Source organism: Bemisia tabaci, chromosome 3 (genome assembly GCF_918797505.1).
Source record: "Bemisia tabaci chromosome 3, PGI_BMITA_v3".
Lineage (NCBI taxonomy): Eukaryota > Metazoa > Arthropoda > Insecta > Hemiptera > Aleyrodidae > Bemisia > Bemisia tabaci.
Window position 1 is genome coordinate 50,474,021 of NC_092795.1, and position 71,277 is coordinate 50,545,297.

The 71,277-nt window shown below is 37.2% G+C and overlaps 6 protein-coding genes across 7 annotated transcripts in view; 5 read left to right on the plus strand and 1 right to left on the minus strand.

Annotated features, from left to right (window-relative positions):
- The first annotated feature begins 464 nt into the window (after positions 1-464).
- On the plus strand, positions 465-9,525 carry Cpr100A (Cuticular protein 100A). Its single transcript, XM_019041810.2, has 2 exons — positions 465-581; positions 8,463-9,525. Exons 1-2 carry the CDS (start codon positions 570-572, stop codon positions 9,135-9,137), a joined length of 687 nt encoding a protein of 228 aa, XP_018897355.2. The 5' UTR covers positions 465-569; the 3' UTR covers positions 9,138-9,525.
- A 6,244-nt stretch (positions 9,526-15,769) lies between these two features.
- On the plus strand, positions 15,770-26,075 carry Dhod (dihydroorotate dehydrogenase 2). The gene is made up of 9 exons (XM_019041781.2): positions 15,770-16,036; positions 16,744-16,825; positions 17,820-18,029; positions 18,653-18,852; positions 19,347-19,541; positions 20,115-20,298; positions 21,170-21,323; positions 22,602-22,761; positions 23,485-26,075. The coding sequence occupies exons 2-9, from the start codon at positions 16,799-16,801 to the stop codon at positions 23,534-23,536; spliced, it is 1,182 nt and encodes a 393-aa protein (XP_018897326.2). The 5' UTR covers positions 15,770-16,036; positions 16,744-16,798; the 3' UTR covers positions 23,537-26,075.
- A 9,535-nt stretch (positions 26,076-35,610) lies between these two features.
- Positions 35,611-42,735, plus strand: LOC109030524 (pickpocket protein 19-like). 2 transcript variants are annotated; one of them, XM_072297594.1, is made up of 8 exons: positions 35,627-35,958; positions 36,865-36,946; positions 37,912-38,010; positions 39,183-39,372; positions 39,816-39,869; positions 40,326-40,437; positions 40,602-40,747; positions 42,345-42,735. In XM_072297594.1, exons 1-8 carry the CDS (start codon positions 35,813-35,815, stop codon positions 42,452-42,454), a joined length of 939 nt encoding a protein of 312 aa, XP_072153695.1. In that variant the 5' UTR covers positions 35,627-35,812; the 3' UTR covers positions 42,455-42,735. The 2 variants fall into 2 exon arrangements, with proteins under 2 accessions (XP_072153696.1, XP_072153695.1); XM_072297595.1 differs by lacking the exon at positions 40,602-40,747 and having other exon boundaries at positions 35,611-35,958.
- Positions 42,736-44,447: 1,712 nt separating this feature from the next.
- Positions 44,448-55,032, plus strand: Ndfip (Nedd4 family interacting protein). Its single transcript, XM_019041608.2, has 6 exons — positions 44,448-44,735; positions 46,941-47,120; positions 47,513-47,641; positions 48,345-48,474; positions 48,844-49,029; positions 53,623-55,032. Exons 1-6 carry the CDS (start codon positions 44,709-44,711, stop codon positions 53,724-53,726), a joined length of 756 nt encoding a protein of 251 aa, XP_018897153.1. The 5' UTR covers positions 44,448-44,708; the 3' UTR covers positions 53,727-55,032.
- A 2,940-nt stretch (positions 55,033-57,972) lies between these two features.
- Positions 57,973-69,360, minus strand: Ing3 (Inhibitor of growth family, member 3). Its single transcript, XM_019041606.2, has 9 exons — positions 69,192-69,360; positions 68,268-68,339; positions 67,557-67,685; positions 66,649-66,783; positions 65,602-65,706; positions 64,435-64,655; positions 62,963-63,144; positions 62,304-62,502; positions 57,973-61,466 (listed from the first exon to the last, which is right to left on the minus strand). Exons 1-9 carry the CDS (start codon positions 69,217-69,219, stop codon positions 61,350-61,352), a joined length of 1,188 nt encoding a protein of 395 aa, XP_018897151.1. The 5' UTR covers positions 69,220-69,360; the 3' UTR covers positions 57,973-61,349.
- Positions 69,361-69,405: 45 nt separating this feature from the next.
- The window catches only part of LOC109030572 (uncharacterized), a 5,271-nt gene continuing 3,399 nt past the window's right edge, over positions 69,406-71,277 (plus strand). Inside the window, exons 1-2 of the mRNA XM_019041607.2 lie at positions 69,406-69,570; positions 70,715-70,801. Coding sequence (XP_018897152.1) covers positions 70,725-70,801 — 77 coding nt within the window. The 5' untranslated portion in view covers positions 69,406-69,570; positions 70,715-70,724. The remainder of the gene's footprint in view (positions 69,571-70,714; positions 70,802-71,277) is intronic.

Consider the following 71,277-nt stretch of genomic DNA (forward strand, 5'->3'; position numbering starts at 1 on the left):
CGCAATCAGAGAGTTTTCGATTTATTGAAAAGGCGTATTTAAAAATGAATGGAGGTATCTGGGATGGCTATTACATGACCCGACCAGAGATCTGATTTTCCTCCGCTTGGTTTTACGTCACCGGTTCAAAGTTCCAGATTTTCCGGCGCCGGATCTCATGTGCGACTACGCGATCCAAGAGCCGGCGCAGCAACCGACGCACAATGGTACGATTCAATTAAAGAAGTCGGACAAATTTTGGAAACTTTAAAAGCTTATAACTCCGATCATACAAAATGTTGAGGTTTTAAAAGTGGTCCCATTGAGTCCCATGTGAAATTTTCTTTTAGCAACACCCCTTGAAATTTGAAATATAACGAATTGAACATCAAAATTTGAAGTTTTAGTTAAAAATTTCATGTCCGACCTTTCTGATTAACTCGATCCACTGCGCGGCGCGGCGATCGAATTCAATAGCGCGATTTGGCCTTGTCCCTCTCCAAGGTGAGCCTGGCTCTGTTTAAGTTAAATGCCCGCTACCACCAGCATACCACCTCAGTTCATCCAGCAGGCCTAAACTAGACACCAATATGTTCAAACTTGTAAGTACTCTCACTTTTTACCTCTTTTCATCACTTTTCCTTGCCTCTCGTCGCATGCTCTGCGCCAGATGTTTCATGGACCGCAAATGCATGCGTTATCACTGGGTCACTCAGAGTAGTTGCCTCCATGTCAAAGCTTTTTTTGGCTTTTGTTTCAAAGGGGTTTTGTATCCGACACTCGAGAAAAGCTTTCTTTTTAGCACTTATTGACACGTGAGTTCAGATCAGATAGCGTCCGTTAAAAAAATTTCCTCGGTTATTTTTTTAATATGCCCAGTTCAGAGATATATTTAATTTTTTACATTAAATGCTTTGCAAAATAATCTTAAGTTTTTACTTTTTAAAAATTGGACAAAATATCGGTGAATACACTTTTATGAAACATGGTAGTAGAATAAAATATCATTTTTTTAAATCATCCAGTCAGTGCGTTCATGATTCATAGGAATAAGTCTTTATAATTCTCACATTTCTTCTTAAGGCTGTCAAAATTAACATGAAGCTCATAATAATCAAATTAGTAGCCTCTTTAGGAGTTAATTTTCATCAAAATATAATTGTATGCAATACCCTCCTCCCAATCCTTTAATAATAAATGGAAAAATACGTAAATGGAAAAGTGTGTGAACAATCGGGCTAGAAGACAACTTTTTTACATTGACAAAACTAAGTTTAAAATTAAAAAAGATTACTTAGAGCCTAAGAGGCTTTTTAAACTAAAAACTAAGTTCTAAAATATATTTTTTACTCATTATTTTGAGATTAGCTCAGCTTTCAGCAATCAATACAGATTTTCTCAATAATTCCACTTAGTATGATGTCCATTGGGATTCTAATAAGTGCCGATAATAGCACATTAGCACATAGTCTCACGAGTACCTCATTCCAACACTTTCAATCACGCATGCTTATAATACACAAAGCATTTTAATTTATCTCCACCCGTAGGTAGGTACATGATAAAATTCCCTCTTATTGAATAATTATTCATTTAATATTCCTTACTATTAATCATAGGCGCCTTAAAGCAATGATCCTCGATTGGTTATTCTAACTATGAACACTTCTTCTAAAAAGGAAAGCTGAGATAATAGCATGCTTGATTTCAATGTATGTAAGTTTTTGAATACGTAGCCAGAAACCAACATCGTCTGAACACATGCATCAACACAACGTATCAAAATTTTTGCTTTTATTTTCATACATTAATACCTTGATCCCTGGGTTATCTTTTACACCATCCGTATTCGCTTACCATAAGTTTGCTTTCAGACTTGACTTCGAAAATATTCGATCAAAGTACGTATTTAATGTGCTTCCTCCTTAAAAAATGTTCGATCACCGTTACAGGGTGGTTCACCTCATCGAAAATAGAACTAGCTCGTGACATTGAATTTGCAACGCCTTATGGACTGAAACATTCCTCATTGCCTTAAACTGAGATTGAATTCCAAAACAAGTCCCATTTTCGGTTTATTCTTAGTATTACACATGAATGCGTATCAACTCTTAAGACCAACGCCCAAAGGCTGACGTCACCTCTAACACCAAATCCTACGCCATAAAATCACGATACTAAGTACCTAGATCAAACAAGTAGGAATTTGTTGCATTTTGACTCATACATACATACATATATGCATTATCGAATTATAGAATTGGACAATGACGCATATCTATATCGTGAACTGCGGACTGATTTTTAAAATTGATGGATAAAGTGATATGAAAAGAAGACACTTGGAACATGGAACGATCCTACTGGGTTGAAGCGGGTGGTTGATATGAACTAAAGGGGGAGATGATGGACTAACTATAGGGTCTCCAGAGGGTTGATGTTAGTTGGTCTATTGCCTCCTTTGTCCTTTGTAACCTTCCACCAATATCGCTTCAGTTTCAGTTTTCCTCCTTGTCTATCGTTTTGTCTATCAATTTCAATAATCGGCCCTTAGGTCGCTGATTGAACTCTACATCCACTTGTCTGATTGGCTATGAATCAAAGTATCCATGCATACATTTTTTGGAAAAAAAGAGAAGACATCAACATCATATTTTGAATTTTTTACAGAATCTTTCAGGCGGTTGAATTTTTTAGGTCATGATCCTATTCAGAATTTGTGATGGAATAAAAGTTATGGTTTTAATGTTGGGAAGGGTATAATAAGTTATACTGGATCTTCAAATATTACTCACCAGCCAACCAACCAACCAATTAATTTTTGTGCTCTTATTTGTGACATTCAAAGATCTCGGAAGTTATAATTTCCTGTGTAAAAGAATTTTTCTTGACAAACAAAAAAAAAAACAACGGAGGTGAATTGCCATAATTTTACTGCCTTATATAAATTCGCTACATATTATCAAATTCAAATCATAAATGTGGAAATTCTTTCTCGGTGAAGTCAGGTTCGTTTAAGGACCTGCTGACCTCCAAAAAATGAAGTGTATGTAGGATGTAACCGCCATAAAATCGCCGTTAGCCCCAGCGAGAGCGACAGCATAACTTATCAGAGCAATGACTGGGCAGACATCCATTTACATGTTTTTCAAGGAAAATTCACACCTGAATACGAGAGTCTGCCTACAAACAAAGAATGAAAAATTCCGAAAATCCCCTAGTGATATTATAATGAGTTTCACTGTCCGTTCAAAACCTGTTTTCACTTTTAGATGTTTCTCTGCCCTTTGCACGCTTGCCAATTCTGCGCAAGTGTGAAAAAGCAGTATAATTCTTTCACTAAGACGATACATTTTACAAGTGTAATTTATCATACAAATTGACATTTAACGTTCGCTGTGGATATTTGAGAGCACGTGCCATTGATTGTTGGAATTCTCGGAGGGAAGATTGTAGGATTCGTATTTTTGATGCTTAAAAGTCGGATTTTAGCAGTATGTCTTTCTCGGGATATATTTTAAGACACAATTATCATCATCTCAATTAGTATATCGATTTTTCAAAAATTGCTCTTATATCCCGTTTGTTTCGCAAGCCCTTCGATTGTCGTTTTCTTAAAAAAAACTGCTCCGACGTACATTATACAACCATCTTAAACCACATTCTGGATGGAAAATAATAAATCGTTGTATGTAAAACATGAGCTATTTCCTAGAATTTGACTAACTTCATCGACTTTGCTGATCAAAGTATGCAAATTACGCTCGCCGACAATTTTGACGATTAATTGATAGTGCAAGTTTACAACCACGTATCTTGGTTTGCGACGTAGCAAACTGCCTGACATATACTTTATTTTTAAATAGAACATCACTCAACGGATATTCTTAAAACCTGCCGTTATTTTTCTTCTCTGTATGCGAAAAAACTCCTGCGAAAACTTCAAGGAATGATATCTTTCTGTTCTTTTTTTTAAAAGAAAAAATAAGAGTGGAGATTCTCAAACACCGCAAACATGATACATAGTTGTGGACTTACAACGTCAATATTTATTCACTTGGCGCCTTGTAAAACACCCTTTACTAACAAACTTGACAAGACTGATTTTTTCCCCCTTGCACTCACTGAGGTTCAAATCAAGTCAATACGAAAATAGAATTTAAAGTAACCGAGGAAACCATATTTATTCCACGTCCCGATAAAAAATCTAACCTGCCCACAGTCACCTTATTTAGCTAACTCGGGTCCAAGGATCATTCGCTTCTGAGCTTTTGATTTTTTGTACCCAGTATTCGACTGATTTAAGTGTTTAGAAAATCTGATTATTTACCCATTAGGTATCGTTTTGAATGCTAATTTTTCGCGCGGTTTTTGGCATGCATGGTAAAATTAGGTAACAACCACGTTCTCTTTGAGCCACGTGGTGTTTTCCTCGTGATCATCGCTCTCGCCGCCTGTATAGCACCTCCTGCTTTTTACTGTAGCCTCCTTTAACCACGAGATGTAACTTTCAATTTTGGAATAGGAGTAAATAACAGGCTCTTTTGGCTTGTTTCGCCTCAATATTTTACAAAATGCTCAAACGTTTAAAATAATTTCAGCATGTGTGAGGAGACATTCAAGAAAATTGGATCAAACTTAATTTGAAAAAAAAGGGGGGGGAGAAAAAAACTTTACCCACATTTTACTTCAGATTAATGGCCAAAGCGTGAAATCACGCTCTTTCGTTTGCAACTTTGCAGACTTCCTGTCATACGTTATTCTTTTTTTTTGGGGGGGGGGGAATTAGTCAACGTAATTTCTTTAAAACTTCCTTGATTTTTCTTCTCGACCAGCGGAACCGTCGGCTTGAATTTCAAACTACAAAACTGGCTTGCTGCCCTTCGTGAAAATAAAACAGGAGCGGAAATTTCGAAAACCCTGACGCTTTGTCACTGACTCGTTATGGAAGAGCGGCAAAATTAAAAAAAAAGTCGATCTGCAGGCCGATTGTTGAAATTGGTAGCTAAAGCTGCAGACAACGAGGACAAAAAGGATATGGAGGGATCCTATTGGTCGAAACGGGTGGTTGCAATGGGCAAAGAAGGTAGGTAATAGACTAACTAACTACAACCCGCGAGAGACCCGTTAGCTAGTCCATCATTTTCTCCCTTAGTCTGTAGAACCACCCATTTCAACCTAATAGAATCGGCTCCATACTCCTTACGTCTTCTTTGTCTATAGCTTTGTCTATCAATATCAACAATCAGCCTACAGATCCTTATCTTGTGGAATTGATTCATCGAATGACGTAGAGCCAAATAAATCGCGGTCCTCCCTGTATCTCAGCCGAATCAGGACATCTCACGGATGATCCTAACTTCAGCGCCGGAATTGCGCAAACACTCGAGCGGCTCAATTAGGCCTGAAATCTGCCTCGCGCGCATCTCAGGAGCCGGGGCCTCAAAGGGGGGGGGGGGGGCGCAGGGCGGCGGCGGAGTTTTGAAAAGCGGCTTAAAATCAATTTCGGACGCGCGGCGGTCGCCACTCGAAGCGCCACCCGCCGGTTATCTCAGCGGTCACCGCACTCGCACCAGCCCCTCCTCTCCTCCCTCCGATGGTATCTTCTCGCTGAGCAAAAACATCGTAAGTACACGTGTGTTTGTGGGTGCAGTTGCGCGGTTTTAGAACGGGAGGAAGCGCTGCGCGACAGAGTCACTTCAATTGTTCACACCGCGCCCTCCCCGTACGGAGGATCCTGGCTCCGTGTTTGCCGAGTGTTTTTTCAACCCCTCCGCTCCGCCCTCCCCGTCCCTCCTGAGCGTACCTTCTCACCCTTTTCCCGTTGCTGGTCCCTGGAGTGTGGTTATGTCCCTTCCCCAGGGCCCGGAGTTTATCTTCTTCGACTTAATTGTCTCGTTCGGTGATGATGTCACAATTAGGTGTATGGACGGAGAATAAATCAATGTTTTTAGTGATAATGATTTGCGAAAAACTTTGGCTTATAGGTTCTTTTTCACCCATAGCTAGAATCAGCGTGATTGCGTTTCACGTATCCTAAAGTTCTCCAATGCTTTCTTTTTTTCGAGAATGAACAATATATTGAACTTTTTGTAAATTTTCCCTAGACTCTGACAAATATAATCACAAAATTTCAAGTCAGGATATTTACTTAGATTTTTGTTGAAAGAATCGAGCATGAGAGGAAATTTAGGATCGTCAAATGTAGTTAGGTAAATTTTGGTTAAATCCGTCCAATTGTACACAAAGGCAAAAAATTCTATACTTGAAAAATCTGAGATATACGGATTTGTTTAAAAAATGTTGGGGGAAGGTCCACACCGAAAAAAAAGGATGCTGATCTAACATTCTAGATAAGAAGAAATTTGTGACAACTCACAAAATGTTGAATTAACCGCTCCAGCAGTTACTTTAGCAATTTCAAGATGTAAAAGTAACTGCGGTGGCGGTTAATTCAGCGTTTTGTAAGTTGTCGCACACTTTTTTTTACATCCAGAATGTTAAGTCAGCATTTTTTTTTCGTTACTTTTTTAAAATAATCTAAAAAATGAAAAAGCGCATAAAGTATATAATTTTGCAATATCGAAAATATTTTGAAAATTCTCGGATTTAAGAAAGAAAAAATGATGATAAGAGTCCTGAAATTTCGATAGCTCTGCAGCGAAGCTTTGCCACTCGATAGAGTCATGCATTTATGGAAACATTTATCGGCGTAGTTGATGTTGCCTACGCGCCAATTTTAAGGCAACCATGGGCAAAATCGTGAACTGAGTCCCGGATTCCCGAAGCGTGCAACCCTCTCCCGCTGGTAACCCTCAATTAAAAGTGTCAATACCCAGTTTTAAAGGGACCCTACGAAACTTGGCGGGTTTTTTAGATGCGATGTTTTGATTTTAAATCGTTTCGAGTGGCGTCCGTGCCGAATCGCGTGGCTCGTCCGGTTTCGTGTTTATTTTTCCAAGTTCCCGAGTCGCGATCGGCATATTGTCGCCGGCCGCCCTGTGCTTTTTCTCACGGCGTTGGCGCGCCAAGCTGTTTTAACTCGTTCCGCGTTTTCAAGTGCTGAAAACATTCTGAATCGCGTTGCCGCCTGGTAGCATTTAAACTGCTTAAATTTTTAATGGATCCCTTGCCTTACGGGGCACCTACTTTTATTTGACCCGTTGCTTACTTTTAGTTATTTCTTCTCTCTGAGCGGAATTATGAAATGATTTTGTAAACGTCTAAGCCGCATACAATTATATTCTGTGTTAATTCTACAGATAATTTTCAAAAAATTTGAATGGATAGCGTGTCTTCTACCCTCCTCACTCCGTTTCGAGGATTTGACACATAGAGGAAGTGATACAATTTCAATTTTAATATTTCTTTTCTTTTTTTTTATCATTGGCACACAGAAAACGCAGATTCGGATAGAGAAAAGTGCATACTTTTTAAAAAATTTCAAAATCTCTGAAAAAATTCGAAATAATTGATTCCCGAAATTTCTGTGTGAAAGTCCAAGAGAAGTTTTTTTCTTCTGACAGAAAAATAAAACTTTGTAATTGAGAAAAATCGAGGGTTTTTTTTTACTTTTCGTGATATAGCCATAAACCAAAAATAAGAAAGTTTGTACGACTTTGTATACATGTAACACAATTTTAAATATTGAAACATTTTATAACTTAAAAAATGTGTGCAACTGCCTGAATCCACATCACCAGTAGTGTCCCATCAGTTGCCGTTCGCCAATGAATATTATAGCCTGCATTTTGCAATGTGGCAACTTTGATCGAGATCATTCCTCCCCTAATTTTATCCTCAGCGCGTGATTCAAATTCGCACCAAGCTACGTAGCTTGCACTTGATAGAATGAGACTAATTTCCAATTGTAAACAAGATGTGGAATGTTTATTTTATGATTCCGGATGGCTGAATTAGCATATCTCACCATCGTTTGACGTGAGAATGTAGCTCGTGATGGACTAATGCGCACCCTTCACTGCGATTAAATATTGGTCAAAGATTCAAATTAACTTTAAATAACATTACTTGGTAATGGGGAGAAGGATGAACGCAGTATACCATGGAATAGAGTAATCGTATGATTTCTTTAATGAAACTCAATTTACCAAGAACCAGGTTTTTAAAACAATGGTTAAGTGGATTTTGCTTTTACCAATTGCTTGACTGGAACTTTAAAAGTATTAAAATAGTGTAAGTATTTTTTTTTTTTTTTTTTTTTTTTACCGTAATGTACATGGAAGAAAAAGTTTTGTAACCATCGTCCATCGTGCATCTTTAAACTGAAAGTGTGGGGGCTGGAGAACTGCTGCCCATCCATTTTTAGATTTCATCGGAGAGTCGTAAAAACGCGAAAATTTGCGCGCCATGCAAGACTCTCCTCTTGATCTTATTTATTTAATGAATGGTTTTATTCGCACCCTCTTTTTCAGGATAATTGAGACATGTTTTAACCGTGGATGTTCATTTACCTGTTTCAGGTGGTGTTTTGTGCCCTCGCCAGCCTGACGGCAGCCCAGTATCACAAGTCCTCCAAGGAGGCAGCCATCATCTCCGATGCCAGGTATCTGTCAGGCAACGGCCAGTTCGGGTCTAGCTACACCCAAGAGGATGGCATCGACTTCAAAGAGGAGACAGACGCCGCCGGCAACCGCGTAGGCTCATACTCCTACGTCGACCCCTCCGGCCAGAAGCGGGTCATCTCCTACACCGCCGGCAAGGACGGTTTCCGCGCCACTGGAGACGGAGTCCCCGTCGCCCCACCCCCAGTAGCCCCCCTCCCCCAGTACAACCCCCCCGCCCAGAACTGGAACCAAAACGCCCAGAACTGGAACCAAAACGCCCAGAACTGGAACCAAGCCCCAGCCGTGACCGAACGTAACTGGGACGACTCCAAACAGTGGACCATGTGGGACGACCCTGGCACCTGGAACTCCGGAGCCGACAGCCCCACGCCGGCCCCCGTTCAACCCCAACCCCAGTGGCAACAGCCACAACAGCAGCGCGCTTCCTGGGCCGCCACCAACCCCCAACAGGTCGCCTGGAACTACGACCCCAGCACCACCACCCCCGCCCCACACAGGTTCTACCCCCCGGGCAGACTCAACCTCAACAGATCTCCGGACGGTTTCAGCTACACCTTCAACAAGAACTAAGCTGATCGTTCTTCCTCTTCTTCTTCTTTCCAAGTCTCTCCTCCCCACTGAGAGGGTGGCGGAACAGAGTCCGTTGCGCTGAAAGACCGAGGAACTTTGAGTTTGAAAGTTGAGCGGACTGGTGTCTTTGATTCGCCCGCTGCAGCCTCGAGCTTAGGCTGAATACTTTGGCTCGGGGGCTGAAGTTTTGAAATGCTTGAAGACTCCGAGAGTTCCGGTCATTTTGGCTGTATGCGTACCGATGCGTTCTTGCAGACGTTCTCAGTGGTGTCTCCTCTGTACAGAAGTCATCTCTTGTAATATACTCAGTTCGCTAGAGTGTAAGTTTTTGTAATTAAATTATTGAAAGTTTTTATGAAAAAAAAATACAAAAAGTATTGATTACAAACCGGCAGTTTTCTTTTCATCATTATGCACAACTGAAGGAAAGAAGGAAGGGTGGCCATAAATTTCAGTATAACTTACGCATTTCACTTTTAGTTGCCAACGAAAGAGACGGATTGTTCCTACGAAAAAATTGTAAGGCCTGGAAATGTGTACAGTAATAAATAAATTTCAAGCTATCGACAGAAATTAGTTACCACCCATTACAACTTAAAACTGTTTTCTTTTATGCATCTGGTTGAATGGCGTCATAGCTCAACATTTTTGGGGTCATTTTTGTCATTTTTCTTCATAGTTGCTCTCTCCTTCATTTTCCCCTAATTTAAGGATAAGAAATTATTTTATTAATATTTAATTTAATAATTGATTGACAATTACACTTTTGCTCACCAGATTCTATTGAGAATAGCAAACTCTACTTTGCATATATCAATCTTTACAATGGACCACTAGACAAGGTACGAATTTCAGCACTCTGATATATGTTCCGTAACCAAAATTTCACGTAGAGCACGATGCGCACAATGAAAATTATCGAAATCAACTCCTCACAACGATATTTAATGATTCTTGATGCGTGAATTCAAACCACCCGCTCATGAAAACTCAATGCTCTACGTGATTCACATCGCGCGCTAAACGTTATCATGACAGTCTCTGCGCGATGTAAAAATCTGGCAACCTCAATCTTGACGCTTTGGCTCAGCTATAGCAAATTGCCTATAGTTCGAACAACACATGGTGGGAAATGAATATTGCTCGATTAAGAAACTTGCTGAGACCGTTGTCGTGCGCGATTTGACTCACGTAGAGCTTTGAGTTTCTTGTGAGCGGGCAGTTCAAATTCCTCGTAACCAATGTGAAATGAAAAGGTTAATATTTTCGTTAGGAGTTGGTTTCAGTAATTTTCGTTGCGCGAATCGTGTTCTACGTGAAATTTTGGTTAAGAAACATGTACCGGAATGCTTAAATTCGTACCTTGTCTAGTGATCCATTGATCAAAAAAATGGACGACGGCACTTGTTCCCCCCCCCCCCCCCATTTGTTTTTTCGATTCAATTTGATTGCGATTCTCGATTTAAGGTAAAAAATCAACTGTCAAACATTACATTTTTTGAAATTCTTTGTGGGTGCGTAGACTGAAGGTCTCAAATTAAAAGAAGTGATTCGTTTCTGAACGAGGTTTCTAGTTTGATCTCGGCTAAGCTGTCAAATTATATTTCCTAAACAATTATCCGAAAAAAAAAAACATTTTTTTAAAAAGTGTCTATTCTTGGAACATTTCCCTCTCAATGTCCGATTAGACTTAATACCAATGTAATAAGAGCGAGTTTGACATCTATCTTATCTCATTTTTTGAGTCCCACTTGATTTATACTTTCGGCAATTTGTGCATTAGTGCTACTTGAAAGCTTAATCAATGTCAGTCTCAAGGCTGCTGGTGCAAAAAACTTTTTTTTGCACTTGACTCTCTCTCCTTGAACTTGGGCACTGATACTCTTTACTTTTTTTAAAATAATCTGAAAATCGAGGAGGCACATTCGATCAGATTCACTCTCAGTGACAGTGTATGTTTCTCTTAGTTTTTTCTCAAAATAATAATACAAATTGTTGCTGAGTGATAACGTGGTGCGGAAGGATTCAACGTTAATTTTTCTGCTTAAACTCTTAGTTCAATAAATAATTTCGCAAGGAAAGGATTTTCGGGTAAGCTTTGCACTTATTGCCATTTTTTTTCTTACTTTTGACATATCATAAAAATTGAAGTTTTTTCCAATCGTTGAATGTTTTGGCACTTTGGAATGATGATTCTTTACGTTGACCCTATCAAAAATATGTTTAATCACGTTAGTTTTGTTTCAATCAATTTATAAATTCTGAAATATTTTATTGCGGGACCAATTGGGTTTACTATTTTTATGTACATCACGGTACAATCGGTAAGACGTATCTCATCGAATTTTTCGGTGTGAAGCAGTGGCGTGGCGTGGTTTGCGATATATCGATTGATCGGCCATTTAAACCTATGGAAAAGTATCGATAAACAGGGTGTTCGCAGCGAACACCTTAATAATCGATTCTTTACCACAGCTTCAAATGGGGAAATATCGATAGATTGCAAAGCACACCACGCCACTGGTGTGAAGTACACCATAGTTTCTATTTTTCAAATCTAGCTCATAATTCACAAAAAATTCCAATTTTCTTACTCCTTTTTTCTAAAATCTACACTTATTATTCCATTGAAAATTGCCTACGATCTGAGGAGATGCTGTGAAAATGGTCAAATATGATGGAAGAAATATATTCAGAATTAGTGCAAAAGTCGATATTGCATGACACAATTGAAAATGAGAAAGTGTCAAACTTTCATTCATCTCTGGAATTTGAGGGGGAACATACAAATTTCGGAATTCCTTTTTGGCCCTTGAAAGACTTTGGGATTTGATTTTTCATTAGTTTGAGCCATCTCTGGATAAAATAAAATTACGGTCAATAATTAGCAATGCGGCCATGGGGCTCGAGGTCTGATTGGAACCTCCCCCCTCCCCCCTCCCACCCATAAACATTTAATACCCGTGTAATCTTTCTTTGGTTACGCGACTAGTCATTCCAGTAATCCGAGGATAATCTAAAAATATCGGTTAAATCATGAACTTTCTCCAAATATTTGAAGAAATTTGTTATGGTTCAAGATTAAATGTTCAAGATTTACTGTGATATTTGATTTCAGGAATGATATTTATGGAAACATATACGTCGAGGAATATCCTGAATTTTTAAAGAAAACTGCAGTTTGTCTTAATTATTGTAACAAATATATGATAAAAAATGGAAAGGGAAAGATATCAATTTTTATCAAAATGTATCATTCTTACAAGTATATAATTTTGAAAAAACAAGAATCTCGAAAATAGCCATAGTTTCTGATCGTTAATCGTCTTATTGAATCAACTAACTATTCTGGGAGAAAAATAAAATTTAAAATTGCGACATTACTGGTGCCCCACATGAGCTTTTGATCCATAGAAGTCATAACCATTAATAGTTATATTCATACCAATATACTCTGGTATTTGTACGAGTACTTTATTATTTTTACCACCTCGGTGATTTTACCGTATAGTAGTCGTATGGTGCAATATCACTATTATCGGTTATGGTTTCTATCAATAGAGAATTTGCATTGCTTCATCTGAAAGTGCTTAATGAGCTGATTTCGCAATATTTTTATAATTTTTTTCTGATGTGGGGAATAGAAATCGGCAGCTGAATATGAAAGGCAACAGTCATCGCTCAACGGCTGAACTTTCGCAAACTCGAGTTATTTTCATCCAGATTTGTATCAAATCCATCCGAATAGTTCAGAAAAATCCGACATAATCCCATGGTCGCGAAGCCTCGTTGCTGAATAAGCATCGGGCCGACGACTTCCACATTCAAGCCACGTTCAGCTCCCACGTTCAGCGTGTGATTCCGGTGTCAAACACAAAATTTTAAAGAACCGCAAATTCTTCATTAGACGCCTACATGTCACACACCTGATACAGTTATTTTAACCATATAGCTGAGTGTAAAGTCATTTCTTAGGAAGTATACACTTTACTGCATTATTATCCACCGGTCTCCTAGGAAGCGTGCCACTGGCATGGCGTGTTTTGCGATCTATCGATATTAACCTATTTGAGGCTGTGGTAAATAATCGATTATTGAGGTGTTCGCTGCGAACACCTAAATAATCGATTATTGAGGTGTTCGCTGCGAACACCCTGTTTATCGAAACTTTTCCATAGGTTTAAATGGTCGATCAAGCCTACATGTCACACACCTGATACAGTTATTTTAACCATAGTTTATCTGAGTGTAAAGTCTTCTCTTAGGAAGCATACCTACACTTTACTGAATTATTATCTACCGGTTTCCTAGGAAGCATGCCACTGGCGTGGCGAGCTTTGCGATCTATCGATATTTCCCCATTTGAAGCTGTCGTAAATAATCGATTATCAAGGTGTTCGCTGCGATCACCCTGTTTATCGATACTTTTCCATAGGTTTAAATGTTCGATCAATCGATGTATTGCAAAGCACGCCTGCTCCTCGATTGTTGAATCGTTATCGAATGACCTTGATCGATATATAGCATTGTTAAGATAGGGATTTATCGATCAGAAGCATTCGATAACGATTCAACAATCGACCCGCAGGTGCGTAAACCTATCCGACGAGGAAACCCGATGGCCACGGTCCACGGATGCACCGTGGGCGCGGTCAAGACCAGGATTCCGTCGCGCGGTCTCAGATCTCCAATATCCGGGGGCCCGGGGGGAGGGGGGGGGGCTACGGACGGGATACGATGAAGATCTATCGGATCGGACCACGCCCGTCTTCGCTGAAACAGATCCGCGGGTCGATTTTTTCATCGTTAATCGATCCTGCATAATCGATAAGTCCCTATCTTGGCAATGCTTTCTATCGATCAAGGTCATTCGATATCGAATAATCGATAATCGAGAGCGTCGCGTCGGGCGCGGTCGGAAGCGACCCCCAACCGCACCGGCACCGCACAACGCGTTGCAAAAGAAGAGGCTTTCAAGTGCCACCGCTTCGAAATGGGGATTCTGGTTGCCTTTGTCCGCGTTCGAGCCTTCAAGGTCTTTTGCCGGAGATTCCAGCCAGCGTCTGCGAGTCCGTGCCTTATGGGAGCCCCCTGAACCCCGAATGTACATATACACATAAGAGCCACTCAAGCGCTCTAAAGCGCTCTGCAACGCCTAACCGCCACAGTGCCCTGTCCTCCTCAGAGACAAGATCCATCCACTGGTATCTTGGCGCAGTGGTGAAAACTTCTACTTTCGGGACTCCATCAATCGACTGTTGACCTACCAGCTGGGTGGTTAACAACGTATTGAAAGTTTCTTTTTGCAACCAAACCGAAGCTTCAAATTTCGTAAAACTTTTTCTTACCGATTTTTCTAAATTTCTCTTTTAGAAAAATCGGTAAGAAAAAGTTTTACGAAATTTGATGAAGTATGGCCGATAAAGTTAACAACAGAAGTGATATAAACCAAAGTTTGGCTCATTACGCCACTCGAAGCTCGTCATCCTACTAGGTGGTACCTCAACAGTCCAAAAAAGGGTGATGACTGTTGCTCCCTTATGATTGCCCATAAAAAAGTGTTCAGTCCCCAAAAGTAAAAGTTTCTACCTTTCACCAAGAGGTCAGTGGAGGCTCTTTATTTTTCTCTGGCGATGCCTAACCACCAAAGTACCCTCTCCTCCCACAGTCCTTCAAGGAGTTGGCACTCGTGACTTTAAAAGTTGGGGCTCCCTTCAAAATTTTAAAGTTATTCCATCAAACTCAGAGAGCATACGGAAAAATGTCCACCAAATTGCTACCAAGAAATTCATAAAATCAAACCACTCCTGTTCGAAATATTGACGCCCTATAGCGGTGGAGAACAGCCCCCCCCCCCTCCCCAAAATTCAATATAGCCACACTGCTGGAGAGGCTCAGAAAAAATATGTTTTTTTAGGTGATTGACCACCAGAAATTCGAATCGGATGATCTCGCAGCCCTCGATCATTTTCTGATGTGCCACAAGGGAAATTGTGAATCACTATGTTGTTGCATACTTCACGGTTTGTAAAATTTTATCGGCACTATACACAAATTACTACATAAACTTAAAACTTTTTGGAAAAACCGATTACTATCCGATAGTAATCGGTTTTTCCAAAAAGTTTTAAGTTTATGTAGTAATTTATAAATTGTGAATCCTCTGTATTTCATCAGAAAATGTTCGGAGGGCTTCGGGACCGTCCAATTCAAATTCTCCGCGGTCGATTGCCTGAGATAACATGGTGGATTTCTCGGTATCGATTTAGGGTAAAGTATATGCTGTGCTCTTTAACTTCGATAAAATAATTTTAAAATACTGAGGGGAACCCCATCTTGTAAAGTCACGACCCCCCCCCCCCCCTTTTACTCCCCGAGAGGGGCGAGGGCGGGGGTCGGGACAGTGAAACTTGAATTCCTCAGAGTCGATTCTGTACGGAAACTCGCAGTCTCCGACTTTAAACGACCTAAAATAAGCGAGAACAAAGCCTGTTGAGAACTGACGCTCGCAAAATGGTCACCCGCAAATTTAAACTTTGGCGCTAAAATTTGAATTTAATCCCGCCTTCTTCGCGTTCCCGCCTTCCTCGCATTCCCGCCTTTTCTCAGACTTCCGTTTCCGGTATCACAACATCAACAATCAACATAACCTATTCGCACCCCGGTCCATCTGTCTCTTTGTAATTTTCAATATTTTATTTTATTTTGAGAACTCTAGTTTTTTAAGCATTGAATTCATTTTTTTCAAGAAATAATGTGTGTCCTGATAGACTACCCCAGCCTGTAACCAAGAAAGGAATTATACCCTCCACGCATGTTGATGTTTTATTCTTGACGCTCTCTCAGATCTGCATGGTTGGAAAAATTTGAGGAATTAATTCTCATCGCTATCTCAGAGGGTAAGTAACTAATTTATCTAGCTTATCACCCAAACCCACAAAAATTATTTGGGTGAGTAGGTTCAAATTTTCTCCCCAATCAATAGAAACATTGCATCCCCAAGACTCTGTTCTAAGTAAGTGTTGTGAGCGATTGCCCAGAAAAAAATATTTGTTTTTGTTCCAAATAATCTTACCTATTAACGGCAACCATTTACGCACCATTTTGGATCGGACTTTGTTTATGGCTACACTGTACCTTTTGGTACTCTAATTGCTCCTGAACTTGACTAAATTTACTCATGGGGTAAGCATCATGAAATATTCTTTCTTGTTATCATTGCCTCTCCTTACAGTTTCTGCCTATTTGAAGCTCTATCCTGATGGAAACAACATTACCATTGTTGCCTTGGAAATAATTCTGCCAAAGTGGCACTTCCAGCGAATTTTATATGTGTTTTATCTGTCAACCCTTTCAGCAGTATAGCAACATTTTAAAGATTTATTTGTCACATTCAGTGACGCCTTTAGTTTGAATTTTTATTAACTCATGGCAATCTTATCAAAATTGAAAATTTGCACTTTTGACAACTCATGTCTATTTAAACAATGCTCATCAGTCTTTACAATTTTGACAAATTTGCAGAAACAGAAGAGCTGGAAAGCACATTTTATTTGACCACCTTTCCCTCATTACTGAATCATCTTATTTTTTGTCTTCTTTTTAGATTCAAACTTTTCCCGTCTCAAGTTTTTTTATGAACCGTTTTCTCATTGTTCAACATGGCAAGTCGAGGAAGGATTATTTTTGTAAGTTCCTTTTAAGATCATAATAGCTTCATAATCCCAGGTTTAAATGATCCCTCAGCACCAGGAGGGAAGAATGGTGGCTCTCCATTCAAGCTTTTTCAGATTTCCTGGGACACATTACCCTAGAACTTGGCAACTTCCATACCACATGATTTGTTTTCTCAGGATAAGTACCGGAGAGCATGTATCTTGATAGAATAAGAGATGAACTTACATGCCTAAGTAAGTAAGATCTCTTCTTATGAAATGTCCTGTCTGAAAAGAATGTTCAAAATCTGTGGTGAATTTCCGCGGTTTTTGTTTACACGTGGTAGAGCAGTCCAGAAGTCAACCTATCTTCTACCGACATCGGTTGGTCCAGTGGTTAGCGCAACTGATCACAGACCTAGATGTCCCGGGTTCGAATCCTGGCCTCGGTGGCAAGATTTGATGGTCTCAGATCTTGTCACCGTGGAGTGGCATGGATGTTTCTCTTCGTTTCTTCCTTCGTTTCTTCCTTTGTACTTCTGTTTCTACTGTTGTTGTAATCTTCCCATCATTTAGCGGTGGCTGTTTGTCTACACGATTAAGGCCAATGAACTATACCTAGAGTGCGCAGGCTCTCAAAAAAAAAAAAAAAAAAAAAAACCTATCTTCTCATAGAAAAAAATTGTCGTTTCGTTTTAAGCTTGTACCTACTTAAATTGAGTTTAGGCTCTAGATTCTGGAAAACGCAAGTCAAAACTTTTGCTGAATCAATGGCCCTTTGACGGCACAAATTGCTCTTTTCATACTCAGATTCATTTTTGTTTCTTTTCGTAACAAAATCAAGTATAAGCTACTAATATTTAGCAATCTTTTGACTGCACTCATAACGACGAAGACTCCAGCATCATCAGAATGTAAAATTTTGTTCACCCTATTTTGTACCTATGTTCAAGGTAGTATCTTAAAATTAACATGGTAATACCTTTAAATCCACATTCGTTCAAATGTGTCTAATTTTACTTCACAGGAAAAATTAAGAGCCCTTGCCATTGTTTCAACTGGCGGATTCACCACTTTTTCTGCTCTCAACATCTACAATGAGAATGAAAAGTATTATGAAAACTTCATTGTACCTTTAATGCACAAAGTCTCTCCTGAAACTGCGCACAATTTAACAATCAAAGCCTTGAAATATGGACTCATTCCAAAGTCAAAATTTGTTGACCCACCTTCTCTGGTAAATATGATTTCTATTTTTTGATAAGGAAACCTTAGGCCTTTACTGTTAAATATTGGCAATACTAATTGTTTTTACGGTGTTCATTGTTCTTACTGGAGACCCTACTTAAAATGTTCACCAAAATATCAAATTATCAACATCACAACTCTCTTAAGATTTTTTAAGAGAAACTTATTAAGAAAATTACTTAACTCTCATTTTCCCTCATACAATTGGAAATGAAATGTTTCAGTTTGCATTTAGCACCCTCTATCGCCCTTCCATTATAGACTAATCTTGTGATTAGAACAGTCACAACTAGATGCATAAAACTTTTTGACAGAAAGATGTCAGGTATGTCAGCTATTGTTCCTTCAATTTGATATTAAATTAATTTTGCTCCTTATTGACCTCTTTTTTTTCATCCATCCTTTTAAAATTTAAACCCAAATATTACCTTAAGTCTATTCTATGCCTTGAATAGCTGTGGCCAAGATGCAGTGTTAGTGACTGGCTTTGGATATTATTCACTCTATTTTTCTTTTTCTTAAAAAAAGTAAAAAAAATTAAACAAAGATACTTTTATATCCCTGATGTTAGTTTGAGCCTCTGTTAAAATAGGTATATTTATAAAATTGCAGGTAACGGGTGTGTGGAATTTGACATTCCACAATCCTGTGGGTATAGCGGCTGGCTTTGACAAACAAGGTGACGCTATTCAAGGACTGTTTGACATAGGATTTGGCATTGTTGAAGTTGGGTCTGTTACACCTTTGCCCCAACCAGGAAATGAGAAACCTCGGGTATTTCGTCTGGCTGTAGATGAAGCAATCATAAATAGGTGAGACTTGAATCGAGGACTAAGTAATAGCTGTTTTCACTTTATTCTTCTCTTTTAATCTTTCAAAGAGTTAAGAAAAACTACTGCTCCACATACTGAACACTTGGACTGCGTTGTATTGAGTATGATTGTCTTTACAGTATACTGATGATTTTGTTTAGTGACAAGGATGATCAATTTCCGAAAAATATTTTTATGAAACTTGGACGTTTTATTGTCTACTTGCTGCTCCCTCCATCAAGAACAATATATTTTAGAAAGCGAACTCCAGGAAACAAAAGGGGTCTGTGTAACTACGTTTTCTTCATCTGGAACACCTCGCACAAATTTTTGTCATCTTGCTCGGGAGAAAAAATTAAGGTGCATCATTTGTTTACATTGAGTTTGTTGGTATTTTTGTAGCGTTCCTTAAACATTTTCTGCAGCGCAATTCAATTAAATCATTGTTGTATTGCAGTGTAATATTGTTATCTTCTTACTTTTGTTTATATCAGGTATGGATTTAATAGCGAGGGCCATGAAACTGTCTACAAAAGAATCCTAGAATTCAAGGCAAATAGTAAATCTCGTGGTTGTCTTGGCGTTAACCTTGGTAAAAACAAAACTTCAGAAAGCCTAATTTCTGATTATGTCCTTGGCGTTCAAAAATTTGGAGAAGTTGCAGACTATCTAGTTATAAATGTATCAAGGTAAGATGTCTTCTGACGCAATGTTTTGATTATATGTTTCCTCCTCTTGTCATGAAGTAATATTCTGGCGGTTCAACCTCTTAAATTAGGCAAATCAAAGATAACTTTTCTCATGTCTTATTTTCCTCCAGACATCATAGAAAGCCACAAAAAACTAAAATTCCCACTACATATCATAACCTTCAGTACACTAAAACTATCTGTGTAATGGTTTTTATTATTACTTGATCAAATACTTCAATTTTGCAAAATGACATTAATTTATAAACTCGGTTGTTGAAGATATTGAGAGATTATGTACCTTTGTAGTTTGTTAAACTTTTGATACAGTAAGAAACTTACACCCAACATAAATTTTGTTCTCATAAATAACGCCTACTAGTTAAGCAGGCTCTTAAAAATTTCAAGGTATAGATCAGATACTTTTTAAATAGCAGATACAGAGAATCAAAGCCTCTGAGCATAGTATTACTCCATTCCTACCCCGGAAGGTAATTCATTATCAAATCACAATGATGTACACTACTGACAATTTTTTTAATTGACAAAAATTTTATTTTATTATTTCCACAGTCCCAACACTCCAGGCTTGAGAAACTGGCAGAGTAAATCAAATTTGAAGCAACTCTTACAGGAAGTTGTTACAACTCGCAATAATCTAGCTTTTCTACCACATCCACCATTACTCTTGAAACTATCAGCAGATCTTTCATATGATGAATGCAAAGATATTGTAGATGTTATCAATGACCCTAAGGTAAATTTTTCATGTAGTGTTGTTTTTAAATGCTCAGTCAATAGGGAGCGCTTTTTGATTTCAACCTGCCTGTAGAATTCCAGCATACTAGTGGAAATGCGTTTCAATGGCGCACCGGCTCAACAACAAGATGGCGGATAAGGGCCTCACATATTCAGAATACATTTATCTGTTAAACCTTTATTCAATGCTTCTGATATCAAAGGGCGGAGGACGATAATTGTTTTTTTATAATTTATTTTTCTAACGGTATTGTACTTTTCTCAAAATTGATAGTTGAAATTTTGGGGAGGCGAGTTCTTTCACTCAATGTTGCATATCTTCTTTGGAAAACTTCATAATGTGCCCACATAGAAAAAAAATACAAACATATTAGAGCTTCCCCACTGTTTTTTTTTTTTTTATTTTTTCTTCTCTTTTTCCCTCTTTTTTCTTTTTTTTTAAATAACCACAATCATTTTAAAGGAAAACGCCCACCAGCATTTTAGGATGCATTGGTTTGTTTGGTGTTCTTCAAAAAATTTGAGAATTTTAATACACCAAATTCTGAAATGAAGCTATTACTTGTTCAAGCATTGGTAATTTTGAAAAGAACAATGCAGATCGAGCTCTAAAGAGTGAAGTTTAAACATTTCTGATATGCTGAGCATGATTTTTGTTCCATTTTATTGAAAGGAAGTCCACTCAGTCAGTCAGTCGGCTGTATGTCTTGTGTGCTACATTCCATCAAAATCAGTCCAAAAAATTAAAAACAATATGTAAAAAGGCAAAATCCTCTTAAAATCACAGTTAAATTCGGATAAATTCTTTTATTTCCCAAATGATGCCATTATTAGATAATCTTATGTTAAAGTTTCATTCTTATTTTTAGTGTAAAGTAGATGGTTTAATAATATCCAATACAAGCATTCAAAGGCCAGCCACACTCAATGGTGATCACGTAGAAGAGACGGGAGGATTAAGTGGCAAGCCAATTGCAAATATGTCAACAAGTTTAATCAAAACATTCTACAAGTTGACCAAAGGTGAGTCAGAGTTTTAGTTTGAACTAAGTCTCCTTGTCTTTTGACCCAAAAATTTGTTTAAGAAAAAAAAACTGTATGGATGTTGATAAATGATTTTTCTTACAGTCCAAAGGAAGACTTGATCTTTCTCTAATTACTCATACTTTTTTATTTTGTAGTTCCTAAAATAAATGAAAAGAGGAAAAAAATGAGGTATGAAAGTAATGGAAAGTTTTCTTGCTAAATATCAGCAAGCTAACTTGACCTTGACAGTCTTAACAGAATCAGCCCAGCTGTATTTCAAATTGCCTAATTGTCTCTCTTGCGCTATGCTTTTGCAAGAAAATTTAGCAACATCACACGTTGAAACATTCTTAAAAACCCAAGATTATGAAGAATGCACTCACAAGATTCCAAATCAGAATGTTGCTCATTTTTTTGGTTAAATATTTAAATCATGAGAAGAGATAGACAACGTCTGCAATAAGGCTGATTGTATTTGGACCAGTTCAATTTATTGTAATAATTGGCTCAAAGAAATAAGTAGAAATAATTTTTTTCAAGGACTCAAACAATTTCCTTATCGACTTTCCCATTACCATCAATGGGCAAAAGGAGGAACCATTTTCTGTTCACGACATTGGAGACTTCTTGTCATACTTTATTTTCTCTTTGGGAATTAGTCAATGTAATTTCTTGGAAACTTCCTTGACCCTAGTTCTCTGTCAGTAGAATGCTCTGTGTAAGTTTCAAGTTATAAAGGTGGCTTGTTTCCCTATGACAAAATAAAATAAGATAGCTTTGAAACATCATAAGGAAGATTTATAGTTTCTGACTTTAGGCATGGATATGTTACTAATGTTTTCCAAATTTTCCACTCAAAATTTGTAATTACACACAGTAGTCATCTCATTCATTAACACAGTTGTATTTTTTTTTTTTCTTTATTTTTTATCTTGAAAATTTTATTGTTTGAAAAATCTGGTATTAAGTCCAGTTCATTTTTTTACTAGTTCTTTACTCTGGTTGATTTGTTAACTATCTAGCAATTTTTGACACGATCTTCTAATACTGAAAACCCAATATAATAGAAACGGCTTAAAGCAGTTATGCTATCACTGCCTTGTCTCCCCTAAAAATTCAATGTTGACAGTGGTTCATTGCTGCGTTGAAGAATCAAGGTACCACTGTAAATTTTAGCAAAGAGGTACCTTGTCTGGAATATCAAAAAAATAATGAAAATAAATTTTATTGCCGTGTGTCTCATAAAACTGACTCATTGATGTTGTGTTTTCTTAGGGAAAGTTCCAATTGTTGGTGTTGGCGGAATATCTTCTGGTCAAGATGCATATGAAAAAATCAAAGCTGGTGCTAGTTTGGTGCAAATTTATTCTACGCTGGTGTACCATGGCCCCCCGGTTGTCACCAAAATAAAGAGAGAATTAGATGAATGCTTAAGGTATTTTCAGTTTTTACTCACAAACAACTTCAACCATTAGGGTGGATTTTGCATTAAGTTTACCTCTTTTTTTTTCTCAAGAACCTTCAATGCTGGGGGAAAAACTGAATCAGCGTTACACTTTAAATACATACTCTCAGCTTTCCAATGAGCAATACTTGTTCAAATTTGATTTGAGAATTGCGGCAAAATCGTGAATATTTTATACTCACCTCCCTCTTACGTGCCTACCTTTCATTCGCAGTAGCATTCAAGCAGTAAGAAATAATATAAACATCTTTTGTTTTGCATAATACGAATCTCTCTTAATAATATCTCACCATTGAAAACAGGTTTTAAAAATGAGAAAGCGGCATGCGCCAGAGACAAGTTCTACATCATCCTCAAATTCAAGGTGAAAATTATGGATTTGGAAATTTTTGAAGAAAAATATTTTTTTAAAATGGTAAGGTAAATTCGAAAAATGGGAGGACTAAGAATTCTCTACATCCCTAACATCCATCACAATTTGGATCTGCTTGGCGCATAGTCTTATCAGACTCTGCTAGTGCGTCTATCGTTATTTTAAGGAAATGAAATTCGGTAACGACCACATTTCATGCGTTATCTACTAATTAAAACAGACTCATTAAAGGCACATGCTCTCCAGCATATAAATTATTTATTTTATTTGTACATTTGTACTCTGTTGCATTGCTCAAAAATATTATTTTTCTTTACCAGGAGAGATGGCTTTAAATCTGTCGCCGAAGCTGTTGGAAAAGATGCAAGGTGATAATCTAAGACTTTACTCCGATACTTTGAACACCTACTATATAATATCACAAATTAAGAATAGTTTTTAAACATCATCACTCGTCACACCGACCTGACAGGCAAACTCTGATGTCTCAGGATCTTGATCATGTCAAGTGGAAAAGAACTCTTCGCTTCATAGTACTTTTACTGAAATCGGGTAATAGATTTATATTTAGAGCATCACTACAAATGATTTCTGAAGTAACCATACTGTCGATATTGTCCACATTATATCTTACATTTGAATCTTGAGCATTTTTTCAAATATTTTTTTTTTTTTAATTTTTAACAAAAAGGATGTGGAAAAAAGGAACCTCCCTTGTGCTTGATGACACAATTAAAGTGGACAAAGACAAGGTGGAGAGTGGTAATTTTGTATCTGGTATCCTTCCCTGCTCAACTTTACATAATTCATTTAATTCTGCGCCAATTTTATCATCAAGACAGAAGTGATATGCTTACTTAAGATTTTAAAACATCTTTATTTTTTAAGATTCACGGCCTTTGAAGCTTTCCTGAAACTTTCTCCTAAAATTTTAATTCATAAATGGGTCAGCAATACCCAGTTTTGCAAATTTCTTTTCAGAAAGTATTGTGTGTACTTGACCGTCAGATTTTAATCAGCCTCTTCTCCCCTTGCCCCATCGAATAATAATTCTATTGGCATAAGTCTAATCATATTCTTCTTGACGCTGCAACTCAAGTTTAGCAACAAATAAGTAAAGACCCCGTTGAGACTAATCTTCATCAAAATTTTGTCCCAAAATTTTCTACTTTAACATATATAGTATACTTAAGCTTTAATGTTTTCATTTTTTTCTCTTTTATTTTCTTTTGCCCTAAATGTGGAATTCATCCTATCACCAAACATGAGTGGATGACAAGAAGGACAAATTGCTGCCACCTTTTAAAATTCTCCATAGATGCATTAATTCTTAATGTAAAATTGTTCACAAATAATGAATCTCTGAGTAAATAATTGAATTTAGATATATTTTACTCCTGCGGTGCCTTTTTATCCTTTAGTCAAGTTTGTCTTTTTGATAAAGTCAAATTAAAAGTATTATTGTTTCCGTAGTATTATTAAGATTATTTTGAAGCTCCATGTTCAGGTACATTCTTTGAGAATATAGTAAGGCCTTGTTTTGGCATTTTTTTCGGTTATTTGCAGGATATCTATCGTTTTCACAGTTGTCTCCAATTAAAAGCAAACTGTGTTTGTATTTCTTTATCAAAATTATAACAGTTTCTGAAACTGTTCTAAATATGCTGCAGTACAGTATGAAACAATTGAGATAACTGTAACAACTACAGTACTCTCTTGCTGTAACAAATCGGCAAGGGAAAGGGCGATTCCTTCGCACATAAGAGATTTTCTTTATAATTAGTGTCATTATAGCAAGAGAATACTGTAGTAATGAAGCTATAAGCTGGTTTTAGTTAGTAATTAAGCTGTTGTACATGCTTTTTTAGCTTCAATCAAATGTTAATGGTAATCAATAGATTATAGCAAGGAAGAAGTAGAATAAGTTTATGCCAGCATTATTTTAAGTGTGAGTAGTAACCATTAAGAGTTTTTAGATTCAGATTTCACATAAATGTATGCTCAATCAATTCTCTGAAACTTAGAACTCTTGTACTGTACTACCACATACTTTTGCCTCTCTCGTCAAGTATTTAAAAAAATATCTCTGATAAGATTAGGATTACATCACTGAAGAGGAAGATTTTTTTCAAAAATTGCAAGTCTCTTCTCTTGCAGTAAGTCAAGAAATACTTCAATTTTTAGCGGTTTTTTTTCTTGCAATATGATTTTAGATTTTTGTATGATTTTAGATTGCTCATTTATTTTACTCATTTTACTTCGTGCATTTCGGTTGTATTCAGGAAAAATCATTCACAAATGTAATGTTTTTTTCTGATGTTACGCCGAGGTTTCTCTGTCTAAGAACAATGAAATTTGTCATGCCTTTTAATCTTTTTTCAGTTTTTTACACAATTAAATCATTGTGAAACATTCAATCAAGTGCCAACCAGTCAGTTAAAAGAATTTTTTTTTCTATCAATTGTTTATTTTATTATGATTTTATGTATACACCTCTGACAGGCTCAAGTTGAAAAGAAGCAAACGTATTCGTATTGTAGAATTATCATAAGAAATCATTGTCAAATGCTCAAAAAGATGCCAATCAGCAAATCTCATTTAATTTGAAGTCATGGCTATCTAAGTGTCTATGATGGCACTAAAAAGTTTCACCGTGAGAATTTGTTTCCAAAAAAATGTTACTTTCCAGCAAAGAATGGTGACCATCAGAATTATTTTTCTTACACTTCTCATGACAGAAGCAATCAATGCCATCTTTCTTTTCTTTTTTTTAAAAAAAAAAAATTAAATGTTAGCTGCTCTCAGGTATAATATTAAATAGAAACCACCTTGTCAATCGAGAATCATAAAATTATCTCACCAGTCATCTATTACCATCTCTGAATAAAGCTCTTGATTGTTACTTTTTGACTGTTCTGTGTTTCATTTTTTCAAATTAAATCGTCTGAACACAAGAAGAATCCCACCATTTGCACTTAATTTTTCTCATCTAGAATAACCAATATTGGAAAAAAATGTGATTTTTCCCTTTTTCTTTTCTCATCTTGTCCTTTTTTTTTACCAATTTCAAGAAGACTTGCGGGGCGAGTTTTGTAATTAAGTCCACAGTTCCTTATTTTAGATCATCATTCTCAGGTCACCTGCTAGGCAATCAAACTCAGAACTTCTGGGTTTTAGGGTCAGCACTACGACCACTACATCACAGAGGGCCAACAAGCCACAGAATTAGAAAATAATCATTATTTAAAATCGTATTACAACTGAATCAATTGGACTAAATTTTGCAATTAGGAAGTATAATTTCTGGTCCATCGGTAAAAACACTTATGTGCATAGGGAAACTAATGGTACATACATACAATCCTTCTGCACACGAGAGTTTTTACAGATGAGCCAGTAATTGTAGTTATGAATAATAAAACGCAGTCCTAATGATCACGCCACTACACTGGTTTTTTGTAATGCTTTATCATTTGAAATGACAATAATTCCACAAACTTTACAAAAACTTCAAAATCATAAGTGGAAAACCGTTGATGCTGCAAGTTTGAAAAATCACATCAAACACAGTGCGGCCAGCGCAGCGCGGCGGCGGCTGGCGCGCACGGCTCGGCACGCATAGTAGGTAGCGCCTTACAAGACCGCAGGATACTTCATGCACCGCGCGTACAGCACTGTGCGCACAACCAGCGCTGGCGCGGCGCAACGCATAGTAAGGCGCCATACAAGTCTGCAGGATACTTCATGCACTACACGTATACCCCACGGTGGGCGCTCAAGTCGTTGAATTCGTCACCTTCCAGGCAAAGTATCACAAGCGCCATGCGACGTTTAAAAATTTCCGCCACCATTTTATTTCTTTACTGAGAAATTGTTGGTTGAATCTGTTTGGAAATTTCACTAAATTTTATCGGCAGCACAAAGAAAATTCAGTGAAATTTTCGGACAGCTTCGTTGAACAATTTCTCTGTAAAAAAATAAAATGGCGGCGGAAATTTTTAAACGTCGCATGGCACTTGTAATACTTTGCCTGGAAGGTGACGAATTGTCGTATTTTCTTGGTATCGAACTTACCCTAGTGTGCACAATTTCCGAATAGTGCACACCACAAGCTTGCAATCCTAGAATCATAAGATTATAGAGATTTTGCAATCCTGTATATTATCGCAGGAATTCAGAAATTTGGACGATGTTTAATTTTTTTTTTTTTTTTTTTAATTTAAATAATAAAGAAAATAGAATGAACGAAAATATCAGGTGAAAATTGTATTTGATTCTGTTTGAAATCAGTTAGGCGCTTCTGATTCTTTGCCCGGTGATTACAAATGATAAAATAAGAGAAAATTTGAATCCCAATTGCAACGATTTAGAAACTCCAACCTCGTAAAATTAATTTGGGTTTAATAAAAAGAAAAAAGGACACACGAAATCGCGTAGAAATTTTCGATGATTTTATTTGAGATCATTTCGAAAAATTCCCGGAAACTCCTCAGAAAAACTGTACGTATATTCTTAAAAGAAAACCCTGAAATAAAATAAAACATGAGAACCGGTTTATAGGTGCTTTAGATATAATTCAACAAGTACATCGTAAAAGAACAATCAGACATCAAACTAAAAAAAGAAGAAGAAAAACATCGAGTGGCAACGTAGCCGAAAATTGGAGGGGCTTAATCGGGCCTCATCTTCTCTCTTTCCTCCCGAATCGGAGCGATATTTTATGGGCAGCTTGAAGCGGAGCATTGCGAGTTTACGCCTCGCGCCGCGGCGTCGCGCCTTCAATTTTACAGATGCCGTATGGACATCCACCAAGTACGAATAGTTGTATCTCTGCGCCGTCATCGACGCACTTCTTTCCCTTTGCTCTATTTTCATGGTGTGTTGCTTCCGTTTGTGTTATTTGTAGTGGTGCCTCAAGGGCTTTGTGAGCAACACAACCAAAGATAGAAGAGACGTTAAAAGCGTAAAATAGAGACTAAACGTACTCAGGCCTTGTTATTTAGTTTTTCTCCTGAGTCTGAGCGACACTTCATTAGAGCAGAGCATTACGAAATCACACTTCGCGCCATCACGCCTTCAATTTTGCAGATACAATACGGACATCCACTAAGCATGAATAGTTATATCTCTGCGCTGCCATCAACGCGCATTAAGGTGCCTCTTATTTTTGAAATTTGAGAAAAGTTTAAGTGAATTTTGCCCAAAATATTCTATGTGTCTATAAATCAACAATCATTTTGAGGAAGAAAAATAACACACTGGCAGGACGCAATCCTTTTAAAATTGAAAGCGCTGTCCTGCCCGTGCCAAAGAGAAAGTGTTCAATTGAAAATAGTAACATGATTACAAAAAAGGAGGAAATTGAAAAAAGGCATTCGAATGTTTCGATGTGGTTGTTGGCCCACTCTAGCGTTCTAAGGAAAAACGCCCTTACCCCGCTTTCCCCATGAAACATACATTTTTTAGGCAAGTTCTACATATTACTTTCTCGCTCCAGTAGGGTAGAGAGGAAGTATTGTCATCCTCCAAGAAAAAAAAAAGTTGGAATTTTTTTTTTTTTTTTTTTTTGAAATTGTCAGATATTTCAGATTGAATTGCAAATAAAATTGTCTGAAAATTTTAAGAAAAACATTCACAATATTCCCAGTAAATCAGGTTTTCATCGAAGGAAATATTGCAACGTCTGAGGGCTCATGCAGCGTTCTTCCTTAGCACGGTAGCACTGCGCTGACTGCCAAGTCTATGCGGGCGCGCTCTCTTTTTCTCTGCCAGATTGTGCACTCAGACCGTGTTGCCGTGCTGCGTAAGCGCCATTTTATATTTTTTGGAAACAATGTATCATAGCAGAAAAACTTGTGTACTTTGGGGCATTGTTTTTACAGAATGCTCTTGCAAATACTATCAAGAACTTAACTTGAAAATTTTAGGTGCATGGGTAAAACAGTTTTTATTTTATGAAGTGTTAATTAAGTTCCGAAAAACGAGGGAAAATTTTGATGGATTTACGGCGTTCTCGCTTGGCACGGTAGCGTGCGTGTGACAACAGCTATCATTGAAATCAGGATTACGCCGATCACAAAATAATGATCTGACGACAAATAACATCGGACATTTCAACCATCGATCGGTATACCTACTTTGACAGGGCTTTTCTCACTTGTGGTAACGGTTACGATCATGCAGTTAAGGGGCGCTATAATCACGGTGGCACGCACGAGGTTGCATTGGTCGTCGCTCGAATACGATCAATCTTAGAGGACATCATCAATAGAGCCTATCATTAATTTAGCGCTGTTTCATTTTTCAACAAGAACTTTTTCACGGGAGCATTGTCATTTTGCTAAACAAACTTAAATTACAAACTACCCTGAAAAATTGTGTATTAGAAAATAGAGTCAGATTTTTGTGAGAAGCAAAAAGAAAAAAATTAAACAAGGAAATAAATACATATAATTATATTTACGAGAGATATGCACAGCACGCAACTAGGTAATCACATATTTGGAATAAACCACATTCGACTCTTTGATGCGTTTTATTGCGTGCTTTTTGACAAAAGTTGCGACGTATAACTGTCGAGTATTGTTCCACCATTAGGGCGTAACAATATTGGTATTGATATTTATCACGGTGACAAACCATGAGTGACGATAGATGTCTGTGAGCAAAGTGTAAAAGTTTGTTAAGTTTTTTCACACGCTTTTCGGGAGCGGGTTACCCAAGTGACATTTTCCAACGGAAATATCGCGATATTTTGAGATTAAGTTGCAATTTTTTACAGTTTTTTAGCGATAAAATCTCAAGGATCATCAACATCTCAGCGAGTATCCTTAATCTTGTCGCAATTTTATCACTATTCAATCGCACCTAAATTTATCACGATTTTTGTTTGATAACATTGCGATAAATCGCCGTCGATAGGATCGCAATTTTATTTCGAATTCATGCAAGGAAATTTCATTTTATCGCAATATTTAACCGTTAATATTGCAGTAAATTGTCGATAAGATCGCGATACATTCTGCGATCAAATCGCAACTTATAAGGCGTACTCCTTGGGAAACGGATTTTTCGATTTTTTGAGGTATTCTTTTAAACTTATCTGAGGCTCCTCCGGATTTGTATCGTCGCGTCGCTCTTATAATGCGTAAAAATCTTGCGAACAGAAACACGAGGTTGAAATTCGGTGAATGGTTGATGACATACCTGGAAAACAACTCCATCCACGGCTTGAAGTACGTTTTGGAGCCAGGGAGACACTGGACGGAAAGGTTCGTAACCCAGTGACGTCACATAAACAACATCTCAGCATTCTTTTTAGAACAGAGAGAAAATTTGAAATGCTTACATGATGGTTAAAAGTTCACCAGGAGGATGCAAAAAATCCTATGCGAACCTTGAATTCAAGAGCCCAAAACTAGCCAAAATGCGTAGGGCTTTTTTAAATAAAGAACCACTTATGACGTTAATTTTTAAAAACACCTGTGTATTTTTACGTTTGTGCCAAGCAAATTCTGGAAAAACTTCAAGAAAAATGTCGATTTTTCATACTTTTAAAAACTCAAATAGGGTGGATTATTATTTCATGGGCAGCTCGGAGCATAGCATTGAGAGTTTACGCCTCGCGCCGTCGCGCCTTCAATTTTGCAGATGCAATATGGACATTCACCAAGTACGAATAGTTGTATCTCTGCGCCGTCATCACCGCACTTCTTTTCCCAAGCTCTATTTTCATGATGTGTCGGTTCCGTCTGTGTTACTCGTATTGGCAGTGGTGCCTCAAGGGCTTCGTGAACAACACAGCCGAGGATAGGGGAGACGTTGTAATAGTAAAATAGGGACTAAATTCGTATTCAGGCCTCATTTTTTAGCTTTTCTCGCAAATCTGCAGAAGAGCAAACCATAAATAACAAACGAGACACGTGGTTTGAGAGCTTCACCGTCAAAATGTCACTTGACTCTGGTGGCGAGGCGTGAACGGTTGATTATCGATACCTCCCCTTTCGAAGGTATAGTAAAGAATCGATTATTCAGGTGTTCGTTGCGAGCACCAGCGCTCATCGATCCTTTTCAATAGGTTTAAATGGCAGCTGCATCGCTGAATCGCAATGCACGCTGCGTCACTGCATTTATAACACTCCAGAATTACCTCATGCCAATTACAGAATTATACAGAACGATATCTTTTTACTGATCATGATACATACCTAAATTTTGTTTTTGATGCAGCATTCAAATGTAAGGTCGAAAAATGCCATTCATTTCTTTATTGTTTTGACTGATTCACTTTTTTTTCGCAATGCTATTCTTTGGATGTTACAGGGCATTCTGGACCATCATTTGCTGTTTATCTATTTACGGCACGATAAATTTGGTTTTGGCATCTTGGATTGTGTATCAAACGGACGCCATTAGCTTCGTCGTAGACACACGGTTCTTGAACTGGAACACTTCTTTTCCGTCGGTCACACTATGCGAACTAAGAAATGAAGAGAAGATCATCAAGGCTTCCATAGAGTAAACCATTTTAAAACGGCTATCCTCATTGGTTTAAACTGATTTCTTGTAATTAAGTAGTTTGGTAATACTTTTCGAATCAGCATTAGGTACAACCCAAATGTATCGATACTTACAGCTACTGCCAGAACAGTTACATTAAGTTTCTCAAGTAAATACAAGTAATATCCATAGATCCAGTTATTAAAAGAAGAGATTTTGCGGATCTACCGTGACGTTCAAAATTTCGGAGATATTTCATTTTTTACTCATACGGCCGTCATCTTCAGTTCAAAGTACTACAAGCGCCATTTAGGCTCAGACGCTATGGTGCCGGACATTTCAATATTAAGTATTTATTTATTATTATTTTTTTTTTTTTTCAAACTTTTGCACCTATACTTCAACGAAAATTTCAAGGAATCGTCTCGATGAAAAAAGATATATTGAGTAAAATTTTCGAATGATATAATGAGCATTAGTTTTTCCATAAAAAAATTGGAAAAGCATGAGAAGTTTGGCAACAAAGAGCCTAAGCAGAAATGGTCTACATAAGGACTTTCGTTTTAAGGAACTACTATTTCTGATTCATCCATAAAAATAACTATCTGCCTCGGGAGACTAACGGTGCACATGATGTTTGTTGTTTTTAAAACAGGCTGTAAGAAGTAGTTTTATATTGCAAAATGTAGTTCAAATGATGCCACTTTCGGCTCAAAATGTGTTCCTCTAAATGGAGACATTTTTTAAAACTATCTTTAGACACGTTTAGAATAATAAGGAACATTTACGCCCAGGTGATGATGATGAATAGATCGATCAATCGTTTCCGGTTACTTCTCTCGGACAAACTTAAAAACCATGTACATAACGCTGACAGACGCGTGCTTAGGACCTTCACTAATATTAATATGTTTTGAGCCTTTATTATTCTCATTCAACGTAAACTGAAAAATCCACAGGCTTTTTGGACAGAAGAGAGCGCTTGACGCCGATGCTTTTCTGGAGGAAATTATTTACTTCAGTCCCCTAATGTGTAGCACCTGTAGTCAGACGTGCGGTTCAAAAATTAACTGCTCTATCAACTTTCAAGAAATTATGACCCGGGTGAGTTAAAATTTGATTTTGTGAATCATGGTTATCGCATATCGGCGGCTCAAACCCTGGTAAAAATTGGCAGTAGGATCTGGGTTCCAAAATACCATAGACCTACAGCCGGCTGTAAGATTTCCAATAGCTTCTAAAGTCGGCTACACAATTTCTTACAGCCTTTTATAGCCGATGGCGATTAAGCAACAGCCAGGCGATAAAGTGTATGCTAAACGTTACTAATTACGGATGCTAGGACTTAGTGAGTTTTTGGACCACTGCTCTCTTTTTGGGCCGTAGTATCTTGATTTATTTTGCGAGGAAAGCTCCGTACTTTTGAAGGATGCCTGCCAGTCCTAATATATTAGAGCGCCTTCAGTTTCGTATGATACTGTGCAATACCTCTGGTGTGAAAAAGTTGCTTCAAGGGCCGTGGCGTGGCACGCTGCGGCGCGGCAGGCGGGCAGCCAGCGCGAAACGCGCATTGGCGCCTACAAACCTAACAGGGATACTTCACGCGTTGCGCAATGCGTGAAGTATCCCTGTTAGGTTTGTAGGCGCCAGTGCGTCGCCGCTCCGCTTTGTGTTAGGCTCTAATATTTAATCTGGCGGAGTCAGCGTTTTCAGCTCATGATTTTGAAATGTTTGCACATCCTGTATGGATTATTCTCGTTTTAATTGATGAAAAAAAAAAATATGTATTAAAGGAAAATATAACGTGTGTTTTGTAAATATTAAGGTGGTTCCGTATCAAACTTAATGATTTCCAAAGCACACGAATTGCTACGCACAATTTCTTATAGCCTCTTACAATCGATGGCGAAAAAGCAACTGCCAGGCGATAAAGTGTAGAGTACCTGTATAGGGAGAGTACCGACAGATCTGAAACTCCGAAAGTCCATCAGGCCTTCACCGATGCCTCCGCGAATAAAGTTAGGGCCCAAAAAGGCAACCAACCTATGAATTTCAACTATCCAGAGCGATTTACTGATACTATTGTTACGAACCGTCCTTTATTAACCACGTGTTTGACTCAGTTTTTGCATAAATTTACTCAATTTCGCGGAAGAACGCTCAGCTTTCTAGGGTCCATTTCCACAGCCCCCCCACATTCGAATCTTAAACCAAAAATTATATCATAATTTTGTGCTAATTTTGTGCTATTTTGTGCCGCAAATTAAAAATTTTGTGCTGCAAAATTAAGGAGGGAAACGCTCCTCAAAATTGGGGGGGCTGTAGAAACGGTAGCCCCCCCACTTTCGAATTTTCGAAAAAAAAGAATGCCATAATTTTGTGCTAATTTTGTGCTATTTTGTGCCGCAAGAAAAAAATTTTGTGCCGCAAAATTAAGGGGGGTAGCAGCATTCCAAATTGGGGGGGCTGTAGAAATGTTTGCCCCCTGTTTCGATTTCTCGGAAAAGGAGTATGCCATAATTTTGTACTAATTTTGTGCTATTTTGTGCCGTAGCAATACTTTCAATTTTTTCAAATTTAAGGGGGAAAAATTGGTATTTCAAAATTGGGGGGGCTGTGGAAATGTTTGCCCCCCTCTTCGATTTCTTGAAAGTGGAGTATGCCATGCTTCTGCTTTAATTTTGTGATATTTTGTGCCGTAGAGATATTATTCATTTTTGAAAAAGGGGAGCAAACATTTCCACAGCCCCCCCAAAATTTGATGTGCCCGTTTACCCCCCTAAATTTACAAAAATGAATAATATCTCTACGGCACAAAATATCACAAAATTAAAGCAGAAGCATGGCATACTCCACTTTCAAGAAATCGGAGAGGGGGGCAAACATTTCCACAGCCCCCCCAATTTTGAAATACCAATTTTTTCCCCCTTAAATTTGAAAAAATTGAAAGTCTTGCTACGGCACAAAAATAGCACAAAATTAGTACAAAATTATGGCATACTCCTTTTCCGAGAAATCGAAACAGGGGGCAAACATTTCTACAGCCCCCCCAATTTGGAATGCTACTACCCCCCTTAATTTTGCGGCACAAAATTTTTTTCTTGCGGCACAAAATAGCACAAAATTAGCACAAAATTATGGCATTCTTTTTTTCGAAAATTCGAAAGTGGGGGGGCTACCGTTTCTACAGCCCCCCCAATTTTGAGGAGCGTTTCCCCCCTTAATTTTGCAGCACAAAATTTTTAATTTGCGGCACAAAATAGCACAAAATTAGCACAAAATTATGATGTAATTTTTGGTTTAAGATTCGAATGTGGGGGGGCTGTGGAAATGGAGCCATTATGGGTTACATTCTTGGCCATCTTGGTTAGAATTGGAATCTGCAGACTGGCAGTGAAATGTTGTGCGTTAGAAGTTGGTTAGAAGGGTGGCTGCACTTTTGGGTTCTAAGCCCTCCATGAACCGATCTGTCGGTACTCTCCCCATACAGGTACTCTAATATTCGTTTGGAGGCCTTCCAGTGTTGTCGAGTTTAGACTTTGTCCGGAGGTGGCTACCGCCACCCATGAAAGTGTAAAGCCCGGCGATAGGAACTATAGCCCGGCTGCATAATTTTCTATCGCTCCGCGTATAGCCCGGCCGTATGATTTTCTCCGCATTCTACAGCCAGCTATATGATTTTCTGTAGCCTTCTTTAGCCAGCTATAAGAATTCCTATGGTATTTTGAAACGCAGCTCTTATCGCCAATTTTTACCAGGGAATAAAAAAAAAAAGTTTCGCCGTTGCAATGTTTGAAAAAAAATAATAATATGCTGTTGGTTAGTTTTCCTCTGAGCAACTCCAGATTTTTAAGCGAATGCACTAACTTGATGGCGATGCAAATATTTTAACTCAGAAGAAGTGTTTTTGCCTATATGACAGGTCGAAGGCGAAAAATTGTAGCGAGACAATCTTACTGGCTGCCTTAAACCACGACGGTACGTTTTGTTCCGACTTTGTTGCAGAGATAAAAAGCACTTTGCATACATTATGAAAACACAAAATGTTTCTGGTCTTTCAGTTATTCCAAGAGATAAAAAAAGAAAATACAATGAATATAATTGAAAATTTTCTTGACTTTTCTTTGCCTCACTTGATGCAAAGCCTTCATGACTCGACAGGTGCGTGCGACATGTACGCAACTGATTGGATATTGTGCGTGGAATGAAAAGCAATTCGATTGCTGCGACCATTTTGCAACATTGGAAACAGAAGTGGGAACTTGCTACACGATCAATTCTCTTCATTCTTCGACGTGAGTATGAGTCTTGGATTTGCACCCTCGGAGAACATTTTCATCAGTGGAAAGCAGTAGACAGTTTATGGCCTCTTTGATAGACTCATAAACCAAATCGTCAATTCCATCACGCAGAACGTAATTACATTTCAGTTGTCTCCTTGCAGTCTGCGTGAATACACTGACGCTTTTACGTATGATGCAAATATTCGTGCGATACGGAATAGAAGTACATGCATATGCATACTCGAATAAATGAAGGCGTTTTGACGGTCGCACTTCACTCCTCCTTTAATTTAACTCCATTGAAAGAGTTCATACCTGCACAGACTTGCTAAACGACGTACATAATTTAAAATATCATAGATTGGCAAGTCATTAACACTTGAGTACAAAGATGTCGTTCAGATATGAAGGACACACTGACCAATTGTCACAAATATGTTGAGCGAGGGCATTCGCCTCTCAAAGGCAAGGGTAAAGTCATTGACACTTGAATTCGAGGATGTCTGTTTAGTTGGCATATTTAGACAGTGGATAGGTACTTTTTATACACATAAAAGTTCTTTTCGAAGGTTTTACATTACGCTAATGTTCGAAGAAAGAAAGCACATCGGCTGGATGGGATATAACTATACTGCCGTGCTAAGGAAGCGCGCCGTTTTAGCCATTAGGCGTTGCAAAATTTTCTCCGAGGTATCACGATTTTTCGGGAAAATTCGTGAATATTTCTCTTCCGATTTTTCAGAGAACTTCCTTCGTAATTCATTCTGAATATTCTGAGAATTGCAAGGAAAAAAATTCATAACTACATTCAAGAATAAAGGTTTTCCGTGAGGAAATTTGGCAACTTTTGAATGCTCTTGCGGCGTTTTTACTTAGCACGGCAGCATGGCATTACTGATTCTTTATATTTTCTTTCAGGAGTAAACCACCGTTACAAATGATCTCTAACAGACACACGGGGCCCGGAAAATTGGAGCTGCATCTCCTTGAAAATACACAAGTGAGCGCAGCCATTGGTATACTTTCTCCCCTATTGATAAAGTAAAATCTACTCTGTTCATTGCTGTGGTCCCTCCTTTGGGTTCATAAGAAACTAAAAACAGTTTTGTGAAATAATTAAAAAAAAATCAAGTTCCACTTACCGATAATACGACACGCATCCCGCTTTGTTACAACGAGAGGACCGATAAAATGGACTACGTTTTGCAATTAAAAATTAGGTACAATTCCTGGCCCAGTTAAGAAACAACGTATTGCCTACATATGTGCAGAAGTGTTTTAATGAATGAGCCAACAATTTTAGTTCCTAATTGCAAAATAAAGTTCAAATAGAATAATCGGAAATTAGATGATTAATGACATAGAGGTCCTGGATTGAATATATTCGCATTTATTACATATCTATATTAGGTCATCTCATCCCTTGAAATTGATCAGCTCAAAGCTTACGTGACTTTAGTCATTTAGTTGAAACTTAGTAGCGTACACTAACTTGTTACACGGCTCACCGTATATATGTTTGTAATTCGAATTGCGTTACTTGCCAACTATGATCATCTCGGAATTAACTCTTATCGTCAAATGCTTAAAATTGAAAAAAAAAAAAAAAAAAAAAAAAAAAAAAAAAAAAACATGCATAAAATCTTGTTATCGAGAGCAGTGGCGTGGTGTGCTTTGCGATATATCGATTGATCTGCCATGTAACCAATCGATTAGCAGAGTGTTCGCAGCGAACACCTTAATGATCGATTCTTTACCATGGCTTATCCAATGGGAAAATATCGATAAATCGATCATTCACGCCTCGCCACCGATTGAGAGCGAGAACGTCAAGCTAACGCTCAGGAAATGATGAGTTACAAGCGACCTACCGCCAATCATGAAAGCACTGATGACTTGCTATAGAAACATCGACATTTTTGGAGCCATTTCTAACTGCTCTTTCTTTTCTTCTGTTTGACGAAGGTTTATTTGCATGGAGCAGACGAGGTGCCTTTCATCAACCACCCTCTTGAGGAACAGTTTACTGTTGAACTAGGGCAGACGGTCACGGCAATATTTTTGGTGAGAAATGATCAGAGAGAGCTGATTATTGAACTTGATAGGTAAAGCTGTAGACAGAGAAGACATAGGGAGTATGGAGCGATATCCGGTTTGTTGAAACAAGTGGTTCTCATAGACTAAAGAGGGAAATAATGGACTAACTTTGGAGTCTCTTGTCGGTTGCCGTTAGTCTATTACTAGCCTTTTTTGTCCATTGCATTTACCCTTTCCACCAATATAGGATCTCCCCATTTCCCTTTTTTCTTTTATATGTTCATCGCTACGTTATTTGTGATTTGTGTCGCACACGATATTTGTTAAGGCCAATACAATTGTAAAATCAATAGAAACCCAGATATTTCCTCGAGCGCGAATTGTTGGAGTCAAGCGTAGTGATGAAGAAAGCCAGAGCGCCTGCAATTTTTTGAGTATGCAACAAGGGCATCCCCAAGCACGAATGGTCGCATCCAGGCTTTGCTATTGAAAAACCCCAGGCGCCTTCATTTTTTCCGCTTGTACAACAAAATGAATTCCGTCATTACATATTTGCGCGTCTTTGTGGTTCCGCAACAGACGATTAGAGTGTTTAGTGAAATTGAAAAAGAGGAGGAATAGTTTTTCCGACAGTTACTCATCTAGCTGTTTTGATTGAAATCTGATGTGGTTGTTATTTCTCGTTTTATCTTGCCAAGGAGCGAGCTTTGTGGAAAGGTTCCATGTGCTAGAACTTAACGGAATTGATTTTCGCGAAAATTTTACGAAAACGCTATGCATTGCAAGTGAGCGAGACGAGTTGGCTTCCGGGAAATACACGGAATCGATTCAAATGGTCGATGGTGGTGTACAAGAAAAGATTTTGATTTTATTATAACAGGATCACAGTTTATGATAGGGACTGACTCAATTCGCGGAGAGGGATAAAGGAGGGTGATATGATGGAAGTTTTTCCACGGCATTATTTGACTGTCAATAATCATCTTTTTTAAAAGGGGGAAAAATATCCCAAGTAAAGGGATTTAAGTATTTCAGAAACTATTATTTTTTTAAATCATTACTCCGTGAACACGGAATGGGGGGGGGGAGGGGAGGTCCCTTAGATAATAATTACGCAAACCATGCTCATCACAAACTACAGCTCCGTGAAATTGCTCACTTAGGGGCTTAATTTTAAAAACGTAACAACTAAATTTCAGATTCGAGAGATAGTCAACGATCCATTTTTGGAATCAGTGTCAGTCGAACAGAGAGCTTGTAGATGGGCTAGCAGTGAGAATTTTCTTTCTACACACGTTCTCTACAGCTACTCTACGTGCATTGTAGACTGCCGCGCTCGAGCCCAAATGGAAATTTGCTCGTGTGTTTCTCAATTCATGCCACGAATGGGTGAGTGCCATGGGTGCCACGAAAAGCTCAATTTTACAACTCACATATAGTTCTCTGTTATCAAGAAAAGTATTCAAATGTCAATTAAAATTCTATTAAAACACGCAGAAATAAGAAAACAAGCAGGACTCAATCTTTTTAGGATTGGAATACCTCTCCTGGCAGTATGGAAAATTGTAATTTATTTGAAGTGTGAAAACTGAAAAGAATAATTTTTATTAATTTGATCGATTTTTGTGAAAGTCGGTGTCAAAGGGTGTTTTTTGACAAAAAACTCGAATTGTTAGTCAAATTTTCAAAATTCAAAAATCCACGATAGCGGGCGTGGTCTCAATTACACCTTCTACTAGATAACTGTCACAGACTCTTTGATAGAATTTAGTAAATATTAATATAAGCTTACTATAAATTGTGTCATTTTTTTGTTCCGTTTTCTTTTTCAGGCGGGTTTCCTGCTTGTGATTTGAACGGATTAATCTGTCTACAGGAGAATAAAGGTCCGTATCACGTACATTCATAACTTGGATAGAATTTTCAAAATTACCTTAATTACAAGACTTTCTTTTCTATCTTCTGGTTGAAGATAATTTCTGAAGCTTATAAATAAGAGGAGGGGGGAGTAGAAAAAACAGTCGTATCGGTGTTATAGTGAAGTGGAGGGAGAGTAATAAAATATACGAAACAAACTAAGCAAAGAAAATCGCACTGGTGCGGTCATATACTAGATGTCAACATATGCAATGACTATATGAATTTAAACGTATTTAAAGAGATATATTTTATGATAATTTGAAAATTTAAAGAATTATTTCAGTAATTTTATTGCAAAAGAATGTAAGTTGCAAAATCCTAGCAACTTTGGAATGCTCGTGATTCCTTTTTGCAAAATGCAAACCATATATATCTTCAGTATATTATTGAATCTTAAGATCAAATTTGTATCAATGTTCCAGAGAATTTCAATAACCTACGGTTAAATACATCAAATGCCAAGGGCTTAGCATGCGACTGTATGGCAAGCTGTGATGAACCTGAAATAAACATTGTTGAAACTTTATACGAAGGGTAAGCATGAAATGTAACAGCTTAGTTTTTGGTTTGCAAAGACCAAACATGATAAAGACTAGGAATAATGTATAATTTAAAAATGAGGAGATGCCTATAAAATGAAAAAAAATTAAACACTTACTATAGATGAACAAAAATTTTTGTAAATATTGCTTTTACAGGGAAGTGCCCACTTTTAAGGACCGTGACATAGACAGAGACTGGTCTAATGGAACAGGAATAAACTCGAAGATAACAATAAAAATGGAATCATTGCCAATGGAGCAGTACATCAGGAAACTAGTTCGATCTCCACTTGAACTCATTGGTTTGTATACATTCCATTTAATGGTTTTTTCTTGGGTGTTATTTTTGGCAAAAACACCCACATAATAATTACAGATACTAACAGCGGCCTCTTCCTGTTTTCATATACAAATTTCTTGAAATGAGTCTTTAAAGGTATATCGATGAATACACAATTTCTTGTATATAGCCTTTTATAGCCGATGGCGATTAAGCAACTCACAGTCAGGCGATAAACTGTATGCTAAACGTCACTAATTACGGATGCTAGGACTTAGTGAGTTTTTGGACCACTGCTCTCTTTTTGGGCCGTAGTATCTAGATTTATTTTGCGAGGAAAGCTCCGTACTTTTGATATATGCCTGCCATAGAGCGCCTTCAGTTTCGTATGATACTGTGCAATACCTCTGGTGTGAAATAGTTGCTTCAAGGGCCGTGGCGTGGCACGTTGCGGTGCGGCAGGCGAGCAGCCAGCGCGAAACGCGCATTGGCGCCTACAAACCTAACAGGGATACTTCACGCGTTGCGCAATGCGTGAGGTATCCCTGTTAGGTTTTGTAGGCGCCAGTGCGCCGCCGCTCCGCTTTGTGTTAGGCTCTAATATTTAATCTAGCGGAGTCAGCGTTATTCAGCTCATGATTTTGAAATGTTTGCACATCCTGTATAGATTATTCTCGTTTTAATTGATGAAAAAAAATATGTATTAAAGGAAAATATAACGCGTGTTTTGTAAATATTAAGATGGTTCCGTATCAAACTTAATGATTTCCAAAGCACACGAATTTCTACACAATTTCTAATAGCCTTTTATGATCGATGGCGAAAAAGCAACAGCCAGGAGATAAAGTGTAAAGCCCGGCGATAGGAACTATAGCCCGGCTGCATAATTTTTTATCTCTTCGTATAGCTCGGCCGTATGATTTTCTCCGCATTCTACAGCCAGCTATATGATTTTCTGTAACCTTCTTTAGCCGGCTTTAAGAATTCCTTTGGTATTTTGAAACGCAGTTCTTATCGCCAATTTTTACCAGGGCATATTTTTATGATTTATATACATATTTAACCAAGGAAATTAATACTTTTAATTGTGTCTAGGAAACTTGATAGAGACGTCTCAAGTAGCATTTTTCAACGGAAAAATCGCGCTATTTTGAAATTAGTTTGCGATTTTATTTTACGATGTTTTGGCGATATAATTACTGAGATCATCAACATCGGAGCGATTATCCTCAATCTTTTCGCAATTTTACCTCCATAAAATAACGTTCAATAAAATCGAAATTTTATCTCAATTTATTATCTCGACTTTTTGTTCGATGGTATTAACCGATGGTTCGACGATAAACCGTCGTCAATTGAATCGCAAATTTTATTGCAATTTTATGCGATGGAATCGCAATTTATCCGATACCTAATACTGCAATAAATCGACGTCGATACGATCGCGATACATTTCCGATTAAATCGAAACTTATCTCGATCACTGCTACTTGGGGTAGGTTACAATTCACTCAAACTCAAAGCTTACTTCTCAAAAAAAAATATATTAATTTTGGTTGGTTGGTTGAAACTTGCTCAGTCATTTCTCTATGTCTTTATCTTTTCAATTTATGTTCCAGTTTCGATAGGAGGAATTATTGGCCTGTTTCTTGGACTTAGTATGATTGATGTGATCGAATTAATTCACTATATTTGTATTAAGGGGAATCCGTACATAACATGTCGATGAAACGATAAAATCACTGTTCATTTAGCCACGGCTCATGTCGCAACGCAAATGGATTGTATTCGATACATCGAACAGGTGAGATTGTATCGAGATCGATTGGTTCAACATGAATATAGCCTCGAAAATCAATTGAGTAAGCCGAGGGAAAGGATTTTTGTGATAGAATTGTGATTCTCATGAGTACAAAATTACAATGAAAGGTGAAATTTTTAGGAATTTTAAGGCATTTGATATGCCGCCTCAGTCGATTTTGTCATGAATAATTACCAAATATAAGAGCGTTTTTCCTCCTTCTTACCTCCGTTTCTTTTTTTCTTTATCCCTTCTTTTCTCCTCATGAAGGGCCGGATAAGACGGAGTGCCGGGGTGGCCTGGTTTCCCTCAGAAATCTTCTTGGCTTCTACCAGGAAATGTGAAGGATTTTGCTTAGCGCATGATATACCTATCTTTAATTTTGAAAATTAGATTGAATTTTTCGGTAAGAGTAGCTTGAAATTGCTCCTGAAAAGACTAAATTCTTCAACATTTTCCGGGAGAGGCTCCCCGAACACACCTTTAAAGCTAGGAGAATTCCCCAAACACTCTTTTGAAGCGAATAGGGTCCCGCAGACCCCCCTTGATGAGGTACCCTTGAAGCTTCTGCCCCCCCCCCCCCCCCGAAAAGTTCCTAATTCCGCCCATGCTGCTGCCTACCTGGTGTATAAAAAATTAATTAAATTTCTTGAGAAAAATTCAAGAGCCTCCCCCTCATTCATTAGATACCATGTGGTTAATTTTCATATGTATTATAAAATGACATTTTATGAGTGATAACATAACTTTCGGTTCGAAGATCGCAATATGACCATCTCTAGCGAGGGTTTTTGAGATTTTTTAATAGCGATAGTTTGACACATATGGAAAATTTTGAAATTTCGACCCGAGAAAGTTCAAAACGCGCTATAAATAATGGAGCCAATGCGACTGGTAAAAAAAGGACTGGATATAGCCAGGCCTGGTACCATCTTCCTCGGATAACCGCCTGGAGCACGTAATTTTGAGTTTTTTGACGCGTATGCGAAAATGTTTGAACTTTCGATTCGAGGAAGTTCAGAACGCACTATAAATATGCATCTGGTGCGACTGGTCGAAAGAGGACCGGGTGACCATCTATAGAGCACGGAATTTCGAGTTTTTTTAACTGCAATATTTTAACAGTTGTGGATATTTTTGAAATTTCGATCCAAGAAAATTTAGAACGCGCCATAAGTAGGTAATGACAATCCCATTCAAAGTTCGTTTCATGTGTGCCATTAAAGTAACACACCTGTACAGCCATAAGTACACGTGACGACCTAACTCGAACATAATAAGAGCCGCATTGTTAATTTTTTTAGCTCCAAAATTTGAATAAGAAGACAGTTTTTTTCTTCTTTTCGTCTATCTTCCACACTTTTTTCTTGCACTATGATTACATGCCATTTTACTCGGCGATGCAACGGGATTGAAAAATTATTAAAAACCCTTCAACCTTCCCCATTTACTTTTGAGGTCCATCAAAAAGCTAACTATGATCGATCCAGCCGCTATTCGCAGACAAAAACATTCGTCCACTTCAGTGTTTCGAATCGAGAAGCGAAGTAGTGTTATTTCCGGCAGCTGACAGCGTCTGCGAGTAAAAATCGCCTTCAAAATCAAGAGCATGCAATCTTACGTGACGCTGCGCTGGTGACTTGATGCTTCAGGTCCGATTTTGTTTTTGGTTTTTGGATCCGCGAATGTCATACCTAGAACGTGAAAGATCCTTGACTGATCCTGGCAGATGCTCCAAACTAATATCTGAATGTTTAATTTTTATAGTTTATTTATATTCAGCAAAATTTGAACAGGAAACGGGTGAAAAAAATCGACTCGACTCTCGGTGTTTGGTGCTGTTATCGACATCGGCTGCTAGAGAGCGCTGAGGTAACCGTGTATCAACGCTGTGTGCGTCGTCACAGGGCATGGGGTTCTTGTTCATGCTTTACTCCATGGTTATTTGTTTTCATTTTGTAGATTAAAATGATAATGAATTTTCGTGCATCGTGATTTGTTCTTTCGACGAGAAAATTTGTGGTCAACTTTAACCAGCAGTTATTTTCGGAAAGTTTATTTTGCATTTTCACGCATAGCTATTCAATGAAACTTTACCTCTAGCGTTGAGTTTATCCTTGAACTTTCAGGTTCTTGTGGTCGTGTGTGATCTTCGAGCCCTCCCCGTGAATGCACTCTCAACATGAGCTCTAGCCAGCAAATGAATATGGTATGTAAGGATGCAAGATGTTGTCTCCACGTCATCTAATTTTCTCTAGTGCATCTAATACCCAGTAATTAAACAATCTCAGTGGTAGCAATAATGATTTTATCACCATACTGAGGGCTCCAGGTCCATTGTTAAATGATAACATTATACACTGGTGTAATGGTGGCCAGAGAAGTTGTTGTTTTAGGTGCACTTGCTACTCTCTATTTTCCCAAATTGTCCCAGGCTAATTATATCATGAGAATATAATTCCATAATTGCGTGGGCTATTCTCTGTTACATCTTAGCACAATGTATATCAGTTGAGTCTTAGGTGACAATTTTTTGTAATGAGGTAATGCAGAAACACTGTGTTTGACACATAATTAAGTAATTCACCATGATCCTTCAAACGCTCTCATCCATGTGGTTTTCTTGAATTAATCTTATGGCATCTTGCTTGTCACAGCCTGTGCTTATCAGACTACTTCTCTTTTGCTATATGCTCGGGATATGAAATTACATACCGCTAAAGTGGAAACGGGCTATAGGGTTCATATCAAAGTAATTAGACGTGTCGTCAGATAAGTTGACCATTGTTTACTTTTGGTTTGCGAGCGTTTTTACGTCACTACTATCCACATAAAAACATCAGTCTCTTGTGAAAGCAAGAACGCAAGCTTAGATTAATTTCTTAATACTTTCAAACCTTGTAACACTTTAATTTTTAGCCAAGCAGAAATCACAACATCATGAAAGTTGCGAATCATAATGATAAGTAGTTTTTTTACGATACAATTTTAAGACAAAAGTTTTCAAGGTGGATATTAGCGAACGCCCTCATGTGCAGAGGCCTAAATTCGTCGTCTGCGCTTGCGAACCATAGTCAACTTATCTGACGACACCTCGAACCATCTTTTGAAGGAAAGACGGAAGTTTTTCAGTCTTTATTCTAGGACTCGGTTTTAATTCTGAAATCGAAAATGATTTTCTGCATTGCGTCAAATCACCATCAAATTTGTTTGGCATAGTTCTAGCAGTCGTATCATCTCTGATGTTACATGAAGTGAGATTTGTCACTGAGGTTTCTGTAGGAAACAGGAAATCTGGGGATTGAAAACGCAAAAGTTTATGAAGAATAGCAAGAAAGAACACTAATAAAAGAAGAAACCCAGAGAGAGTAAAAAACACTGTAAAAATGTCGGCCGAACTGTACGTAATGAGGTGGTAAAATAATGATGGGCCCACACTTTAGCAGGGAAAGCAAGGCTAAGAAGTTCAATCATTTTAATTGAAGTAAAAAAATTGAGTTCTTGTGAGTGGCAATGCAAGACAAAGGAGGGAGAGTGTTCAGGTCAGGCAGATGCATTGGAATGTTAAGCTGGAGTCACGCTGAGAGATCCATAATGTCTCGGGTCTTTTTGGACATCATCAGTAGATCGCATTCGTCGGTGACCTGAGTTTAGCATCCTGCAAAATATAAGGTGGCATTGAAATGCCGGCATGAATACAATATTTACGAGACATGACGCAATAGTGTGATTCAATTTGAGCTCAAATTTTTTACTCTAATTGAAATTTTTGAATGTCTTAGCCTTGTTTTCCCTGCACAAAAGTGCGCATTATTTTACCACCTTGTATCTTTAAGTAACTTGACAGCAACACTATGTAGGAGTCTTACAAAAGAACTGAAGAGACTTATTAAGATTTTGAATCGCTATAGATGTCTGTCACAATTAGGCAAGTACTGATTTGTTAAGTTTTGATCTATTCTTATTTGAAGCATCACAATAGATAAGAACAAAACCTATAAAACAAACGGAATATGAAGGCTAGATAAGTCGGCCATTGTTTTTTTCTGTTTGAAGATGTCTCTTTGTTGCTGTCTAGTATTAATTGAGGATTCCTCAAGATCGCTTGTTGCTGTGTGCAGATAAATAAATGAGTCCTGCGCCTGAAAGTCACAAGTATACAACTGCAAACTTTTTTCTTAGTCACTACCTCAATTGAATTCTGTACGATCAATCCCTGTTTTTATATGGACTATTATACTGCACCCTGTCTAAATCAGTCCTTAGACAGAATGGACAATAAGGAATTTGCTGCATATAGAACACCAGCAGAAAAATATCTGATCTCCGTATCAGAGTTTGTCTATTTAAGTAGTGGATAGTGACATATTGTATGTAACCGTAAACGTAATTATCTTGGTTTTTTCTTCCCTAGGAGCCCCACTCTAATGCACCTATCAGCACACCAATGAGCACATTTCACCCTGATTCTGGACCGCTAACAGTTATTTTACCTCCTGACTTGCCTGCCAATATGCACCCACACGAAAACAACAGTAACCTAATGCCACCACCTTCTGTCAGCGAGCCTCCTCAGTATTTTCATATCAACACTGTAAGTAGTCAGTTTACTTTTTTAAGTGCACATCTTTTGTGCCGCATTTTTTCCATGGGACCCTCCAAACATGAAAATATGAAAAATCGTGGCTTACCACGTACTTTGTTCGTGACACCCAACTTCAAGCAGGGGTTTTCATTTACAAGAGGTAGCAAAGTTCAAAATAATGTTCAAAGTGCATACTGCATTTATATATGTTTTGAAGAATGTAATTAAACACACAAAGATTTGATTTTGATAACAATTTTTAACTGAAACCAAGTAATTTCATTTCGCTCATGATGTGTCCAAGGAACGTCACTTGAACTTTTTGTCTGATTTGGATGTGTTACTTTATCAAAGTAATTTTACATTGTGCTAAGCTTTTTCTCTTTTTTCTTAATTTTTAGATGTCCTCAGAGGAAATCCCGCCCCCAAAGCTTGATTTTTCGGCTCCACCTCCGTATGAAACGGCTACCAAATTACCAACTTATGAAGAAGTACAAAGAGAAAAGTCAATGCAAGGAGAAATTCCTGACGTAAGTTCTGAATAAGAATTTTAATTTTTTTTTTATTTTGCACCGGTTCTGATTGCTTTTTGTCACGTTCAAATGATATGGAATCTTTATAGTCATTTTCTAGCGGTCGGTATTAAAAACGTGCTGTGTGTGTATATGTGCAACTGTTTAACAAGCACATGAAAATGTTTATACTGCAGTTGTTGAAGTAATTAAAACAAAAAGAAAGAAAAAGTATTGAAACATGAACATATTCTTTATAGCTACATCATTAAAAACATGTTAATTTCACTACATGTCATGTTGTCATAAACATTTCATTTACAAATAGCAACATCTTTAATTTTTCAACTTTTTATCCTAAGAAAAGCAAGGTGAATAGAAAACTTATAACTCCTCATATAACTTCAAAGCCTACAATTTACAATCATTTTCCAACTCAAGATTTTTTTTTACATGTCCCTCAGTAATGATTCATATGCGATAGCTAAAATTTCTTGCGGTTGCAAAAGTTTCTACCGGAAGAATGAAAATTTTGCAGGGAAAATATTAGAAGAAAATACTATAGACCAAACTACCTCAAAATCTTTGAATATGCTGTTGTTCCCATCAAACCTGCTGCTTTAAAGAAGAATGTTTTACCGTCTTCTTTGCTTTGATGCTACAATTTTTGTAGTATTTTTCATCAGAAAATATTTTTATCATGTTTCTTATCTGCTCATAGGTTCCTCCAGCTACTGTACATAGACCTCAAACTTACGCATTTTTTGCAATTGATGCGGAAGCTGCCAATCAGGCGGATGCAGACTCAGGGCTTCTGGGAACAGATGTTATGTTTTTTGCTGCTTTTCTTGGTAACTACATTTTCTGACTAAACAGACATGTTGTAACTTCTAAATTTAATGTTACTAAACAGTTTGAATCTTGCAATGATTAAAATTTTTTAGACAGCATCTATCTTCTTTGAAGATGGATTAAATTTAACTTCAGTTGTCCAGACGCTTGATTCGGTGTACTTTTGTGGTGTACTAATGTCTTTCATAATCGTCAGAAATTCTTTAAATGCAAATCTATTCAATTTTAATTTCACATACACGTGAATTTAATTCTTTGTTTGTGTTAAGAAATATATCATTAAAAATTAGCTTTAAACTTGATTAGCTGTTAGGGACATTATTTAAATTTTTTAATCTTTTACTCATTTTGAATTTTTTATTTTCCAGTTGCATTCCTTTTCAATTGGGTCGGATTTTTGTTGTTTATGTGTTTTTGTCGAACTGTTGCTGCTCGATATGGTGCTCTGGCCGGGTTCGGTCTGTCTTTGGCCAAGTGGACACTCATTGTCAAAAATAATACTGAGTTCGCCTCTACAGAAAATAGTTGGTTGTGGTGGCTAATTATGGCTTTTGGTAAGTTTTGTATGTTTTGTCTTTAAAAATTTTAACCAATTGACTAATGTATTTTTGATAAATTATGCAAAAGTCCGTAAAAAACAATTAAAAATTATCCTAAAACTCACCCTGAGGTTGAAACTTGATATATGTATCAAGCACTCATAGAAAGTTAACCAAGGAAACAGGAATACTTAGTCATGATGCTTTTATATTGTCAATTCATTGCTCTTTAAATCCTGAAAATCATTGAATGAGCAAAAATCAGGAAAATTTAAGCTCATTAAGTTCGACCATAGGATAATACAAAAAAATCCGCGAATACTGAAACCATACGCTTACAGGAAAAAGGAGGTTCGGTGCCGGTGGTGGGGAAAAACGCTGATTTTTACTGATTTTCATCACGTACCTAGTCTTTTTTTGAGAAGAAACTTCGAAGAGTAGTTTGCTTCAGGTGCTGCATACTGTTGATTCATTGAGGTTATATAATTGCTCAAATGCGCTGTTGCTTAGACCTTCTCTCAGCTTATTTAGAATCCCTAACTTTTTAACAAGCAACAAGGCAGATGTAACAAGCTTCGGCGGATTAACATCATTGGGTATGCGGCATCTTTTTTTGAGACATTTCGATTTTTTTTACACTTTTAATTTGGACAAAATTGGAATAGGTATCACTAAAAATTTACGAGAATTTTGAAGCTTAGAACTCGACTGTTCACATATAACTTTTCCAATTCAGAATCCTCAGCAACACTGTGGCATCATTCAAACATAGAAATATAAAACTTATGATTGTAGTGGGGCCGATAAGTGGAAAATATCATAAGAATCGTGCACTTCTGGAAGAAAGCATGAAAATTTCAGGGATTCATCTCTACCCTATAGACATTCGATTCAGACATAGACCCCAAAAATCTGAGCCCCCTGGGGGGGCAGGGGGGCCCCCAAATTTTGAATTTTGAATAACTACTGAACGGCTAATGTTAGCGTAATTTTTTTTAAGCAGGACGATAGGAAATTTTATCAGGAACAAAAATGGTTCTTATGAATTTTTCTGTGGGATCGATATTTAAGGCGTGAAACGGGAAAAACCATCGGGGGACGGGGAGCCGGCCGTTCTGAGGCAGATCCGCGCGCTGCGCTGTTTGCCCGGGACGCGCGCGGCGGCGCAGTACGGTGTTACCGACGAAACAGCCGCTTGTCTTGGTTTAATCTCAACGATGCGCAGTTTTAAAAATAATAATGAATTTACCGTACTGCCTAAATACTTTTCCTCAGTAATATAAGCTCTACTTTTTACTAGTAATACATAAAAACAAGCAAAAGCGAAATACTCCAATGTGAGAGCGCCGAGTCAATAGGAGGGATCGGTCATCGCGCATCACGCGTCTTGTTTTCTCTGAATGCAGAGCTTTTCCGACCTCATTACAGAGTAAATTACCCTTTCCTCACGTAAGTTTTGTACAGGATTACATTTTTTTAAGATATTAGAGCGAAATAACAAGTTTTAATACGATTTTGACCCACTTTTTCATGACTATTGGAAATGGCGGATCCTTCGTAACTTATTTTTAGCTTATTTTTCATGTTACTTTCGGCGAATGAGACAATGAGCTGCTTACATAACCATGAATTTTGCAAAACTTGGTAGAGATATTAATTGAGGAGTGAGGAGGGAGGGGAGGGGGGCTCCACAGTCCCTTCGCCACTATAAGGTTACCAGATTTCCTTCAAAATGAAGGAAATATCGTTTTTCGTTCATGTTCATTGGTTTCTCGCAATTGCATAGGTACTGATTCATACGGAACATTCCGACAATGTTCTTTTCTCCTCTTTTTCCCTCCAGCCAGTCAATAGAAGTTTTCATTTTCATGAACTCCCTATTTTTTCAGTTATTCAACAAATATGCATATTTAAAAAAAAAATAGAACAATACATTAAATAAATGATAAAAAAGAAGATATCTGAATACTATCGCCTCTTTTTATCGAGTCATCCTTGAAGATATTATTGGTACTTACCACGACACATAGAAAATGGAATGAGCAGTAAAAAAAATCCATGTATATTATCTTACATTTTGTTGTATGGAATTTAGAGTGGAGTTGGTAACATTTGTTTTGAAAAAAATATTAATATAGGAGGAAATTTATTTATCATGCAGGTTCTGATTCTTTAAAGAACCTCTGAGAAGGACCAGGCCTCAGGAAGAAATTCATTGCATTTCTTCTTTTTCAATCCGCAAATCTCGTACCGATTTTTGATTTGTATGGAGCTCATGGAAGAGTTCTAGGTAAGTATGTCGGAGACAATTTTCAAGAAACGGGACTTGCAAAATATGCAATGCACAAAACGTACACCTTAAACTTTATCGTACATTATAACACTGATCGAATTAGCTTTAGAGATTATCAAAAGGTTAATTTATCGTCAAAATATCAAAAAATCAGTCAAAATTAGCATCAGTAATCAGTTGCAAAATTACCGAGATTGCGGAATATCGTACCTATGATGCGCTGACATAAGAGCAGGATAGGTTCCCAGTACTTAGGCGCGACTTCCTATCACTCAAATGGACCGTTTTGACAGATTAGCGGATACGGCGACTAGTTATTACTTAATAATATTCTTTGTACTGTACAAGAAGCAGTCCAACAAAGGTTTTTTGGGGGTCATTTATCCCTATCAAGCTTTCTCAAGATTCTTTTGCCGTTTTTTTGGAGCAAGTTTTGAAGGTGGTTTTGGTCCTCTTAAAAAAATGCCTATACGTAGCAATGATGTACCAAAATGTTCCTGAAAGAGAGGAGAATAAGCATGTTTTTATGTATGCTCATTGTTTACAAAATTAGGCTCCCTGTCTTAAGTAAGCATATTTAGATACCATCCTGATGTCGCAGCACCGAGAGAAAGAGAAAGAAAAACACTTTAAAATCATTTTTCAGGTCATCGTGGTACACAAATAAGATTTGTGACTTTTAGCCCCCCCCCCCCTTCCCGAGACAACTGTGCCTCAGATTTTATTCCGTTCAACTGATGTCTGATGCAGTTATCTCGGATGCTGTAATAAAACTTGACAAACCCATACAACAAAACAATTCGGAACTCCAGCACTTAACCCCTTCTCTTTCTGTTGCCGTGCGCTCGCTTGTATACATATATTACCTGCATAAGTTAAGCCCTATTTTAAGGCTTTATAGGTAGTACGATATATTCACAATACTTTTAAAACTGCGCATCGTTGAGATTAAACCAAGACAAGCGGCTGTTTCGTCGGTAACACCGTACTGCGCCGCCGCGCGCGTCCCGGGCAAACAGCGCAGCGCGCGGATCTGCCTCAGAACGGCCGGCTCCCCGTCCCCCGATGGTTTTTCCCGTTTCACGCCTTAAATATCGATCCCACAGAAAAATTTATAAGAACCATTTTTGTTCCTGATAAAATTTCCTATCGTCCTGCTTAAAAAAAATTACGCTAACATTAGCCGTTCAGTAGTTATTCAAAATTCAAAATTTGGGGGCCCCCCTGCCCCCCCAGGGGGCTCAGATTTTTGGGGTCTATGTCTGAATCGAATGTCTATAGGGTAGAGATGAATCCCTGAAATTTTCATGCTTTCTTCCAGAAGTGCACGATTGTTATGCTTATCGGCCCCACTATTGTTTGTCTCCCAAAATTCACGACTAAGCAAAGCGGAGCCTCGCAAATGACGAGACCAGAAAACAAAAGCCATCTTGCAAGTACGCCAAACTCGCGAATGGCAAATTTGCAAATAACAAAGGAGCCTGTATCAAGATTGACGAAAATGCAATCTAATGAAGTATCAAAAACATTGATGTCTAGTAGACCAAAGGCGCAGAGCAGTCATTTTAAGTCAATGGGTCAATGAAGCTTAATAGTCTTTTAAGAAAAAATCTATTTGAAGAAAACAGTTAAAATATTTCGGAAGTATACATCTGAACTCAATTAAAGATACTTATGTACATTTAGCAGCTTTCACAGCGCAGCCTCTCGCTCTGCGACGCCCAAGTGCCATTGCCCCCTATCTTCCCAGAGATCATCAGGCAGATACTTTCTATTCTGAAAAATACACCTTTAAAACTTTCTCTTCAATCCTCCTCTATTTTTCCTTATTTACATTTCGATGTTGAAACACCCAAACCGTGTATCTCGGTTGGCGACGTTGGAGACTTCCTGTCATATTTTTTTCAAATGGAAAATTATTCAACTCGTCAATTCTTAAAAACCTGTGTAATTTTTGTTCTATGTGCAAAGCAACTTCTGAAAAAACTTCAAGAAATGATGTTGATTTTTCCCTCCTTTAAAGTAATAAATTAGGAACAGAGATTTTTAAGCACAAGAAATGCAATTTGGGAGTTTCACCATTAATTAGCTTCTCCGAAAATCAGCCTCTGTAGGGAAACTGAAGTTCCTTATCTTAGAATTATTCATTTCGTTTTTCTTGATTTATATTTTCAATTTTTAGACAAGACAGTTTAAACTGCAACTTGGTTGGCCGTCTTAAGGGTTGCTGGAGTTTATTTACTGCAACCATATCCGCTTCAATATTTCACGACCGTTGAGGAAAAATTTCCTAAAATATTTCTTTTTCATTTCAGGAATTTTGATCTGCATTCGAGCTATAATTCAGTACCTGAATATCAAACGAGGATGGAGACTTCTCTCCGGAACAGCACAAGAACGGTTATTATTTTTCTATTAAATGTAAACACATGATTTCTTCTTATAACTTTTGAGTGAGTTTTTATGTTTAAATGCATGGACTACAGCTCCAAGTAATTCTATGTTTTTAGAAGATTCCATCATTGTTTTTGGCAGAGGTTTTTACCCTGGATAGAGGAAGGTGGATGTGATCTGATTTATATGTTATTTTTATTTTCTAGACTGAAGGGGATGGTATCCTCATCCTCTCTTATGTTTATTCACAAACTTTTGACTCTATCAGTTGTAATTGGTTTCAATCAGTTTTCATTCACTTGTTGATTATGTATTTAGAAAACATTTAGGTTAATTTTAAAGTTATGGCATTTTGATATTTGTGGGCGCCTGCGCTCATTAATGACAATTTCCGTAAACCGTTCTTCAAAGGAATGTAGCGAGTAAATATTCTATCCCTGAATGGTGCTAAAATTTGAGTCTTGGGAAGCTGAATTTAAAGTTATTACGGTTCATCACCATTGCATTGGCCATTTTGCACAGTTAAATTTTAGCACAGCTCACAAGAGCTTCATAAATTTTTCAGTGTTAGATGTTGTGAAACTCAAAATTTGCATCAAATTACCTGGCATAGTATTGTCTGGTATGAGCTTAAGTATGAATTTAACTCAGTGAAATCTCTCTCAACAATTGTCAATTTTTTGTAGTAGGTCAGCGTGAAGTGAAAACAGGGTAGATGATTATCGAAGTCATTAATTAAGTTAAGTTTGTATTTTAATCTTTTTTAATTTTGCAATGACAGCAGCATTGAGGTTTTTTTTAAGAATACAGTTTTATTTAAGATGCACTCTTTTTTATTAGTGTTAAGCTTCTATGCATGTATAATTAAGGCTTTACATGATCCAATTTAACGTTTTTCAATCATGCATTGCAATTAATGAAGTCAAGATACACTCATGATTTTATTCCTCCTGCATTCTGATTTATTTTTCTGTATTCTGGCCTTCTATTTATTTTATGAGAGTTCAGTCAATCTCTGTGGGTCGATTATTGAAACTTTGTTAGCAGAACAAGACAAAACATAGCCCTCTCCTAACAATGCAATGTATCGCATTTTGACGTCTTTTCGGGTTGCTTTAAACCGCCAGTAATCGGCCGGCAGGAGCCTAACTCTATTATAACTTAAAATTTTGATATCTCATTCATGCCAAGTATCTCTTCCCATGCTGTTAAATAGACAATACTGCTTAGTCGATTTAACAAAGTGGTAACATGAGTTACAGAATCAATGTGCTACTTTATTGACATCCCTACAAATTTAACCTTTTGGTTCATGTGTCCTTTGATCTGATGACATCCCTACAAATTTAACCTTTTGGTTCATGTGTCCTTTGATCTGATGACATCCCTACAAATTTAACCTTTTGGTTCATGTGTCCTTTGATCTGATAAAAACTTCTGTCAAGAGTGGATGAGAGATTTTACTGTGTTAGAACAAAAAGTGTATTGCATAAAATTAGGTTTAAAGTAAAGTAATTTAATTGTTTTCTGAGTAGGTTTTCTCTAATTTTTAAGTCTTAAAGAGTAGTAAATGTATTTCTTTGTGTATCTATCAAGTTAATCATTTGTGTGAATTATTTAGACCGTTGAGTCGGTTAGCTCTATATTTTCTTGTTACTCTGCCATGTTTATTCTACGCTATCCATATTGTTTGTGGATCTCTCTCAATGCTTGTACTGTTGACTTCTCCTGAAATTTTTGTTTTTGGGGTTTATTTATTTTCTGTGAATTATTTTTTTTTTCTCAGGGTATCAAATTATTTATGAACCAGAAATTGAACACATTACTTTTTTTTATCTTTACCTACATTTTTTGTGCTTCATTAGGTATGTGATTACATAGTGTGTAAGATCCTACACGATTTATTTATTTAGTTTGCAGCTGCAGGTTTAATATCACAGCAATGTGATCGTTTAAGAATAACACACTATCTATTCGATGAAAATGATCTGGTTTTAAAGCTCGTGATCTGAGTAACTGATAAATGTTAATTTGTTCAGAAATGTACCCTCAATAGAAACACAAATACAGGGTATGGGATTATGTATTTTTTTGTTTAATCTAATCATATATAATTTAATTTGAAGCATTTTAAATAAGTTAGTTCATTCACAAACATTCTGGGAGACGCTTAATTGCAAGAACCTTCTTGGCGTTTTTCGTGGATGAGGACTAGGAACAGGGAGTAGGTCTCGGATGTTTTCAGTAAAGACCATTTTCTAAGTTGCATTGGCATTTGGCAAGATTGATAATTTATAAATAATGGTAGTATTTCACACTGTCACCATTTTTTTGAGCGACTATTCTAATGGAAAAAAATCTCAGAAATTATCTGTTAAACGTTTCCCTATTTTTTTTCGTAATGTATTCCTTGTCTTTGAGAGATAGTATTTCCTAATTCCATTCTATCAACTTACTCTTACGCAGTTGCTAATATTTTTTTGTTCCTGTCGGTTTTTGTTTAACTTAATTTTTCAAGTTGTTTGATTAATCGGGGAGAATCTGAAGAAATGTAACTGAAACAATTGCAGTGCAATTCTACTTTTGAAGGATGACACGGCTAAGTCATGTGAATGAGGCCAAGAATAGTGATGTAAATTCTTCACAGATTTCTTTCATTCTTACCATGAACCAAGTTTTTAACCAAAAATAACAAATGTAACTTGATCTTAACAACGGCTCAAAGCATTTTCACCGATTTTTCATAGAAAGCCAAAGCATAAAGTTATATCTACGTTTTGTTTTCAATATTCATTCATATTTCAAGATATTCTCTAGAGATCACCATCACTGTCAAAGAGGTATCTCTGAAAAGCAGAAAAGTATTTCTCTTTAACGTGTCAAGGTTTATGAGATTCAATTTGACAGAATTCAAGTATTTTAAAATCCACTCTTTCGTATATTTTTTCTTCATCCTACTATGTTCGAATTCTTATGACCAAGAAGCTAAAAAAAATATGTTTTGTCTCTGATGTGTAAGCAAGGTGAAACAAGTGGCAGTGAACACATTTTGATAGGATTGTAATATTTGATGTTCCTTTAGAGCTTTCTATGTTCGTCCTCGAAACGAAACACAAATTTAAATTTAAATGAATATTTGTTATTATTGTTTGGAGAAAGCAGGCTTGCACTGGAATCTGACCATTTCCTTTCTGATCTTTTCGATATTCTGTAACCATTCAAGATTATCTGTAGTAGACTACAGGTAAAGACACAAAAAGAGGCGGCTTGCAGGCAGAGTCAGAAGCTAGCATGTGGTATTGAGAAGGATTGAAATACAATAATATTGGCACATTCGAATAATCCAGGCTTGTCGAAGCCAATCAACCTTTAGACAATAGATCGAGCCGCTCCTCTGACTTCGCCCCACAACTGCCACTTTTTTTGCTGTAGGTTTCTAGATTTATGACGAAAGCATCTCTTTATAATACCTCAGATCAGTCAGCACCACTCATTTCTCTGAGATGATTCATGGGTCATTCTGACAGCTCTCGAGCGTCCCATGATAATTTACTTTAAAATAAAGCAATGAATTGAGAAATCAATCTATGAAAAAACAAGGGAATGCTTATCAGGAACAACCTCTCGTAATGGTTTTCTCTGTGTATCCCGATAATAATCTTTTCCTCCTTTTACAATAGCCATGTTCGGTGACGAGACGTTGCAAGTTATATTTTGTTAACCTAAGTTCTGCGTTTATTATTTCCCCGTACTATTCGACTTCAGAATTTTTCAAAGATTTTACTGTTTACTTTTGAATTTTTTTATTTCTCAATGCCTGAGTATGATTTGATTAGCTTCAACCAGAATCAACCTAACTGCATAACACATTTTACCCCTGTGTTTAATTTTTTTAAATTTGCAAAATATCTTAGCTTAGAACTGTCTGCATATTTCCTTCTCGTACAATTTGAAGTAATAGTATACCCAAAAGTATCAAGCATATAACAAAATTTAATTAAATTAAATGAGGTGTTACGAATTGTGAAATGCAGTTGTGCTGATCCTGATTAAAGCAGCCCAGTTATGCTACCAGGTAGATTCGATTCTCACTGTGTTTCAAAGATTTGTATCTTCGTGATTGTATTTTTTTGTAATTTAATTTATTTCATTAAATTCATGTAAGAATAAAGATCTTAATTACTCAGTTCTTGATCGTCATTTTTACCAAGGGATCTAGAGGCGGTTCAAAATTGCATTTTGGGTGTACAATTATTGTGAAGTAAAAACAATGAAATTAGAAACTGTTCTGTATTTGGATTTGTTCTTAAAGCTATATTCACGTTTTTTTTTTTTTTTTTTCAAATGCCATATAGATGCAGTCAGAGATTTTCAAACAATTGAAAAAACGAAAAGAAAAAAAATGGTTGAGAAAATAACATATAGTGCCTTCTTTGGACGAGTATTAACAATTGCGTGTTTGTAATGAAGAAAATCTGTGCCTTCTCTCTGAGAGTCTCGACCTTATTTAAACTTTTGAGAGGTTTTAAGAATCAATGAAAACACATGACATGGTTACAGATGATTTTCAGCGACAGAATAAAATTCTCATCCAAGTTAAAAGGCTATTTTAACAAAGAATTTCTTTTCCCAGGGAGTAAATCATCTTATTCTATAGTAAAAAGGTATTGGTGTAACGCATGGCGCTTGAGGCTCGAAGTGCTCTGGGGGGTTCGACCGCGAAGCGGTCAGGGGGCGCAGCCTCTCAGCTCTCCTTTAAAATGGTGTCTTTAACGTAACCATCAACCTCTTTTTGAGTAGATTTATTTACTGAAGTCCCTAAATCTTTGGTCAATGATTTGAGACACAAAACTGGTCCAAAACAAGCATCAATATGGCAATACTCTTCCAATATGGGTACTATAGAAAACATCATCTCTCTTGGAAAAATTGGACTGAGTTTGACAGAATCGCATCAAGTTTGAATTGAGACAAAGAGGCTTGAAGTTTTATACCTCCGTGAGACACAATGTTACAAAATTTGACACTCAAAACATTTTTTCTCGCCTGTGAATTTAAAGGGAAGAAAATCTACCAGTAGTTGAATTCACACTTTTTCTAAAATGTAACTTGGCGCGTTTCTGCTGAATTCTGTCCAATGCAGGATACTTGATTCAGGTACTTGCTCAATACAATTAGTTTACACTTGTAGAAGGTCTGTCCAAGAAGAAACCTGATTGTTGTGCTTCACAGCAAACAGCTCCAAAAATGTCTCTCCTTAGATCGATTAAAAGCTGCTCAGAGGCCCAATACATTTCTATGATGTTGTTCCGTGACGTACGGTCCTTTCATTAGACATGATTATGCATCCAGCGCAGTCAACATGAGTTTACTTCCACAACTCTTTAATTTAATCAAAATTTTCAGGAAGTTTGTATTCCTCCCATCAAGTTTGTTTATAAAGAAACATTTTCCAAAACTCATTAGTCTAGATGGCTCTTCCCTCTTGAAAAACAGTTCATTGAAGTTGTGTGAATTTATGCAAAGCACCTCCAGCCTTTCAAGGAAGATTTAAGCCAAGAATCAGGAGGAGGATAAAAAAAGTACAGCTGACGACATTTATGTCATTTTATGCACAAAATTAAAGAATTTGAAGCAATGCAAGAACAGGAACATTGTTGTAAATGAAGGACTTTTTTTGTCTCATCTTTACTTTGAAATGAACAAAATGCTTTAAATATGACTCAATTTGACGGCATTAATGTTACCACGATTTAAGCACTGATTGCGATAATTCCATTTTTAGAGTAAAATAAAAATATTATTGGGCTTGTCAGATTTAAAGTGAACCAGATAGAAACTTATTCAGCCGTCCAGTTCCTCTCAAATTGCGAAAATCTGGCTCCTCCAAGATCAGACCTCATACAGAAGTACAGGTGCAAGCTGAGAGGAGGATAAGACTGAGGGAGATTAACTTAAAAATAGGAAGACTCAAGTTTACAAGTAAATAAAAATTGGAAAAGTAATTAATAGGGGTCATTCATGAGGAAAGAAACAAATCAACAGTGCTAATAACATGTTTTTGTTTGAAAATTCAAAGCTTGAGGACCCCATCTACTTCAGCCACGGTGTTGGCGTACGAGGAAAACGGTCTGACAATAACATGACAGGCAAAAGAGAGCCCCTCTCCCTTCCTCCGAATCTGTTTTGCTCTCAAGTCGGAGATAAGTAAACCGAGCACTCGAAAAATTCAACTCCTGCAAACTGATTATTGAGAATTGTGACAAAGAAGACAAAAGGTATATGAAAGGAACCTATTGGTGGAGGCGGGTGGTTGCAATAGACACAGGAGGTTGGTAATAGACTAACTAACAGCAACCCACAAGAAACCCTAAAGTTAGTCCATCATTTTCTCCCTTAGTCTATAGGAGCCACCCATTTCAACCAATGGGACTGCTTCATACTCCCTATGTCTTCTTTGTCTATTGCTTTGTCTATCAATTTCAATAATCAGCCTGCCGGAATGACGAAAAAGATAGGGAGCAAATGCAGCGGAAGGGCTGTCTTTGCCAGGCAGCGGATCAGACAGTTCTCAAAGTAAGTCAACATTCTGGACTGAGTGTACAGGGCTTATCTTTGGTGCAAGCTCTTCTTTTCTTTTACGTTTCTTTCCTAATCCATATTTTTGAATACCTAAATAACAATTAGTGAGATCTCTTGCTGCATTTGTATACTTCCCATCCATCTGAAAGCTATTAAAAATCAAATTAATGATCTAATTTCTTTCAGTGGTGATGTAAATGAATGCTCATGAGCAGAAAAAAAGAAAGAAAAGACAGTTCTTCTCTTCCTAATTGGCAAAATTTAAAAAAACTAGGGCTCTTCAAAATCTGTAAAACGGTTGTTGATTCTGGATATATTAGAAATGATCTAATTTTTAATGAAAACCCCTCAGATCAGGACATACTTTTTAATCATGATCAGGTTACGAGTGAACAACAGGAGTTTGACGCCCATTTTTTGATCCACCAGATTCAAAAACGCATTGCAGATATAGATCAAAGACATTTTTTGGAATCTTTCAAGACCAGGAACCAAGCAAAATTTTATTTCACGATAGGAAGTTTGAATTTTTTGTTCTCAAGCACGCTAGCAAAATCACTAATTAACACATTGGAAGCCATAGCTACAGCCTGCAACCAAGAATCGGTGATTCATCAATGGATTACTGTGGCTGAGAATGAAAATTACTGACATTCGACTGTAATTTAAGACTCATCACGATTATTGGTACCACAGATAATGGAAATTCAGGTAATTCAATATCTTAATACAGAATACTCAGCGGCAAAATTTAATTACAGTGACTTCAACCATGAGTCATTAATTTTATTCTCATGAAAAATGGCCTCAGAAGAGAGAATAGAAAGGCTTTTTTTGCATGCGATGTTCAAGATTTGGTCTTGAGAGGATTAAATATAATCAATGAGACATATTTATGCTAAGAGGAACTATGTTGCACGCAAACTCTTCACACATAGTTTCCCTTGACATAAATAAGTCCAGTAATGAAAACACTCTGGAGCACCAATAGCATGATCACAAGTCCATCACAAAATTAGACTGTGTCTAAAGGAAATTCAATTAATAGGAACTAAGCATACAGTTTTCACTCCTTTTTCCGCGATCGTCGTTTCATATTTGCTGTACATGTGGGACAGTACCATTTGCCTTTTGGAGGGTCCGTTATTCCAACACAAGGACAATGGTACCATTCGTAAGGACACTGTAACATAAAAAAAATCAGAAAATGAAGTATAATTAGGATCAGTGATAGCAAGGTAAAGTAGGTGAAAAGATTTGAGTCCTGGTGTGTGCCAAGGTTTATAAACAGGATTCACAGAGTACTAAGAGAGATACTGGATTTTTGAGAGCACATTTTTTATACAAGTAATTCACTTTGGCAGAAAAATTACCATTTGTTCAGTTTTAAGTTTTGTTTGTGAGCAGGAAAGCAGAGAGGAAATTTAAAAAGATGATTACTTAGATCGTAGAAAAAAACCTTTCCGGAGGCAAGGCAGATGTTTTCAAAGTAATCATAGACAGAGATAAGACAATTTTCAAAATAAAAAGTGACCAATTCTTACATTTTGCTTTGACTTCTTAACTCTTCCGTACTTGAAATGAAAAAATCATGCAAAGGCTGAAATTTAGCGAGGTGATTCTGTGTTCACATTCAACAAAGAGAATACATCTTTAAAAACCTGGCCTAATATCAATGCCTCATTTTTGCTGGGTGTAGCGTAAGATGTATTGCTCGCGAGTGTGGTTGGTGCAAAGAAATTTTGAGGAAATATCAGTGGGTCAAGAACAAAATCAAGTAATTCCATATGCGACGTTGCTTCAAAATGATAAAATAGGAGCGGACATTTTGAAACACCACAATGTGGATACAATGTTTCCTTCTTGCCACATATATTTTACTTTCATCTTGGCAGAAAAATATATAATTATTCATGACAAAGGTTCCTCTTTGGTGCTGCTGACATAAATTAAGGGAAAACTACTTCCAGCCGCTTGTTTTTCAAGCATGCTCGCATGGTAGAAAATAGTTACTACTTACATTCTTATTATCACAGGCTACCATAGTTCCGTAAGCAACTTCATTGCATGTGCAGTATCTTGGCTCATCCGGATCATAAGCAGCATCAACAGACTGCTCAGAATCTTCGATGGACTCCTCTACTACTGTTGGTATGGCAGCATTAGAGTTGTAAATTTGATTGTTAAACGCAGACATGTTACCCATACCATTAGATTTTCTGAAAAAGAAATAAATAAAAAAACTAATGATACAAGCAGTCACTGAGCTCAAAACGAAAAATAATCCAGTCATGTAGGTGGGATCAAATGCCAATAAAATCAAATATTCATAAATGGAGGAAAAATTATTTGTTATTTTGGAAAAACGTGAACAATGGGAAACATCGAAGAAAATTCGGTAGTCTTTAAAACGAGGAACCAAGAGTGTTTGGCAAAATTTCTCAATAGTGAGCAGAACACTCATAAAAGTTTGTGTAGCTAAAGAGTCACTTTTCAAAGATTCATAATCCCATTTTAAATAAGAAAACAATCGAGCTCTAGGACATACATAATTATTAATTAAGCGCTGTTTTTGATGATGCTTTTACACATACAGATGATGGAGTTTGAAAATATAATATCTTTGTTTTTTTTGTTCTTTTTTTGGTTGTAAAAATCAAGTAATGAAAAAATTATTACTTTTTGTGTTTTTTATGGGTATCTTGAATAGCAGCAATGGCCGTTTGAGCAGCTCCCGCTAACTCGCGACTTATGGCTAATTCTGTACCACCCACAGCACTACTGCCAACTGAACCAGCTCCTGAACTGTGTATTGCTTCATAAGATGCTTTCAAGCTTGCAGTCCTCCGTCCTTGTTGCATCTATTGATTGAAAAAAGAGATACGAAATGAAATTATTGAGCGCAGTGTCAGCTATTCTGCTTTTATGGTGCAATGCAATATGCACAAGTGTTCTGTTTCCTTTGGTTATGACTTGTGCAAACCTATGCACCTGAAATAATATCTTTCGGTTACATAGGCTTTGCGCCCATGTTGAACTTAGCTGATTACTTTAACTTGCGTTTAGCGATGACTAATTTGTAAACGGCATCAAACATATTAATGGCCGAAGTCAAAGACCACATATTTCGATCGCAATGTTTCAAAATTTCCGATCCTATTTTATTTTTTCGAAAAAAAAAGAAGTCAACTTCATATCTGGAATTTTATGCAGAATAGTCTCCTGGCAGCGAAGGAAAATCAAGGAAGTTTTCAAGAAAAGTCATTGACTAGTTTTCTGACGAAAAATAAAGTTAGATAGGAAGTCTGTGCTATCCCAGACACACATACAATGCTATGCACTTTGGCCATCGATACATCGTTACCTGCCGGCCAAAGTATCACAAGCTCCATACAAAGTTTAAAAATTTCCGCCACCATTTTATTTTTTTACAGAGAAATTGTTCAACGAAGCTGTCTGAAAATGTCACTCAATTTTCTTTGTGCTGCCGATAAATTCAGTGAAATATTTGAACAGATTAATTCAACAATTTCTTTGTAAAAAAAATGAAATGGCGCTGGAAATTTTTAAACGTCGCATGGTCCTTGTGATACTTTGGCCAGAAGGTGACAATATCACATCAGCTATCTTGACTGTATTAAGATAATAGTAAAAAGGATGCCTATGATTTTTCTGCTGCTATTACACAACACATCTTGTGATTATTGGTATTACTTAACCATCATCTTTCATAATTTTGCTGCAAGTCACTTTAATTAAGATATTTAACATCGATACACATTATTCTCTATACTTTTCTTGTATCTTTTGCATTCTTCAATAACTTTTACATAGAGTATTTAACATCTTTTATTCATTCCTGTGAGCAGTCAGCAATGTGCTGATACTCGCGAAAGAACCTTTAGAACACCAGAGGGAATGTTGCTCCAATTTGCTTATTTTCAAATCCTAAAAATCCAAGAGTGTTTGAATTAGTAAATTCTATAACTTTTGCAGACGTTACAGAAAGAAGCAGAGTGCATTCTGCAGTCTCAAGAAAAAAAGTCGAGGGAAAATATAATAGAACAAATTAGAAGAAAAAAAAAGACTAAAATTGAAAATTTTAGCACAAATGGGAACTATTTGAAATGAGGAACTTGAGACAAAGGTACCTGTTGAGTTGCCGCTATGGCTTGCGAGGCAGCTGCAGCTATGGCTGTTCCACCTGCACCCATATGAGCCAATGAATATGAAACGGGGGGCGAAGGAGATATTGTTCCACTGGATAACATATTCATGGCTGTATTTTGACTTAATCTAACATCACTAGAAGTTTTATCCGATAACTGCTGTCGCTTTGGTGCTTCTGTTGTTAATGAATCTCTTCGTTTTTCTGTGAGAAAAATTAAAGTTTGATCAAAGATACATGATACAGGCAAGATTTGTTTAGATGTATTCTAAATGTCCAAGCTTATTCCTTTAACCAACTTTAGGAAGACTTTAATATATCAAATCATGTTATATCGGATTCCGCGATTTAACGGATTGATTTTCCGGTCCCTTCAAAGGTTTCAAGCTAATTCGGACTAAGAGATTCTGCAATTCCACAGACTTATTTGCCAGTTGAGAAATTCGATGAATTGAGATCTTACTGGATATGATCAAGTTGGAGGGCGGATGAGGAACCCGAAATTCTGAGCTATTTCACAAACTAAATTTTAGAGCACACTCATCGATACTTGGATAAATTCTTTGTGTTTAATAACATGCTGTGCATTGTGTTGTACTTGGTGTTGGTGGTATTGAAGGGCTTACACAATATGACTAGAGTCAAACTTTCATTATATTAATTTTTGGCAATGCTAAAAGCTGCCTCAAGTAGCGTTCCTACTTGTGTGAATTTTGGGCTGAGAGGTGAAAATTTTCTCTCTTTTACAATTCTTATTGACTCAGCAAAAAAGCCATGAGAATTGAGGAGATCAGCTCCTTTACATGATGTAATGATAAAAGCAATGGTGCATGTCTGTGGCCTGCACTGCCATCCTAGGGAAGAATGCCATATGAATATTTCAACATTGCCAATATTTCTACGATAAAATATTTTCGTGAAACTTTGAATACCTTCCCTTAAAATTTCCGGATGTTTACTTTAGATTAAACTTTTGATAGAATTCATTAAAAAATTAGAAAACAAATATCCACAAGTTTTCCTGAAAATTTGTTATGAATTCAAGGAAATGTGGCGATGTTGGAAGGCTCTTACAGTGTTTTTCCTTAGCAAGGCAATATAGTATTAATCACATTTGCTTTTTAGTTTTAGAGAAAGTTGAAACACTTACTATTTGCAATAGCTTGCATATTACTATTAGTTAACCTGCTGGAAGAGAAACTATAACGATTTTCTTTTTGACAACTGGGTGAAGGATGCTCAGACTCAGCTGCCCCTGTAATGTTGCAACAAATTATTTACAAAATCATTCATGACAGATAAAGTCAGAAACTTAAAGCAGAAAAAACGTAACTACATTGTAAATAAATAAAGAAAAAAAAAGAAAAGAAAAAGAACATGCAATTTTTGAATCTTTCCACAATTATATTAACTTTCCTTAAATTTTCATTATTTCTTGTACTGTGAGAGGGAGGGCGGGATGTTAAAAGGTCTCAAGAAAGTGGAGGCCTTTCACAATTTTTTTTTAAGGTTTGAATACATTGAAGAAGACAAACAAAGAACAGATCCAGCGAAAGAATTTAAAAAATATCCTAAATTCCAGACAACTTCTATGTTTTTACGGTGGGTATTTCTCCAACTCCTGACTTGGCGGCATCAAACTGAGATAGCTGATTTGAAATTAAAATCTGTGAATAACTGCTATGGTTCGATGTCTTCCACTACATGTGTCAACCCTTAATCATCAAGATGACATACACAGGAGATGCTGGATCCAGTCAGGGATTTGCACAAATGCGATTGATAGGGCTTGCTCTCAGCACTAATTCAGTGCCTTCGTCGGCTATGACAGTGTTTGCTTACGATTGGACTACAATTTGACTTCAGGAACTACAATTTCTGGTTCAGTTTAGAAACAACTTATGTACAGATAATTTCTTTATGTACATAAATGTTTTTACAGATGAGTCGGAAATTGTTCCTAATAGTAAAATGTAGTACAATTATACCTGAGAGGTCAAGGAAATCGAGGAGGCTTATAAATGGATTAAACTTTGCAATTTGGAACTACAATTTTTGGATCAGTTGAAACAACATATACACCACTAGTTTCCCTATAGATATAGGTGTTTTTACAAAGAGTTGGAAATAGTAGTTCCTAATTGCAAAATACAATCCAAATCTACAATGATTCTGGATAAGAATGCTCTAAACTTACTCCTTTCAAGAATTTCTGTAATTCCCATATGATCTGCTTCAAGCTCCATTTTAAATTTGTGAAGCTCTTGGTCTAATCTTCTAACGTACCTCGACACTAGTTCATGCATGTTGTTGGCTAGCTGAATTTTTTCATCTGTAAAATAAGAGAGGAGTTCTGTTTCAGAGATATAAAATACTATAAGGTAAAACATGATCAGCCTTAAACGCCACTGATCATGTAGCATATTGACCACAATGCCATTCATTATAAGTCTCCCCAAGTGTACTCTCACTTAGATCATGTTCATTACAATAACCAGATGAAGTGAAAAATTGACCGTAGTACATGTTCATTTATTTGGCGATGGGGATGTTTAATCACACAAAAGGTGACTGGCCTCCACTCAAGCAAACAAAAATGTCTGTTAAGGAAAAAAAAGTGTTATTCATACTTACCCCTAAACACTGAATACTAGAAATGCTAAAATAACAGTGATAAACTAAAAGTAAACCTGCACGAGGAACAAGAAAGTTCTTTGCAAGGAGTTCTGGGGCAAAATTTTTGTCGACCACTTTCTATTAATGAGCCGGGAGGACTACGCCACAAACCGCAGAAAAAAGGTGCTGAAGACCTAATATAACTTGTTGTCAAAAGAGAAATCTTTCATTTTTATTTTGTTCAAAAGTAATAGAAATGTACCTTACCGCCTCTGATGTTGCAAAATATCATTTCATGTTTACAGTTTTCTAGGATGTTAGCAGAAAAAAATAGAGTAAATAATGCCTGAAACTTTCTGAGAATTTATCCTCAGCTGTTAAATCAATACCAAAAAAATGTTGATGCATTATGTTCAAGAGATTTCTGTGAAACAAAAAGTGAATAAATTAGGAGTTGAACCTTGTCTATGACCCATCTTATAAAGTTACCTGCATCTTCCAAAGTTTTATAATAATCACTTCTGATATTTTGGTACTCGGCTTCCTTGTCCTGCGGCTTCATTCTTCGGGCATTTAAAAAAAATTCTTTCACTCGTTTCTCTAGACTGTCAGTAGAATCTGAAAAAAAAGGTCAGAACTGTTAAGAGAGCAATGTTGAAAAATTAAAAAAGGAATACATTCAGTAAAGTTCCACACTTTATTACTGACTGAGAAAAAAAAAAAAAAAAAAAAAAAAAAAAAAAAAAAAAACTGACGCAGTAGCAATGATTGAATGCTTTGCAAGGAATGAAAGGCAGTCCTTCATCTAGTAGAGAATAGTGTTTTCTTACAACATAGGGTTCCAACTACATGCTAGAACGGCACATGGCATACTTAGGGCTCCTAAATATGTATGCATATTTTTTATAGTTCAATGAAGACTGTTAGTAGTAACATGTTAGAAATCAGTGTCAGAAAGCTCCACACATAGAAAATTCCTTCTCTGAGGAAAAATGTATAGTCGCCATCATTTCGACGAAGCATTCCTAACACAACATTTTACTCTGATTTTTAGAAGAAGCACCATTCAGTTGCCTCTTGCTTTGGCAGGCAGAAAGATTTAAGTTCTTACAGTAAAATTTTAGCTTGTACTTGTGTTGTAATGAAAGGGCAGTGATCCTTAAAGGTACAAATTAGAAAAAATAGAAAAGGAGAACTTACTTTGAACTTGAAGATCTAACTCTCTCATGTCTGTGAATCGATCCCACAGCTCTTGAGGCAATTGCTCGATCACTGAAAGTAGTCAAAATGAAATTGAAGTTTGACAGAACTATTCAGTTGACACTTTAAGTATTTTAGCTGTTGCTTGCATGTTTAAAAGACATGTGAAGGTACAGCAAAGTTGGCGTAATAAAAGCTAGCGCTTCAGCTTCGTAAGTATGGTCTGAATATCCTGTCATAGTTCACTTTCAGTGACATACGTTTAACCGTCATTCATGGAAAAATGGCTCAAACAAGCGAGTCAACATTACCTACCTAATCTAAACTTGAAACATGTAATTCCCATCTGTAACCCACAATGAGCTGGTAATCAATGCTCAGCCCATGGTCAAGATCTGACATCAAAGAAGAATCGGATATTTTAAGAGCTTATAAAAATAACATTAAGTAAAAACAAGAATTTTGGAGCACCCAAATCAAAATTACTTAGCATTTATCTAACTTGGCCATCTAGACAAATGCGCGTTAATAGAGGGGTAAATATTTATAGTAAGATTTAATTCAACAGCAACTCCAGCTGACAAAACCGATACAAGACAACTAGTCCTTCATTTTAATTTTTAACATTGATCAGCGATGCAAAGACAATGTTGACGCAAATAGCAGGTTTTGATAGCGCAGATGATAGCGGAGGTTTGTTGATAAGGCTCAGGAGTGCCTCCGGAAGGAGAAAGTCTGAAATCTTTGATGATGTTCGAGTAGATATAAAAACTTTATATCATATAACGATAAATTGAGATCCTGTAATGGCATTAATGCAAGAGCATTATGTGAGTTGCCGCAGGCTTTCAATCCCCAAGGAGGGTCAAGCCTTCCAAAAAGAACATAAAAAAGTGATGTGAATATTGTGAAATTGGGTCTTACTTTCTAGGTAATCTTCGAGGTACAACATTTTGCTACTGGATGTAATGTAACAACAGCGAATAAGAACAGTATACTTTGAGATAATTCAAGGTACAGAACACTGAATTGTCCAAAAAATTTGATTTAGAGAAAAGTTTCAGGTTATGGTTTCAGCTAGCGTAAACAAAAACAAAATGGCTGGAGCTTCCAAGAAGTGAGGTTAGGTTCCTTGGTAACTCATCAACGAAACCTCATAACACGTGGTTTTTCGGTCTGCTTCTTGTAGTATTTGCTCTGAAACTAATTTAAGTTTAATCCTCGATTCTCCTTATCCACAGTGATAATTGAAGGCGTGTGTTCGGCATTTAACAAAATTATAAGTAGCCATCCGTGATATAAGGTATGTATGTATACTTAGATATCTTACTTTTTCAGCAGCCTGATTGCTGAAATTTTGTGTTTGTCGACCGGATAAGGCTAGATTAAGGAGAGTTGAGTTATGTGATTGGTCAGACTTATCCTTTGTCCGCTTTGTCATACTGATAAAGAATGGGTTTAACCAGGATTTGACAACATATCATCGGCAACCAAATAGATACCTATTAGGCTTTTTTTTTATCTGTGGAACACTATGTCAGCGGTTCGGACTTAATCAACCGTCCTAACTGCGGCCTCAACCCACCGTGGAAGAGCGGTCCAAGCGTTCCACTGCAACTCATGCAACGGACCCGCTGACGAGTAAATTCATCATGTGAGGCGAATGGGTTAAGGACAACCAGTCAATGTGGTAGGAGCAATTGTTACTTGCCCCTCAAGGGCTTCTTTTTATCCAAACCGCATAGGGTCGCCACGGAACACATCACTTTTTTTATCCTGTTCCGCTGGCGCGTCCTATGTGTTCCAGTGGAACGCTTGGACCGCTCTTTCGATGTGGTTTGAGGTTGGTTGAAGCCGCGGTTTGGCTGGTTGAACCAGCCATGGACCGCTACCATCACGTTCCATGCGTTCCATGGATTGAGAAAAAGCCCTTCAGTTGCCAGCCCAACTTTCTCAAAATTTGGAGAAAATGCATGCAGATAATCACAGTTCTTTACATATCGCGTTCGACTCTAATTGACTGTCAGAGATCTTGTGGGGTACTCAGTAGCCATTAGCACTCTCGGTCAGGGAAAAGCAGCAAGGTAAACTGCCGTTGCCGTACCTAACTGCCTCGTTTCCCGACATCTACATGAACAACATTTAATGTAGTTGTCGTCATCAGTGCTATTACGTAATTAAAACAGTCCACGGTAATGAAGATGACAGAATTTTCCCCTGCCATTGCAACCTTTCCTCACATTTAGAACAAGATAATTCGACACCGAGTCCTGAAAAGTTGATGGGTGAGTCTTGCAATGCGAATCTCTCTGCCAGGTAAATCATTGTGATAGTTTTCTTTGTACCTATCATGATGTACCTTGTCCTTAGAGATTCAAGTCTGTTTCCCATGAATTACGCGCTTGAGTACCTAGAATTAATTATTCATGCTGTTTTTTTTTTTGCAGAGGCTTCACTATGAGCATTCTAGGACAGAAGGATGAAGTAATGGGTGAAACACCTGCACCCAAAGCAGTGAAAGGAAAGCAAGCCAAGTAAGCTATTTACTACATCAAGTTCAGTCAGCATTTTGTGTATATCATTTATGTCATCAGTGATAGTGACAATAATGATTTTTTTTTTCATAGTTACTGGCTCATAGCATTGGGACTCTCATACAGGTCAAGGTGTTGGCAATTCTCTGAAGTAAGCCACTTGAAGAGATGTAGATTCTTCCATCTTTATCAGTGGTTCATCAGTCTCCTACTTTCATGAACTTATTGTCCAAACTTATTTGTTTTTTCCAGCTCACTTTTTTTGCCATTGAATATGGACTTCTCCAGGATCCCATAACAAAACTAAGTAAAGTGCTGATGCATTCCTCAGCCTCGGCTCCATGAGATGTTTCATGGGATTCGTCCCAAGTTTGAATCGCAGGAATGAAACTTCTGGGCTCTTTCCCCGTTAAACAAAGCAACAAAATTTATTCTCCTTCTCTCTGAGTCGCTCTTAGGACTCCACAAGGACTTTT

What these genes read in the sequence shown, in the direction of transcription:
- Dhod (XM_019041781.2), top strand. Translation starts at nt 16,799, where the DNA reads ATGGCAAGTCGAGGAAGGATTATTTTT. An exon ending in GATGAAGCAATCATAAATAG is followed by an intron (nt 18,853 to 19,346) that starts GTGAGACTTGAA and finishes TGTTTATATCAG; the next exon opens with GTATGGATTTAATAGCGAGG. An exon ending in ATTCTACAAGTTGACCAAAG is followed by an intron (nt 21,324 to 22,601) that starts GTGAGTCAGAGT and finishes GTGTTTTCTTAG; the next exon opens with GGAAAGTTCCAATTGTTGGT.
- LOC109030524 (XM_072297594.1), top strand. Translation starts at nt 35,813, where the DNA reads ATGACTCGACAGGTGCGTGCGACATGTACGCAACTGATTGGATATTGT. An exon ending in ATCTCCTTGAAAATACACAA is followed by an intron (nt 36,947 to 37,911) that starts GTGAGCGCAGCC and finishes TGTTTGACGAAG; the next exon opens with GTTTATTTGCATGGAGCAGA. An exon ending in ATCTCCACTTGAACTCATTG is followed by an intron (nt 40,748 to 42,344) that starts GTTTGTATACAT and finishes TTTATGTTCCAG; the next exon opens with TTTCGATAGGAGGAATTATT.
- Ndfip (XM_019041608.2), top strand. Translation starts at nt 44,709, where the DNA reads ATGAGCTCTAGCCAGCAAATGAATATG. An exon ending in CTAGCCAGCAAATGAATATG is followed by an intron (nt 44,736 to 46,940) that starts GTATGTAAGGAT and finishes TTTCTTCCCTAG; the next exon opens with GAGCCCCACTCTAATGCACC. An exon ending in GTTTTTTGCTGCTTTTCTTG is followed by an intron (nt 48,475 to 48,843) that starts GTAACTACATTT and finishes TTTATTTTCCAG; the next exon opens with TTGCATTCCTTTTCAATTGG.
- Ing3 (XM_019041606.2), bottom strand. Translation starts at nt 69,219, where the DNA reads ATGTTGTACCTCGAAGATTACCTAGAAA. An exon ending in TATGCAAGCTATTGCAAATA is followed by an intron (nt 64,656 to 65,601) that starts GTAAGTGTTTCA and finishes TTTTTCTCACAG; the next exon opens with AAAAACGAAGAGATTCATTA. An exon ending in TAGCCTGTGATAATAAGAAT is followed by an intron (nt 61,467 to 62,303) that starts GTAAGTAGTAAC and finishes TTTATGTTACAG; the next exon opens with TGTCCTTACGAATGGTACCA.